Consider the following 72089-nt stretch of genomic DNA (forward strand, 5'->3'; position numbering starts at 1 on the left):
GGTTTCACAGAGAGTGGTTATAAAGTTTGGGGGCTGATTGAAATATTTTTCTGTAAAACAAAATATCTAAGAAAGTCAGTAATCTTTATATTAGTTTCTCATTTGTGTAGACATGAGTACTGAAGAAAATGTGACCAGATTTGATTGTACAGTTTACCTGTGGGCTATTTGACTTATGTAAGTTATTTGCTCTTTCTTAATTGTGCTCTGTGGTTGGTTACCTAATTTATATCCCAGTAAATTTATTGGCAGCAGTAACCTCTCCAACAGAAGACTAATCACTGGCAAGTGTTGCCTGGCTCACAGTGGATTCTAAATAATGTATACACCTGACTGTGCATAAGTAGTCTTGTTACATGTAAATCAACATTGTGGCAGGAGAAACAATCATTCTCCAAATGTTTGTGCAAGCAGAAAGGAATCTCCAGTTTGGAAATGAAAGATGCAGCACTTCTGAGTGACTGCCTTACATTGGCCTCTTCTTGTGTTTTCTGCTGGTTCTGGATGGGCTGCCTATGTGGTTTTGGTAATTTTTTTTTTTTTTCTTTTTCCTTTTCACTTGCTTTCTTGGATAATTTTTATTACCTTTTTCTTCTTATTCTTTTGACTGGCTGGTTGTCTTCCAGCTATCTTATTTCAATTTTCAAAGTATCCTTATACTATTTGTTGGGTTATATCTAAGAAGAGCCACTGCAATGCACTGTCTTTGCATGTGACCATTCATTCTGACTTACACAATATCCCAGTATAAATTTTATTTCAGGAGACTTACTCCTGATTTATACTGGCGTAATTGAGAAAAGTATGTGCAAATTGTAATATGTCAGGGTGTAAAACCTCCAAACAAATATCTGGTCTGGGGGAAAAAAAAGATTGAAATTTTTGGAGGAGTTTGGATTGGTTTGCTGATTTCCTATTTGAGGTTCAGTAGGATTTGTGCATCCAAAGCTATACTGCATTCTCTGAAAGTTCATATATAAACTTTCAAGGTGGATCTCTGGCCCTCTGGAGTAGATGGCATTAGCATTAGCCAGAAATTCACCATAAGGGCAGCTAGCACACAAGTGTATATACATGTACACACACGTTTATTATTGTAAATTTTCCTTTCAGACCAGAGTGCTAACCCTAACTAGCAGATTGTTCTAGAACATTTTCAAGCCTTTGCTGGTGCCCATTTCTCTATACTTTTTTGATCATGCCTGGAAGAAAATGTTAGAGAAGAGTGAGACCTCTTTGGGAGCATCAGCTCCCTCCAGCAAGTGTGTGCAGAGGAAGCCACAGAGGAAAACCAGCAGTCTCAGCTTGATGCTGATAACTCTCAGATGCAACTTACGCTTGTCTGCAAAAGCAGCTTTCTTCCACTTGTCTAGTACACAGACAGATGAGTCAGTTTATGACACCTATGGCCTGACTAGGTTGAAACTGAGAAGATCTGTGTCAGTAATCTCATCTAGGAGGTCACATACACTGCACTTTGGTGGAATTTAGTGGCCATAGGTGGTCAGAGGAACATTACCTAAGACAACTCAGTGAAAGTAAACTCCGTTTTCTTTCAAACTGGAACAGAAAAGCAATTTTCACGTAGTCCAGGCTGCTGTCAGACAAGAAATGGCAGCTGCCTCCAGCAAGCTATTTGGCTGTAATACCTCAGTTTTAGTGTGTTTTCTGGTTTGGATACAGCATTGGGGGTTAGATCATTGCCTGAGCCAACTCTTTGGGCTTGGGCCCAATTCAAACATATGATATAAACATACTCAGAAAATTGAACTATAAAGGCATAGTTTTGCTCAGTAGATCTGTGTGTCAGAAAATGAGTAATCCTAAACAGATACTCTCAAAATGAATTGCCTTTTTCTTCCAAAATGATATGATTTCAATGAGATTACCAGAGTGAAATGTTTCTACTGAATTTTGAAACATCAGTGTTGCAATTTTTGTTGTTGATTTGATATACTGCTTTTTGATCTGTTTCCCTCCAGCTTCAATATATATACAGATCTGTCAGGAATAATGTTTCCTGTGCTATTCCTTTGCGTTGCAATTTTTCCTCTGTCTTGAAGTATTAAAAATGTATTGCATCTAAAATCAATACCAACTTCTAAATGGGTACCAAATCCTGGGAAATATCTTAAAATTATCTGTGGACCCTCCTCTCTCCATGAAAAATAAAGGTGAGACTTTAAAGTCTTCTTCTTTGCAATCATATTAGGGATTAGGGTAATGAGCACTATCGCTGCAGACTGTAAAAATGTGTTAGTTTTGACTAGAGAAACAGCATGGAAAAACAAATTAATCAGCAAAGGGAATAATTGCTGGAGTCATGCACTGGAAATTCCTGCTGCTCAAAAATGTTTGACTTTTTTTCTTAATTAATTTTAATAAACTGAGAATGCCTTTATTTATTTAAATACATAATAAAAAAAAAGGATAGTTTGTGGCTCTGCTTGTGTAAGATGCGTCCAGGAGCAGGATTTGGACTGCAGCTGAAAGGCCTCTCTCAGCCTACGTCTGCTGCCTCTGCTTACAGGTGTAAGTAATCTGCATGGGAGCTATTCAGACTGTATTCCTTCAAACATCACGGGTGAATCGGCAGGCATGCTGACAGAGGTATTATTTCTGGAGCCATATCCCTTCCCTCTGCTTTCTGCACCCACTTTATGCTGAGATGAGACCAGGGGCTTCACTGCTCCCTTGTGATAAGCGTGGTTCTTTCAGAAGACTTGATGGTCTCCTCGATTTTAGTTGTGGACTGACACAATTAATCAAGTGTATTCTTAAATAACTTCTAGAATGGAAAGATGATTTAGCTTTATCTCTGTCTTTTTTATCTGTTCTAAACAAAATGCTGTTCACAGGGCTTCCAGCACTATTGCTTGACCTGAGTTCAGCTATATGAGAAGCCATTAGATCTCTGCCCTCCTCTGCTGAAAGCCTTCTTCACTCGACAGCTTCTCGATAGGCAATCCCCTGCGGTGCTCAGTCGTGGAGAAGTAGCAAGGGCAAATGAGCAGATGAGCAGCAGAAAGGAATGAAATAAACGTGTTTTGCCCCTGGAAAGTATTTAACTGAGCAGCATTTTTCTGAATAATAAGCTTTAGCGTTCCTTAAAAATCAATATTTCCAGGAGTATTATTACTTCTGTATTATTCATGCATTTTAACTTATTTTACAGAATATAACCCAAATGTTATGACAGGCGTCAACATAAAAGCAATGACTTTTTCTGTCACGCTCTCATAAAGTGTCTCAGGTTCAAACACACATTAGTAATAATTAATAACTATAGTAGACTTTTTCTTATGGAAGGAAATATTTCTAGGTATTAGCCAGAATACCTGAGTTAACTTTGTGGGAGGGAAAAAGTGAAGAGGTGGCTTAACACTGCATGTTCTGCTATTGTTATTGTCTTCCTCTTAGAAATGGGATAAGGAGGATCTTGACACAGATAACTTGATCAGGTTTTTCCTGAACTACAGTAAATACAGGCCATGTCAGAGCCTGTGTAAATGGTTCTACCCTCAGGGCATCAGAGATCAGGAATCAAATGCAGGTGCAGGGGTGGTTATGATACAAGGGAGTTTTCATCCTTCTGTCCTTTTGCAGTATATAACTGATGGAGAATAGAAGCAACTTGGTTAGCCCTGTGCCTCCCACAACACATTATAATGGCTCCTCCAGAAAAATCTCTTCAATACGGCAGTATTTTTTGTACTGTCAGGGTGCTGTAGTAGTGTTGGGAAGAAGGAAGGGGATGGATTTTTCCTAATGTTTGGCCACTCTACTAAGCAAATGCATGCTGAGCATGGACAGAGGCTAAGGGCAGCCAGGAAACGGCAAGATACCAATGGTGTAAAGAGTGGTTTTCTTTTTGGTTTTTTTTGTTTTTTTTTTTTTTTTTTTAAATTTTAACAATAAAAAAGCGGTAAGACATTGCCAAAATGGCAGAAGTCAGGAAAAGAAAATGAGAAAGAGGGAACATGCATGTGGGGCTTGAATCTGCCCCTTAATGTCATTAACTTTCACCACACTCCATCATCAGCTTCGCTGAGGCTGTTGCTCCAGATGTTTACAGTAAGGCAGGAATCACTTTGAGGAACAGGAAGCAGCGTAATCTGTTCAGTACATCATGGGGACTAAGAGGATCCATAGGCTGAGGCTCTCTTTCTTATAAAGGCAGGTATTACTGCTGTTCTCCCTGCATTGTGTGTTTGCTATGGGTGCAAAAATGCTCTACTGAGTTCTAGCACAGAAGATGAAGAGAAAATGTGCTACAAATTTTGTCTTATTCATCAGCTGCTTCCACATACAACAGTTGGCAGCTGCACAATATGAATCATTCTTCACTTACGGTCTTTAGCTTAGCAAAACTTAATGCTTAAGGATTTATTTGAAAATGACTTTTTCAAAATCCTGTTTCTTTGTTTTTGAGTTGTCTTTAAGTCAGTATCAGTCTGAGAAGTTAAGAGAAGAGCAATGAGGAAAGCTAAAAATCCTCGAGGAGGTCTTGGGGGATTTCAAAATGAGAATGGGAGGCCCTAATGTAGACAGTAAAGTGTGATCTTTGCTTCCTTCAGACACATCTTGTCCTTCCTATGACTTCTTCAACTCTGTTTTGCGTCAGTGGAGCATTTATGAGCATTGTCCTTTGGGAGGAGCAGCAGCTCATTTTGTCTGCTTTTCAAGTATGGCTGGGAAGGGCATTGACTTCTCTTTTCCTTAAATACTTGTCAACCGTCTTGCAGTCTAATTGGAAATCTTCATGGAAGATTTGAAGCATGGTGAAAAATGGTATTCTTTTTCTTCCCCTTGAAGATGAGTAAAAAGACTAGGAGTAACAAGAATTCACTGTGTTCTGTAGGTTCTTTGAAATGTATTTCTGGGGCGACATTGACACAGAAATTGAGTTTTGTACATTTGTTAGACTGGTCAGATAACTTTAAAATCAAATATGTGTAATATATACATATGTAAATATTACTTAGAATAAAAAAAGTTATAGAGGAGACACTTTTCCTAGAAGCTGTGAAATCAGTAAGGACTTTGGCCTTCTCCAGACTGTGATACTACAATTAATACCGTTTAACTATTTTTACTCAGAAATCAATTTATGCTGTTAATCCTGAGTTATCTGCGGTTACATATTCAACTACTAGTGTACATGTGCATTCTTCATATATTTTAAAATAATTTAATATTTAATTTGCAGCTCTGGAAATGCAGTTGCAATGGTTTGTTCATGAGCTTTGTTGAGAGAGACGGTGTTCTGCTTACTCAGCTAAAACGAGAAGTTTTAAAGCTAGGTATTAGTTGAGTATTTATAATTTTCAGGTTGAGCTGATACAGTTGGGTCCAGATCTGAACTTTAGCCTGTTCAATATTTAATGTCTTAAAGATATCTTATTCACAAAGAGTATATTTTGGCATTTGAGTCAATATTTTAGTTACCTGGGTCTTACAAGGAGGAAAAAAGCCAAATCAGCCTTGAATGTGGAGGTTTCAGCAAAAGCCATGTGAACCATTTGTAGGTCTCCAGTCCTTACCTTGGTCTGGACCTCTTTCTACGTAATCAGTTTAATTCTGGGAGCCAAAATTCACAACATTATAAAGCAAAACATTTTCAAAGCATTTGGAAGTGGTTGAGGGTCATTAACTTTGCTTGATTTAGAAAACTGTACACATTCTGTAGTTCAATATCTCAAAAATTCATTAACTGTTAATTAATTCAAGCTTTCTACTTTTGATAACCCACAGTGCTTGATATAATAAAACAAAGAAAATGCTGTTAATCATTGAAATGCCCTATAAATTGATACTGTTACATATTAAACATAGTGACTACATTTGACTCAAGAGAGCTAATTAGTAAATGTCTGCTATAGCCTTTGGTTACTGAAATCCTAGACTGCGTATTTGCATGAACTATTGATTTCACAGTTACAGTAAGCTTCTCTAGACTCACCATTTTCTGCATATATTTTTCTCACAATCCCCAACAGCACTGGTTGGGACAGGAGAATTCAATCATGCAACATTATATTTAACTCAATAAAACCACATAAAAGGTAGAAGATTCTGGCAAATATCAAGTATGTGACTCTTGTTTTATTCCTAGGTTCAACAGAGGGTTCCCTTCATTGGAAGGGGTGAGCAGGGCTCGCTGGTTAGCCTGGACCAGTGTTTCCCTGTTTGCCACTGCTACTGGTTCCAGCACAGAAACAGGTTTGTGGAGAGGCTTTGGTGAACTGGGTCTTGATGGACAAGATAGTCTGTGCATCAACCACTTCATTTAATAGAAATATTGATACTTACAGGAAACACTCTTTATGAAACATTGATTCCTCAAAATTATTTATTTCTGTCTTTTTTCTGGGCAAGATTTTATGTGCTATAAGTACTACCTAAGCTAATGAAAAAAATATCTTATTTTGGCTGAATGTACTTTCAATCATACAAAACCCCTTAGTGTTTTTATCTTTAAAAAAACCCCAAAAAACCCAACCCAGATAACTTTGATGGATGTTTTAAAAAGTATTTCCATCCACAATACTTTTTTATAGTTAAGACCTTCCTAGATGTCAAAACTTTCCACACTCAGATCTAATTACTTCTGCCTCTGCAAAGGCCTCACACACTTTAATTGCTTTATTTGAATGCTATCCAGAGTTGTCTGAAGAGAAATATGACTTTTTTTGTGTGTTTATTAGCATTCTTACAGGCTACTGTGAAATTGTAATAAATAAAAATATAAATGGCAGTCTGACTGTTGCTTACATATGCCATATGCAGGATGCCATACAGTCCCAGCTCATGCTGTTGTTTAATGAGAGTTGAAGGTAGCTCCTACCTTGAGGGAAGTTCTGCTCCAGGGCAATACTAAAACACTTCTGTATATCCATGCTGAGAACTCTGTTTCCTCATTTTCCAATTCTAATAAGGAATGAGGACCAAGTGGAATAAGCCAGTCAATTATGCTATGGAAGATTTTAAACTGCATATTTTAGAAGGAGCTTAGAGAGTTGGGTGCCTAAGCTCCCTTGCCAGAGCTACCATGGTTCTCAGGTTCTTGCATGCACCACTGTGTGTGAAGCAAAGAGTGCCCTATCTGTTTGACACAACTTTAGTTTCCCTATTGAAATATGCAAATATAGAATCTGTTTCCAAGGACACATTAGTTATTTTCCCTTAAATGCATCAGAGTAGAGGACTGATGTGTAACAACTTGAAAAAGAACAAGTAGTTATGTTGCTTACTTCTGGGGTTATTAAGGCTGGATGACTTCAATTTCCAGAGTAACTGCAGTTAACTGTGAGTAAGTGCAATTCTTAGATTTTGATCAGGACTCTAGGAGACTGTTTGCTGTAGTGGCCTTAGCAGTATTCACTACTATGACCTTAGTTGTTGAGCTGCTTGTGTTTTTTTTATAAATAGGAACATTTTTGTTCATTATAATCTTGTTGCTGGATAATTTATTTTGCAATGAAATCAATGGGAAGCTAAAATTCTGTCTTCACAAAGCTTCCATGAGAACACAATCATAATGTGTTTAAAGATTACATGTTTAATGAACTTCCCTCAAAATACTGTGAAGTAACGTAGGTGGCACATGTATTTTTCTTTGCAATTGTCCACATTAACCAAGAAAATGGTATTAAAGAAAGTACACAGTTTTCTCAAGATCTTTCACTTTGGTGAAATAAAAAAAAAGTTATCTAACAACATTTCCTTTAAGAAAAAAAAAAAAAAAAGACAAACTCCCAATTTACAATACCTGTAATCTTTGCTTTCTTTCATTACAAAGCATATATAGAGAGAAAAAAAAGAGCATAAGTACAAATGAGAGATTTGGGTTTAGTTTGGAGAAGATGCAAGTGAAAGCTGCAAGTGAATTTTTAAACACTGGAAACACTAGTTCTACACTTAAATAGTTAATATTTAGTATTAACAGCATTGAGATTTTCATGAAAAAGTTAAAATTAAATCTTTCCTTAGACCAGTATAAGAAGCATTTATCATTTTGAGTAACTCTAGTGCTAAAGAGAAATTCTAACTATAGAAGACACAGAATCAATCATAGAATCATCTAGGTTGGAAAAGACTTTGAAGATCAACTAGTCCAACCATGAGCCTAACACTAAGTCAAAATACAATGTATAGTCTCTTGCACCATACTTTAATAAAAAACCCCATACTTCTCGAGACACAGTCCAGTGCAAAATTGGTAAATTTTGAGGTTTTACTTCCTATTTTCATTGACATATTTTATTTTAATGTGTTGGGTTTGTGTGTGGTGGGATTTTGGTAGTGGGGGAGGCAGCTACAGAGGTGGCTCTTGTGAGAAGCTTCTCATAGCTTCCCCAACTCCAAGTCAGACCCACCTCTGTCCAAGGCCGAGCCAACTAGTGACAGTGACTGCGCCTCTGTGATAACATACTTAAGAAGAGGAACCTGAGAGGAGGAGTTGGATTTGTGAGGGAAACATCTATGCAAACACCAAGGTCAGTGGAGGAAAGGAGGAGGAGGGGTGAGGTGTTGGAGCAGGGACCCCCCTGCCTCCCATGGTGAGAGGTCAGGCTGTGCCCCTGCAGCCCATGGAGGTCCACGGTGGAGCAGATGCCCCCCTGCAGCCTGTGGAGGACCCCACACCAGAGCAGGTGGCTATGCCCAAAGAAGGCCGGGACTCTGAGGGAAGCCCACGCTGGGACAAATCTTTTCTGGGAGGACTGCAGCCTGCGGGAGGGACTCACACTGGAGCAGGCTGGGAAAAGCTGCAGCCCATGACAAGGACGTGTTGGAAAAGTTTGTGGAGAACTGTCTTGTGTGAAAGGGACCTCATGCTGGAGTAGGGGAAGAGTGTGAGGAGTCCTCCCCTTGAGGAGGAAGGAGTGGCAGAGATAATGGGTAATAAACTGAGCACTACCCCCATCCCCTGCCCCCCACACTGCTCAGGGGTAGGAGGTAGAGGAATTGGGAGCAAAGCTGAGCCCTGAAAGAAGGGAGGGGTGGGGAGAAGGTGTTTTTAAGATGTGATTGTATTTCTCACTCTCCTACTCTGTTTGACTGGTAAATTAAGTAGTGGTTGTGGTGGTCAAATTAAATTGATGCTTTTTTTTCTTCCCCTAAGGAGTCTGTCTTTTGCCTGTGACCATAATGGGTGAGTGATCTGTCCCTGTACTTGTCTCAACCCCTAAGCCTTTTGTTTTATTTTCTTATCCCCATCCCTGAGGTGGAAGGAGTGAGTGAGCAGCTTCATGGTGCTCAGTTGCCCTCTGGGCTTAAACCACAACATTTAATTATGTAAATTACAGCTCACATGGTGTTTGAAACTAAATAAGATGTTCTGGTTTTGCCAACAAATGAGCATGCCATCTTTCAAGGGATCTGTTTTCTTGATGATTATTGATAGGATATTTCTTTAATAATGCCAATAAATTTCAGATGTAGATCTAATTTTATTTTAGGCAGTATATGTTAGCACAGATGGCTCACAGTCAGCCAAAAGTCATCCTCAAATAAAAGTTCTTCAAATCCTGTGTATCTCCCTCTATCTAAACTCTTGCTCAGAAATACTCAAGAATTTCAAAAGACTGCTTGCAATGCCATTCAAAATCACAATTCTCAGACACCTGGTGTTAAAGCAATTACTGCTAATAACTCCAGTGCCATACTATTTTACAATGTGTAGACGCAGGGACCTTTAATCTAGTCATTCTACCTTCTTCATGCAGGAGTCTGTATTTTCAAGAGTCAACTTGGTACACTGAGTTAGTGTCCTGGTTTCAACCAGGATGGAGTTAATTTTCACTGGAGTATTTCATACCATGTGATGTCACGCCCAGGTGGAGGTGTGGCTCTCACTCAGGCTGGATCGCTCACATGTGCTGTCTCCTCGTCAGTTGCTATTGTTGATGTGGGGGGGTGTCGATGCGTTCTGTAAGCCACTGCTGCATTTTACCTGTTTTCTTTTTGAACTCAATATTGTTACTCTTGTTCTCTTGTTATACTTAGTAAATTCTTTCTTTTTACTCAACCTCTTCTTTTGTCCCTCCCCTATCTTACCAGAGGGGAAAGGGAGAGGTGAACAGCCAGCCAAGTGATGTCTGGCTGCCGGCTGAGTTCAAACCTCCACAGTTGGTATGAGGGAAGTGCAGTACTTGTCTTATTAATTAATGTTTAATGAAAAATTAGACTTTTTATTCCCTTCTTATTAATCTTCTAGGTTGCCTTTGCTATTGTCTTAAAATTTTCTTTTGGCTGCATTAATTACCTACAAACTAAGTTTAATTACATCTGTGAAAAAGGTGTTTGTGTCCCCTTCAGTAGGCATTGCAGCAGCTTCCTGTGCCAACCTACGAGTTGCTGAATGGATAGGACTCCTTTAGTTGAGACAGAAGTTGAGTGACTTCTGTCTTTAAGTGTAATACTTTTGAATATATTTCTAAAGCTACATCTAAATATTGAAGTCTAGTTAGGCACATTTCACTTTTTGCTTGGACTTTTTGGGGGTTTAATTCAGTATAATTCAGGCTGCTACAAAACTTTAGTAAAGCTCATTGGGGAGTTAGTAGGAATTTGATATATGCCTCTAGGGAAAAGCAGGAGTAGCCTTTTATTCAGACCTTTGCACATTTTTCCATCACTTGTACTTCCCTTGGCTGCATATTGGGGCCCTGGGGGGAAGCTATAGATAGCATGGGGAAATCAGTGTTGGTTTGAATAGCTTTAGTGGTGGCTATTGCAGAATTTATTTGGGATGCTAAAAACTGGCATATATACATCAGACACTGTTTCTCAGCTATGTAGAACTGAAATACTTTCTAAACTTTCTGGAAAAGAAAAAAAAAAAGTCTGTGGACAAGCTAACACAATACAGACACAAGCAAGCTGAATACTTTTTTTTAGATTCTCCTGCTTTTGTTTATATTTTGCAGTCATTTCCCAGACTGTCATTCGATGTCCAGTGGGTGATCAATGTTTCATAGGTGAAAGATTAGGTTGCGTTTGTATAACTTACATAGTACCAATTAAAGATATCAGTTCTTGATAATGTTTTTACTGTGCCTTTGTGGAAGAAAAGTTAAGGACCAGGTAGCTGTTTTGAGTGTTAAAGAATTACTGAAGTAGTCAAACCTGTAAATATCTGCGTGGTATCTGTGGTTAAACTTCTGTCTTTGAACAAATCTAACTTCATATGACTAAGTGGCAAAGACCCAAGTCAAAATGAAGTGAGTTTTTAAAAAGTATATGAAAAAACAACAGCTCAATAAAAACGTACAAAATGCCAAGCCAGAAGTAAACTCAAAGGAATCTCTAAGGAAAATCTGGAAATGTTAATTAAATCCAGTCATATAACGCTGAGCTAGATTCTGTGTCTCTTTACAGTTCTTGATGTTGTTGGTATATGGGCAGACTTCATCAGTTGCCTGAAAGTGTGAATGTTCCCTTTCTCTCTTATCATTATGTAAGGTTGAAAGACTGGAATAGGCCAGGGTGTATTGTCACCTGCGACAGTTGCTTTGCTGCCAAGGCTGGTAAAATGGCTCTGAACCAAAATGTTTGTCTGCATGCTTGAGTGTGGCCAGGAAAGAGTAAAAATCTGCTCAGACAAAAACTAGGTAGAAAACAAATCTATTGCATGCAGTTGGATGTCATTACATTTCACGGAAGTCCTTTGAGACTGTATTAAACGAATTAGTACCAGACATGTTGATTCAAATAACTTTATGTCATGGTTTAGGCCCAGCCAGCAACTAAGCACCACTCAGCTGCTTGCTCACTCCTCCCCACCCCATGGATGGGGACGAGAATTGGAAAACAAAGCCAAAGTCATGAGTTGAGATAAGGACAGTTTAATAATTAACATAAAATAAAATATAACAACTACTAATAATAAGCAACAATAATAATAGTAATGAAAAGAGATATAGCAAAAAGAGCGAGAAATAAAATCAGAGAAAAAAAACCCAAGTGATGCACAACTCAATTGCTTACCACCTGCTGACCCATGCCCAGCCAGTCCCGAAGCAGCAGTCAGCCCCTCCTGGCCAACTCTACCCAGTTTATATACTGAGTATGATGTCTTATGATATGGAATATCTGTTTGGCTAGTTCAGCCATGCTCCCTCCCAGCTTTTTGTGCACCAGCTTGCTGGCAGAGCATAGGAAACTGAAACATCCTTAACTTAGAATAAGCATCACTTAGCAACAACTTAAATCATCAGTGCGTTATCAGCATTATTCCCACACTAAATACAAAACACACTGTACCAGTCACTAAAAGAAAATTAACTCTATCCCAACTGAAACCAGGACAATATCCACTCTTTATTCTATATCATTTATGTCATGCCCAGGTCCCGTAATTTCCACTACATCCCAGTTAATCACCATCAACTTTCCTGTTGTTTGGTGTATATATATATACACACACACACAGAGATATCTTTCCTTAGTCTATAGGCCATCCTTATAAAATGTTTGTTGAAGTCATTCAATCCGTGACTTTGGGCTCCATCTGTGATAACAGTCTTTCCGGGAAAGAGGAATCATGTGTAGTCTGCTCACACCATTATGTTGCCAGTCCAGATCCACCTGAGCCACTTCAGTCTTAGCAGCTTGATCCTACTGCTGGCTGTTTTAATGTTTTTTAGTGACCCAGTTCTTGGGTACATGAGCATCTATGTGATGTCCTTTCACAACCAGGTTCTCTAGCCAGGCAGCAATATCTTGCCACAATGAGGCAGGCCAGCTGGGTTTACCTCTGCACTGTCAGTGTCTCTGCTTCCATTGCTGAAACCACTCTCCCCCAGAGCATTTGCCATTATCCATGAGTCAGTATAAAGTATTGGACATTTTTCTCATTCAGCAATGTCTAAAGCCAGCTGGATGGCTTTCACCTCTGCAAATTGAGTCAAATCACCTTCTCTTTCAGCAGTTCCTGCAACCTGTTATAGGGGATTCCATACAGTCGCCATCCACCTCCAATGCTTTCCTACAGTGTGACAGGACTCGTCAGTAAACTGGAGATAATGCCTTTCATTTTCTGTCAGTTTATCATACAGTGGAGCCTCTTCAGCATGTGTCATCTCCTCCTCTAGTGATTCCAAAATCTTTGCCTTCTGACCAGTCTGTGATTACTTCTAAAATTCCTGGGCAACTGAGGTTTCTTATTTGAGCCTGTTTTGTGATCCTTGTAATATCAGTTGCATGATGTACAGAGCAGACCTTCCCTTTGAACCTCCAGCCTAGCACTATCAGTCTGTGTGCCAGGAGGGGCTGTGCTACAATACCAACCACTTCTGAGGCAGCTCAAACTTCTTCATATGCTGCCAATATATCTTTTTCAGTTGGAATATACTGGGTCTCGGGTCCTTGATATCCCTGACTCCAAAACCCTAGGGGTCTACCTTGGGTGTCTTGTTGTGCTTTCTGTCAGAGATTCCAGGTATGGTCATTCTCCCCGGCTGCAGTGTAGAGCACATTTTTAACATCTTGTCCCACCTGGACTGGCCCAAGGGTGACCTCATGAACAATCTCCCATTTAATTTGTTCAAAGCCTTACTGTTGCTCAAGGCCCCATTTAAAATTGTTCTTCTGTGTCAACTTGATAGAGAGGGCTTACAATCAGACTGATTTGTAATATGCATTCTCCAGAAATCCACAATGCTTAAGAAAGTTTGTGTTTCCTTTTTACTAATTGGTGGAGTCATAGCTGTTGTTTTGTCGAGTACATCCATTGGGATCTGATGACATCCATCTTGCCATTATATTCCTAAGAAATGGATCTCCTGTGCACATCCCTTAATCTTCAGAAGAATTTGGGTTATTTTTTTCCCTTTCTCAAAAACTTCTGCTGTGTGGTCCCATACAATGATGTCATCAATGTATTGCAGGTGTTCCAGAGCTTCATCCTTTTCCAATGCAGTCTAGATTAGTCCATGGAGAATGGTGGGGCTATCTTTCCACCCCTGGGGAAGTTGATTATAGGTATACAGGACACTGCTCCAAATGAAAGTAAACTGTGGCCCACACTCTGCTGCCAAAGGATTTGAGAAAAATGTGTTAGCAATATCAGTTGTGGTGTACCGCTTGATTGCCTTCAAGTTCAGTTCATGTTGAAGCTCTAGCATGTCTGGCATGGCAGCAGTCAGCAGTGGCATGACTTCATTCAGGCCATGATAGTCTACTGTCAATCTCCATTCTCCCTTACAATTTTGTACTGGCCATATGGGGCTGTTAAAGGGCAAGTGAGTCTTGCTAATCACTCCTTGGCTCTCCAGTTGACAAATCAGTTTATGGATGGGAATCAGAGAGTCTTGTTTGGTGCGATATTGCTGCTGGTACACCATTGGGGTAGCAATTGGTACCTGTTGTTTTTCAACCCTCAGCATCTCCACAGAAGAAGGGTCCTCTGAGAGACCAGGGAAAGTAGACAGTTGCTTAATTTTCTCTGTTTCCAAGGCAGATGTACTGAAAGCCCACCGGTACCCTTTTGGGTCCTTGAAATACTGTTTCCTGAGGTAGTCTATGCCAACCATGCATGGAGCCTCTGGGCCAGTCGCAATGGGATATTTTTGTCAGTCATTCCCATTTAGGTTTATTTCAGCCTCCAATACAGTTAGCTGTTGGGATCCCCCTGTCACACCCTGTCACACCAGAAATACAAATGGGTCTATTTATAGCTCTTTATAGCTTGATGGCATTAGGGTAGACTGTGCACCAGTATCTACTAGAGCCTTGTGCTCCTGTGGGTCTGATGTGCCAGGCCACTGGATCCACACAGTCCAGTAAACTCGTTTGTCCCTCTCCTCCACTTGGCTGGAGGCAGGGCCCCTCTAGTCCTGGTCATAGGATTCTCCACTCACACTCTTGTAAAAACAAATTAGAATTCCTGATTCTCATAGGATCAGGAGTAAGATCAGCCCTTCCACTCTGCTGTGTAACACTGCTCACACTGTCCACTGGAGTTTGAAGCAGCAATTTTCCTGGAAGAACTCCCATTTGTGATGGTTGTTTTTACTTGCAATTCAGGTACCCATGCATCTAGGATCATGGTAGGTTTTCCAGTGCCTAGAGGAGGCACTGGAGGAGGAGGGAGATGGGAAGAGAAGTGCTGCAGGAAATAGGTCAGACTGTTTCTTCTAATGGCTAGACTGAAATACTTGCAGGGATGTATTTGGTATCATTGCACCATTTACCTTGTTGCAAGGCACTGGGGATAGATGTGCTTCCATCCTGACAAGGTTCATGCTATTATCAACACTAACAGGTCTTCCTTTCCCCTAAACTCTCCAGCAACAATGACTGATTTATTCTTTAAGAAGCTTTTTGGTCCTTTTTTTTTTTTTTTTTTCTATTTCTATGAGTAATTTCTGTCCCAAAGGGTGTTTTTCTGGGTTTTATGTTATGATTTTGGACATTTTTTATTTTCTGTCTTTAGAATAGTGATAATAGTAGGTCCTATATTAGTATAATCAAATTGAAATTTAAAGCTATCTAAAATATTAAAAATAGTTCAGTCTCCACAAACATTTCTGCTATATTTGTGACCTTTCATATACAGTCATTCATATCCAAGCAGCAAATTCAGACAAATGTTGTTTATTCTTACTGTGTGCAAAGGAGGAGTAAAAATTGACAGAAATTATTGGTAAAGAACAAAAGAGCAGAAAGACAGTCAGTCATCTGAGCAAGATACATATCACAAGACAAGACTAAGGGTTTAGATACTAAGAAGGTGTTTGCTAATTGATGCTAATCTCTTCAGTGTCATGAAAGTCTGGCAGCATGTTTATTTTCAATAAAATAGATACAGAAGGAATTATGCAAATATGTCTTTCTTGGAATTTGCATGATCAATTATGTAGTCAAAGTGGATTTTTATAGAATATCTAAAGAGTTTTAAGGGTAAGTTTTGCCATGTGTTTTCTTACTTCTTAATTACATTTTGTGTATAAAATTTTATCCACATACTGTACAAAATGCAACAAGATATTTTAGTGCCTCTTCTCTTCCCTGCAACCTACCTCTTTCTTTGCTGATTTTGCCTTCTGCTTCAAACTGCCTTTGCAAACAAACCTACAGTCATTCTCCCTGGGCCACTGTAAACCAGCCAGCTGCAGCCACAATTAACAACAATTAAGTGCCTTTCTCAGAAATTTTTGGACTGTGTTAGCCCTTTGCCTAGCTATGGCTTTTTCATTTAAAAGTATACTCTTCTAATTATGTAGTAGAAGATCCACTTTATATATTGAGAAATGATTCTTTTTAATGAAACCTAAACTCTAACAGAAATAGAGCAGTCTGGACAGTATTTGTAACAAGATAATGTATGAATCTATATAAATGGAAAAAACCCTCTGATAAATGGAAACAAACAGCTTATATAAATACATAAATTCAACTTCCATATTTTCAAATGTTTCACAAGTATTACCTAACAGTAAGAAAAATAAAAAAAAAAACCCAAACAAAACCAAACTACAATAAAATGTTTTTTTCACAACTGATAATAAAAGTATTGATTTTATATCCCACACAGCTCTCAAAATTGCATCTTTATATTTTCTAAGAAGCAGAATGATTATGGCTGTATCTGAGATGCAGGCTATTGTGAAATCAAACCACTTATATGTACTCTCTCCTGTATCATGCTTACAATTTACAGCCTCTGTTATTTGAAATTCACACCAGATTTCTGATTGAGGCTTCTCAACCTAAACATCCCCAGGTCAACAGATGTTTTGAAATGATCTTTAGGAAAAAAATCTAGACTGTTTCCTGAAGAAAACCTTGTAATATCTGATGTCTGCTTTTTTTTCATGGTTTTGATCACTTTCTTGAGATTCAGAATGACTTTTAAATTGATTTTTTTCTGGATTTGTTCCTCTGATTGGCTGTACACAAGGCAAGACTCTTCTGTACAGCACCAGAGCAGAAAGGTGTTTAGAAAGAGTTCAGCAATTTTGCGGAGCAGTACCTTCAGTCAGGCACTGAGACTTGGGAGCAAGTTAAACAAGAATCAGCCTTCTTGAATATGCCTCCATTTTCTCTCATTGCTTTGCTTGTTCCCTTGAGTGACAGGCACATTTCCTTTTCTCTCCTGTCTTTTTACATCCTCAAGGAGAACCTGTGAAGATAATCAGGTGTTTCCTTTCATCTCTGTAGGCCTCTCAAAATCATGTGGAGGCAAAATTTTTCCTATAGATGAGTGAATATATTTACAGTGGTTGTTGAATGTCATTCTGCAGTAGAACGCTGCTTGATACAGTGTGTTCAGTAAGGGCAAAGGAAGTACAAGAATAAACAGTAAAAAATAACCATGCTGCATTGTAGTTGTAGCCTCTTTCTCACGGTTCTGGGATAGATGTCTCAATGGCTGATTCACTATATCCTGAAGCAGGTAATTGCTTTTCCCAAAAGTGATGCACTGTTAGGAGTAAAACTGGCTGCTTCTCTGAAAAAGGCTCAGAAAGGCAAACATCGTAAGAGGAATGAGAAAAGGAAGCCGACTTTCCTTCTAGCAAAATTCTGAATTCACCTCATGAATTTTTACTCACTTGGTTGACATTAAGAATTTCCTTGCCTTGTATGTTCTTCAGTACTTTTTCTTCCTCAGTGCTCACATCATGATGTGCAACTCCTCTCTTCCTTCTCCCTAAGTCAGACTCAATGGACAATTAAATGTTTAGTATGGCTTTGGGGAAAAAAATCTTATCTGGAAGCAAGAATCCTCATAATTTATGACAACTGTCAAAACTTCAGGCACAGTGGTTTTAAAAGTCTTTGTTGATAAAAGCTACCACTTACAGTAAGGTCTGACCTGTGTAAGTGGTATAGTGCATTTTTGAGCTTTGGTTCCATGCCTGAGGGGTACTGCAAATCAGAGGCTTCTGAGTATAAGACATGATGACTTGTGCCAAGGGACTAGGCCATCAGCTTACACCATTTATGGATAAATTTCAGCTCATTGTAAAATGTCAAACCTCATAAAATGCCAGACAGAAAAAATATTTTGGTGAAGACAATTAATGTGTTAAGAAATCAAATGCCTTTTTGAACGGATTATTTTCTTTCTTGATAGGAAATTACTTTTGCAAATGACTTGTGGCTGTCATAAGGTAATGAGCAGGGCATGTACGGAGATATCTGTGGTCAAAGCCAGATGTATCCATCTCATATGACTGGGATAGTGGGATGATGGGAAGAGGGTGAGGGCAATGCCTCATTTCTTTACTCTCTGTAATTCCTTACCTGCCTGAGCCAGAGTCCACTGTAGTGGAAAGACTGGAATGCTGCAGACATGGATATTTAAGACTAGGAGGTGGAGAAGAAGATTGTCTCTATCTCACAGCACTTTATAATGAATAAAGCTTAATGGGTGAAAAAAATTACTTTGTTTTCTAAAGGGTATTTCTTCTTGTGGCACTTCCAGTGTGGGTGTGTTGCTAGTTTAGTGATGAACTATGCTTCAAGACACCTGTCAGTGGTCCTGAACAGATGTGCAAGGAATTCACTCAACTTTTATCGCTAAAATTGAAACCCTGTTTTTATTGCATTTGTATATTTCATGATTCCAGCCAGCAGCCCCCAAGATTGCTGGAATTAGGACTGGATACCTTCACAGCTTTGGTGTAGTTCTAGTTACTGTTTCCCTAGTTAATCTGTACTAAGCAGTTTGTACTATTTTTTTGTGTGGTGCATTTTTCTGCCAGGGCCTTCAGATCTAATCTTAAAAGCTTTCTTTTAATGTTGATGTTGGAATGATGCTATTGTACTGGTAGTCCTGATATAGTTGGCTACAATTTCTCTGCTCTCCTATTTATGTTCCAATGCATGGCTAAATTTCACAGTTTTTAAATGCGATTCTGTAAAGTAATTTTGGTCTTGATTCCAGAAGCCATTTAAAGTGAAAGATACATGTAGTGAATTGGATATCAGACCTCAAAACATGCACTCTGAAAGCTGCCTGATCTCTTGGTGTTTGGATGTAAATGTCAAGGGTAAAAAACCCCAACAAAACAGTATTGTCCTTCACTTAAGATTGGTGCAGGACTTTCATTGAGAGTTGTAAGATAGCTATCAATTTCCCCACTTATTTTATCTATCTATGCCCTCAAACAAAGGAGGCCATGTCTTTGGTTCATTCCTTCCAAGAACCTCATGATTAGAGAACTCACCTGAAATATAGGAAACAAATCATAAAATCCCACAGGTTCTTGAGGGGACTTGAGGGCTGGGTCATGTCTTTAATTATAGTGTCCTAAATTCCAAGTAATGGGGTATTTCATGGTTGGCACTCTCTCTGTCTCTGCTGCTGAAGCCACTACAGGTCACATGAAAAAAATTGCGTATCTATTTTAGAGTGAAAATAGAATGGGTACTTTGGTAGAAAGGCTACATGGGAAGCTTTTTGGAGGGAGAGGGAGAGCTTGGTTCCTGTTTTCTGTTTCAGTTAATTTTAAATCTTTTTACAGAAAATGTAGCAAAGGGAACGGGTGAGATGGAGGAATGCATCTCCATCTCCAGCATAGTCTAGAGCCATGTGGCTGTGCTTGAACGCTGGAGAAATAACCCGTCAGGAAAGAGAAAGATTTAAAAGTAGAAATTGCTTTAGCCACCAGGGCATCATGCCAAAGAAAACCCACACCACTCAGACTTCAGCAGTGACACTTTCCTTAACTGGCATTTTGATGTTAAAAATACCCTGTGCATACATAATTTTTTTTTGTTAATAAGCATATCTGATAGCCATAAAGTATCATAGTTCTTTAAATCATTTGGTTTACTGCAAAATTATTGATCCCAAGCTAGAAAATAGGGATAGAGATAGGCTCCTTATTTCCTTTTTCTCTTCCTTCCATTTTGCTGAAAATATTTTGTGCTGGACAAACAGCTGCATTGAGACACTAATGGCTGAATGCACAGAGCAGCTTCATCCAGGCACGCAAGTCGGCAGGAAAAGATAGGATGAGTTCCAGACACTGAAGCTCTTATAAGTGTCAAACTTCTGACAAGTGATTTCAGTGCCTGATGCTGCTGCATGTGAAGTGATGCTTTAATTTGCAATTGAATGACAAAGTCCTCAAGTCATCCTTATCTCCTGAGTAATTGAAGAAAGACTCTGCAGTGTAAAAACTCATTATGATTCTTCTGTGTCATTTTGCACCTTTGGAAAGGAATTTTTTATCATTACATCGCTCTATGGCATATTTTTATTAGCACTGAGCTGCAAAATATGAGATGCACACCTAGATTATGAGCTTGTATTTACAGATGAAATTGAAGATTAAAAATAGAATTCATATTGCATCTGTGCTAATTCCACAGAGCCTCTCTGCCATTGATCTTTACACTTTATAACAGTTTCTTTCAAGCTCTGATGAGAAAATAAAATATAACCATTCTTTCTAAGTGTTATTTGTTGCTGTCCATACCAGAGGAAGAGATGATTTTATAGTTGCTTTACAAGTGGAGATTAATCTAATGAAGTAATTGGAGTAAGTTAAAATGAAATCTAGGATTAGAAACTTTGAAATGGGAGATGGAATATTTTCTAATGTCTGATGTGCTTCTCTCTGTTTCCTGGAGCTGGAGAATGATAATTTTTGGAGCACTTTCTGCCCTGTTAGAACTTGAAAGCAGAGTCAGAAGCCTTTCAAGATAGGGATTTCTCTCTTTTGGGATTTTGAATAAGGGGCATTGGTCACTGAGTCTTTATTTGTAGAAAGTAGATTAGGAAGTATCTGGCAGCTGTTACAGATTTATCTGCATGTTCAGTGGGCTAGATCCACTGGTAGGCTATGAGTACTTTGTGCCATCTTGGCTAAGCAAGGGAGCATTTGGAATTGCTCTTTTTTCCAGAGTGTCTGAGAGAAAGTAAGACATACCAGCATGTTCTCTGCATTATTTATGATATAATTTTGCAAGTTACTATAGGGATACAGCACACACAGAAATGAGACTTGCAAGAAATTAGGAGAAAGGTGAGAAAGCATCAGGGACAGGAAAGTTCTGTGGTTCTCCGTCTGTAACGGAACTATAATGGCAATGCTCCATGGGAATAGGGTTTCTCTGTCCAGTGAGTGAGACCTCTGTTTCCCATGGATAGGAACTTCTGCTTGGAAATATCCTAAGAGTCGGCCACTTCAGGACCCTGCCTATGGAAACACATGCACACCTTTGTAAAATGCTTTGCTTCTACACTAACTATAGCTGGGGATTTGGCTTTATCTTATTTAGTGATAAAAAATGTTTGGCATCTTGGGATTTGATAATCTGGTTGAGAACTGCACTTTCTGACTTGCTTTTGAATTTCTATTAATTTTCTTTTCATGATGTACAATCAGTTTGGTTTTTTTTTTGGGGGGGAACTGTAACTTCAATCTGTTAATCATGCATACGAAATCAAATAAAATTAATTTCTCAATTCTATATTCTTTGTCTGAGAGCAAGTAGTATAATATTTGGCTCACGGGAATGATAGCTTTGTGCACAGCTGCCACAGCACATACTCTTTTGGTAAATGTGGGTGGTTGAAAAGTGTGAAGTAAACATCAGTATATTGTTAAGCATGGACACATAATCCTTCAGAATGAATAGTTTCTGAAACATGAACAATGGGGACTTTGGAAAACAAATGACTCATGCAATTGCACACTTAAGTTTGGAGAAAGCACTACACAAATCTTTGTCTCATCATTATAGGGCAGAGATATATGCCAGTACCTTCAAACGATGGAAAAGAGTCTTGTGAGGAATTGATTAAAAAGTTGCCACTGCTGTAAAGTCTTGTTCCCAAGATGAATGGGACAGGAGGCAGAGTCTCTCTCCTTTGCCACAGTGATAGTATTACGAGGGTGATAATCTGTCCTCAGATCAGCTCTTCTGGGGCAAAACCACATTCCCTGTAACTATTCTGTGATGTGTTTTCCATCCCACTCTGGGGTGACACAGGAAAATGGTCATTCTGACCTGGGTTTGTGCATTGTTGACAAAGTTAATGAATCAGCTTAAGTTTATATCTTGGTATTACTTTATCTTTGAACAATCTTTGCCTCCTAGATGTACTGTGATTTAGGTTGAATTTAAAGAAGCTGGCCCAAGTTAATGAATAACATTCAGGAATTTGGCCTAATTACAAAGGTGTCTCCAATCTGGGTGCTCTAGATTATGCTGTGCTAGAGTATACTTCTTGCAAGTGAGTCCCTGGGAGACTCTATCCCTGTGCAAGGCACGCATGTTACATGCCTTAAATTGAATGATCTGACCACCTCTGCATATATTCTATAAGGAGAGCTGAGTATAACTGGAGATAGATATACTCTGCACAGGTGAAAAAAAAAAATTATGTTTTCTGAGCTCTTTATCCATCTTTCCATACTTTTCTAAGACTGTGAGCTGCCTTGTGGTAATAATTGCTACTATGAATAGCAAGGAACTGTTGTCCCCCCCAAAATACAATATTATTGTCATTATTCCTGAAAAGTTGTGGTTTTGAAAACTCAAAGGCCAGCAGAGGCATAAAACATAGATCTTGATTATACTAATTTTTATGAACTTTGCTTCAGTCAGGGACAGTGATCTGAAAGCTGCAAAACTGGTGAAATAGCGGTGTCTTGTTGTGTCTCCGGATTCGTGAGTGTTTGTGTACAAGGAGCATTGATTTATACAGAGAATTTCAATCCAGCTTTGGTTGGGTTGTAGACTCCTCTTGTCACTCAGTAATGACTTTCTTATCACAAAGGGCCAGAAGAGCCCTCATCAGGATTTTCAGATTTCAGTAGCCTCTGGTGTGATGGGTCACAAGGCAGCAGTGCCTCCATTAGGTGGTTCTGCTGTCAGCTTGGATGTTTTGGACCTTTTCTCATCAGAGCAGGTTGGAGATGCCTAAATCTATTGGGGAGCTCTCATGAGGCCCTGCTCTGGCTATGGACAGAGATCTTAGGGTCACTGATAGCCTCAACACACTTTGTTTTTTTCCCAGTGTGGCCATTTAAAGATGTCTTGCTAAAATTTGGCCCCTGATGCTGCTGATAATAGTCAGTAATGTTCCTCTCATTTGCTTTACAACAAGAGCAGGAGTGACATGTTACAGATCTGTTCCCTTGTATTGTCAAAAACTAGGTCACTCAGAAGAGACAGGTGTGGCCAGTGGAGAGCCTGGGGAAGGAATGTGAGGGAATTTAATTTTGGTATGATGCTTGGTATAAGGCAGTAACATACATAAATATACATGATCAAGATACAATGTAAAAAGAAATTATTTTGCTTTTAATTATTTTGTGACAGTGTATTCAGAAGCCTATTTCTGTTTAATAAACAGCAATATTTAATGCGCCCAGTTGCGTTTTAAGTGTTTTTTACAAGAGGCAATTGGACCTATATCAGTGCTTTGGTGTCCTGTGCTGTTGCACACCTGCCTGGCTTGGCAATGAAGCTGAGCAAGGCAGGCGCCTCCCTAACCGACTGCTCACCTCCAAGCGATTTCGACACAGCTCAAGTCTACCCGAGAAATCCAGGCTGTTTCTTGTGTAGGGGATGACATTATGGAGAATATAGAGGAAAGAAATACTAATGATTTCAAAATATTTGAACTTAGTGAACTTTTTGCCCATGCCTGGGGTTTCCCCTCTTACAAAGACTGCTTGGCCCTTACTTTCCATGTTGTATATTCATTAGATGCTCACTTGCTGTAACAATATGGTTTTGCTGAATTACTTATTTGGCCAGCTTGTGCAAAATGCAGTAATAATTACAGAACAGAATAATAGAACTATAGTTACGCAGCCTGAGAAGGGAATGTGAAATTCTGTAGTGGATTCACTGCTGGATTCACTTTTTCATCTATCAGTACAATCATGCATCACATCAAATTTTCCTTGTGGGTCAAGTCATTTAGTAGCAGCTTGGTTCTCAGGTTGTGCTCTCATATTTACAGTCAGTTGTCATGGCTCTTGTCATGTCCAGGGAACAGAGTTTTAAGCTTAGACATGGGCGATCTCAGTTGTATTTCTGACTTTGGCACTGTCTAGGAGACTGAATTTATGAAAGTAACTTTCTGTCTGGTTTCCTTTCCCTCCCATCTTTATGCGGCTTGCAAGTTACTTGTGACATGGGTTTTTACTCTTTGCAATGGCCAGTTCTGTCTGGGAGAGGAGGCTCCCCATTAAAGAAGGGAAGGACTGCTGGATGTGATGGTGTGACCTGCTACAGCTCAGGCGACAAGCCTTGGTGGGGCTGGCAGGAATGGCTTCCCTCCCAAAATGAGGCTTATGCCTTGCCTCTCACTGCATGGTACATGTGTGCAGTGGTTAGTTCAGTGGAGATCTGGTCCTGGCTGCTCTTACCTCCTAGGCACTAAGGTAATGTAAATAACAATCATGGGATCTTTTCCTCTGAGAGCCTGAAAATGTCTTGCTTTAACACTGCAAAGGCTGACAAGAGTGTCTGTATCTTTGTGGCTTTGGTGCTTTGGATGAGGTTTTCTCCTAGGACCGGAAAAGGCACTTGGAAAAGGCTCTTTTAGGAAGTTAGCTTTATAGCTTTATAGGACTACTTCAGTTATAATGCAGCTTTCAAGGCACACTGGTTGTATTTATTATTTTGAATTATGTTTAATGATTTCTGTTTTCCTCTTGTGCATACTTATTGTTGTAATGTGCTTTGCTCTGTATTTAAAGTGTCTGGGATACTTTCACATTTGCTACATAAATAAAGTGCATCATTATTTTAATAAGGTGCAGTAGGACAGTAATAAGAAAAGTTTATATGTTCATAAAAGTTCATATGTTCATATTGTCTTTTTAATCATTGATATTACCAGAATCTACTGTTTGGGGAGAAATGTGAAGGGGAAAGGAACTTCCATGTGAGAAACTGCTCTGTTCTCCCATATGCCCACTGAAGAAATCTTTCCCATAAGGCACTAAAATAGATGCAGTAGATTATATCTTAATATTATGTCCAGTCTTTCTCTTCCTGTCTCTTGCAACACTGTGGAAAGGGTAATGAGCAACAGCGAAATGTTTGACTGACGGGAGGATTCAGGACACTGGTGAGACCTCAGCCTGCTGTGTTTAGTGATGGCAATACAGCCATGGAGGAAAACATGTAGCCAGCTGTGCTCAAAATTTTTGTCATGTGTGTACAAGCCTTGCATTAAACACCTGAGCCAAACATCCTGAAGGGTTGGAAATGTTCTGTTAGCTGATATTATTCTGGTTTTTATTGCTGCAAATCTCTGTACTTCCAAAAGCAAGATGGTCTTGAAAGAAAAAATATCAAAATAATACTGAAAAGATGAGAAGAAAAAACCATGAGGTACTATTTTCAGTTAGGAATACCAGCAAAACCACTAGAAATCTTTTGAGAAATACTGTTCTTCTGTGATTTCCATCTATAAGCAGGAAGTTGTGGTGGTATAAAGCTGGGGGTGGCAGACTGCAGCAGCAGGCACATTAGCTAGGACCTGGGCTCTCCTGGGGTTGACTCCCAGCTCTGCAGTGTCTGGCAGTGCTGGTGCACCTTCTGCCAACCACATCACTGCTGCTCTCCCTTTTTCTTTTTGAACCAGTGGCTGTTTCTCAGTGTGTATCTTTATGAGTGGTAGAAAGTGACCAAGATCTAACTGATGTCTAAGCTTGATCAGAATTCAAATAATCACTCTGATGTTTAACCATTGTTAACTGTAACAATTAAGATATTTTTCTCTGACAATCTACAATTCATATTTTGTTTTTCTGACTCAGTCTGGGATCCTTTTTTGACTTACACAGCTGTAAATCAGACCAGACCTTGATACTTTGTACACAGTACTTCTTTTTTGTACGTTGTGAAAGTAGAAAACTAGATAGGACTACTTAAATGTTATTGAAATCTATGTCACCGCATATTGTGTTTTGAAAACCAGCTACTTTTTTACATGTAGTTTCTACAGTGTAGTAAAACATGCACATAAGCATGCCTACATATCAATTCTGTACTACAGGGGTATATATTTTATTTCCACTGGAGTTCTTTCCTTGCAGTTTTAAATGTAGGCTCTTTTTTTATTTTTTAATTTTTTTAGTAGTCACAATTTGTTACACTAATTCTGTATGTCATATGTCTGGAACCTGGGCCAGTTCCCAGTAAAATTTACTCACAGCATAAATGAAGGGTAGAATTCAGCCTTTGAATAGCACAGTCCTATATTACAAAGCTTGGTTTGTGAAATATGGGATTTTTGCTGTTGGTTAAAACATGGGGTTTAGTTATGTTGTTTGATTTGTTTTCCTGAAATTTAGAAAATATAAGGACACAATATTTTTTATCGCTATTATAAAAAATTCTTTTACAGATTCTTTTAGCTCTATGTCTTTGAAACTAATTGCTCGCATTATGTTTCTGTCTACATACACTGAAAACAAGTAATGCTTTATCTGTAACTCTTCTTGTTGTCCAAACAAGCTGGATCAGATGTACCTCATGCACCAAAATATTGGTATCACCGCAGCATCTTATTGTTGACTGGAGAAGTTCTCCAGACGTAGAACAAAAAATGTTCATCACTCTGAGTTTGCTTTTGATATGTAAGCTACAACTATCAGATACGGGCAGATGGGAAGCGCAAGTGGTGCTATTAGTTAAGATGATAGTTAGGACCCTCAGCACAGCAGAATCTTAACCATCATTATGTTATACAGGCATCAGAAAAGGCAGTGCTCTAAGGAGATTTGGAAAACAGCAATAAACCAGGTGTTTCTGAGCTGCTGAAAGGGGGAATGGACAGAGCAAAAAAGGTGATGATTTTAAAACTGAACAAGAGTTCAGTGGGGTCTGGGAGGAGTTCAGTACTGACCCGCCATCCTATTCATTTTTGATGATGCAAAATGGGAGAAACTTGCTATCCAAAGGATTAGTTGCTATGCGCTCTCCTCCTGCAGCCTCCAGGTGGTGTCTAAATTGTGCCACTTTGGAACAAATATCTGTAGGACATATATTAAACTGTCTTTCTGCCCAGAGGGGAGGTAGAAATTTATAGAAAAGACAGTAAAAACAGGTTAGGAAAAGAAACATACTGTATCCTCTTCAAAGTATTGGAGGAGGTAGGGAGAGGGGAGAAGGTAGTGGAGAAGCAGCAGGAATGGAAGGGAAAGTTGTTACGCACCTGTGATGTATATAGCTAAGTAAGTAAGCTTAATGTGTGTAACTTGTTTCCTGCCTCCAAGTGCTTCCTTGACTGCGTTCTGTGGAAAATGGCTATTTTGTAGCAGCACAGCATCTTATGGATCCTCCCAATGATGTCCTCTCTGGCACGAAGAGAACCTTTTGTTCATCTTTGTGGTTTTTGTTGTTGTTGGTTTTTTCTTTTTTATCTTAATCAAAATTAAAAGTCATTCAGTTTGAAAGGAGGGTCTTATTCCTGTGAGTGGAAAAACAATGCTGTATGTTAGATCTTTCCTTAGGCACCTTTACACACCAGGCTCATCTGGCATTGGTACCTTACTCAGCATGTCACAGGAGTGAACATGTACCTCCAAATGACAACCTGCCATGTTCTTTTGACAAACAGTATTGTGTCCTAGAAGCTTTGGAAGACAAATTTAGCAGTATTCCAGGCAATGTTTTACGAAGTGTAACTATAGCAACTAAACCTTCACTGCCAGATGATAACACAACCTTTGTTTTAAAAGAAACCTAAAAAGCCACAAAACATCTCCCCTTCTTGGTCCCACACCTACACATGCTACACAGCATATTATCTACTAGCTGGCTACCTGTATTATGAGATATTTAGATTTTTACAAAAATCTGAACAAGGCAAATAGATGTAGTTACCCTAAAAAAAAGTTTTGTGCCTTTGCAGCAACTTTCCCTCATCAGCTTTTTCTGTGTCGCTGCAGTTGCTGTTTTGGTTTCAGTCACTTTTTGGTTTTTATTTCCCAGGTGCCACATGGTGGTGCTCCTGACTCCGCATTGCTCAGAGGACTGAGCTGGCTGAGAGGAGTTACAGATGCAGTGTGCGTACCAAAACTGATTTTGGAGGGAAGGCTAGCATTCAGTACTGCCATGAAGCTGAATAATGCCGTGGGAGGATGTACTTTTCTCCCAGGACTCAGCCACTAAGTCAGGTATGGGAAGAAAGAGCTGAGTAATGGAAGCTGATAAAAAATCCTGTTTTGTGCATGTATGGACACAGTACACATATTCAACCTCTTTTACTCTTGATTACTATGTGAATTTTGCATGCTGGCTTTGATAGCTACCATGCCTTTACATTTTCTCTGTTTGATCAGTAGAAGACTCATGCAGATTGACAGCTCAGTATCCTCCTGGGAGCAAGGACAACACACTTTTCTCTAAGTCTGTGACAAAACTGCTGACAAACAAGGCAGAGGGAAGGGAAATGCACCTTCTTCTCTACCTAAGGAGTGGCGGGTACAGAATCAGGAGCTGCCTTGGTGGCCCCAGGCAGGATTCCCAGACTGGAAGGTTGCCAGCAGTGATATTGGCCTGGTGTCAATTGAAAGTTCCATATTCCTCATAAGAAAAACTCTGTATCTAAATGGATCATCCTGGTCTATATCAAGCCTACAGCTCACTGAAACTGACAGGAATGGTTTCATTGACTTGTGTGTACTTTGAATCTGGTTCTGTGAACTGTAGCGTTCTGCCCATTAAAGTTTAGCCCTATGCACTTAGGAGTTCACCTTCCCCTGAGACTTTGACAGCTTTACTGAAAACTGGATCAGGCATTTAAATTTTATGTTAGTTTGGCTTTTAAATTGTGGGAACCCATCTTTTTAATTAATCCTTACAAAAACAATTGAATGCATGACCTACAAGAATAATTACTTATATTCTAGTTTGACTTGTGAAAGTTTCATTGGATTTGTATAGTGTACTGCACTGATACATGATCTAAAAGAGGAGCTCTAATAAAGTCCATGTACATATTTGTGGTGGTTTAGGCTCTGCTGGGACCCAAGACCACACTGCCGTTGTCCCTCCTCCACCCTCGGACCGGTCAGGGCAGCGAGTGAGATACAAACCTCAGGGCTGAGATAAGGAAAAATTTAATACAACAGTGTAACAAATAATAAACCGAACAACAATAGCAATAACAATAAACAGTAGTAACAATGAACAGGACAAGAGATATACAGCAAGTGAGGGTACCAACCACAAACACACACGGTCCCAAATGTTCTTTCTATGCTTGGGCACCCGGATGTGATGTCAGCATGGTATGAATAACCTGTCTAGAGCTCCCTCCCCACTGCTGGGGAAACTTAACCCCATCCTACCTGAACAAGGACAATATTAGAGTATGAACTTTTAAGGACTGGAAACCATGTAAACACTGTATTCTGTAACATTATTATTAGCATAACTTTTTAAAGGTTTATCTTTTCTGTCTTTGCATGTCTTTGGATTATTTAAATAATATATGTAAATCTTCCATAAAGCCATAACCTGACTGTTGGAGAAAATATCTATATCTTTAAAAATACCTTAAGTTAGTGTTCAATTTATGGACAAATCCATTAGCCTTATGTGATAGGATCCCCTGAATCTGAGGAAGTATGATTACCTTCTGACAGATTATTATTTCCACTGTAGCTTGTTATCCATTGTGTGTAGTCTCCTTCAAGAGTTAATGTTAAGCAGAATTCTCTATTGTTATTAAATATAATTGTGATTCTCTATATATGAGTAAGTGAAGGTTACAGATGGAAGCTGGTTGTGTGAAAACCAAGACACGACTAGACATCACCAGGAAGCACTTGTCTGCATTAGATAAACAGACTGAGGGACCAGGCAGGCAGCATTAACCTTGAAGCACTGGTCAGATGTGAGCAAGTGAAACATTACATAATATAGGAAAATGCTGAAAATAATAAATTTTCATTAATATGGAAACTACTTTGATATTTTGAGTTCATTATAAACAGGAAGTAACCAGGAATGTATTTTCAATTAATAGTGTCTCTGATGCATGATGGGTGCAGATAAAAGAAAAGCTTTAACCAAAGGAAGACCAGCTGTTCAGAAGGATGGTGCCTATAGGACAAGGCTTCTTGTTCTCTAAAAGGCTTGAAAATTATCCTGACAGTTAGCCTTGTTTCTTATCTTTATTAACTGAACAACCCATACAGAAACTGATGATGTTAAAGTAGTAGAGAGATATTATGTTTATTCAGTTATTTCATTGCATCTTTTTCCAAATGGAAATACAAGCTGACTGTGTGTTTTGCCAGTTATCAGGCCTAACATAAAGGACACAGCCAGCATAAAGATGAACCAATAACCAGTACATGGGTGAGTGCTGGGGGTACAAACAAGTCAGATGATACATAATCAACATCAATCCCACTGACCCCAACAACAACACCACACAACAAACAATGGATGGAATAAATGGTGAAATGCTGTCTCCCATAGAAGGGATGGGAGACAATGGAGTCAACAAGCCAAACACATAAGACCAAGGAAGCCACATACTGAATCTCTACACAACCCACATTTACAACAGCCAGACCTGACCAGAGCCCAGTTCCAGGAAGGCAGGAGGCCCTTCCTGATGCAAAGTGCATCCACCTCACAGACAGACACTGCCCCTGCCTGCAAGGGGTCCCAGCTTTTATCCCTAAGTGGCACACCTGACCTTTGGTTACTTACTGCAGACACCTGGGGCTCATTTACCCAATGGCTCTCCCTGCCAGGCCGGCCGCACCCTGGAGGGAAGCCTAAAGGCAAACTCACCCCCCTTTTGTGAAGGGCTGTGGGAATCACCCACATGTCAACCTTAATTTGGGGCTTGGGGTTGAAACCCCAGCATTTCACTGTGTCAGAGCAGAGCCAACTACTTACATCATCACAGGCTGACATTTTGCTATTAATGATATTTTGTGAAATGCTGAATTGAATTTGTGCTTGCTGGCAAGAAGTCCAGAATGGAATTTTTTCCCAGAGACAGAATGAAATGGGATCACCCAGGCCAACCAAGACACCTCTCTTCTGTCTTTATTTAATAATCTGTGGCAGGTTCACCTGACCAATGAGAGCAGAGCTTCTTGGCTGCTGAAGTGTATCAGCTCGGGGCTGCCTTTGTTCTCAGCCTCGTGGCAATTGGGGCCTTTGGCCAGTGGGAGCCGCTATTGACTCCAGGTCAGATTCGGCCTGGGTGTAAATGGAGTCCCCTGGGGAGCCATTGGGAGCTCGTCCCCTGGAGCAGCAGTTGTGATTGAGGACTCTCCCCTTGGGTTGGGGCACCACCCAAGGAAATCCTCAAGGGGCCTTAGGTCGGGATGTTGCCCTGATCAGGTCCTCGAGGTTGAGGCCCTCACTTATCAGGTGAGTGATAAAGCGTTTTGGGTTGCCGTTAATCCCTAAGGAGCGGGGCTTTGTTCTGCTTTTTGAGTTGTCGTTAAACTCCATAGAGTTCTTTGTTATATGTTCTGGGTTGCCGTTAAAACCTAGAAAGCTGTTCTGTTCTTTGCTCACAGACATTTGAACCTGTAATTTATGGAGAGCTAGTTAACTGTGTTAATTTTTTTTTTTTTTTTGGTGCTTGGTTGTTTATGTGAGAGTACCTGTAACATAATCATATAAACTTCACAACAAAATCAGATGCCTGTCCACAAAAATCCTAATTAAAACATTAAAGCCTAAAAGCTTGGTGCTAAGGAAAGTCATAAAATATACATAGTTTTTCTATATGTATAGACTGGTAAAGACTTGGAGGGTTGTTTCTTGCCCCAGAGTGGATTTAAAGATTAATATGCTACTGATTCCAAATCAGAAGATACTGTGGAGGATTGAAATAAACTGCAAAACCTGAATTAGTCCCCAAAAGATGAATTCTATAAGTCATTAAGAACATATAACTACGTAAGAGCAATGCAAGTTTACAAAACATAGAACCATGCCTGCTAATGTGTCCTGAAACAATCAGGATTGTTTTTTGCGCTGGTTCACAGATGACTTCCAATGTTATTTTAAGATCTCAGTGCAAAGTCTTGCCCAGCTCTTTGATGTCTTCCCCTATAGACAAGATATGCATATTTATGCATACCTGAGGGGACTCCTTAGAAGCATAAGGACCCACATTTAATTTTTCTAGCCTATTGGGGTGTACCCTTAGCTTACCGTGGAGCCCAGTTTGCGGCTTGTCTGCACATACCACTTTATACTTGTCTGCTGCCAAGGGGACAGTGTATCCAAAAGTTTGCTGATTTCACCACATCCTCTGGCAATAGACAGCTTGAACAATAAAACATATAGATTGTTTTGCTTACGTGAAGATAAAGGGTTGAAAACAAATAAAACAATTTTAGTGCTTTTTTTTTTTTTTTTTTTTTTTTTTTGGTATGCTGTCTCAGTTCTGATGTATTTCACTGAGAATGCAGTTCTTGGAGTTAACAGTGGGAGGTCTGGCCAGCCAGATCTCTTGCATATATTCTGTTCTATGACTACTGAATAACTTCCCTCTGTTTTCCTTCCTAGATGTACTACACTCAGTTTCTCCTTGATTAACTGATAATGGAGTATTGAAGGATAGAAGAGAGAGGCGGTAAAAAGGTAATGGTCACAAGGAGATATGTTGCCTTTGCTCTTTTCCATTTTTCACTTTACTTTCTTGATGCACCTGCCCTACTGGATGTCTTTGTCTTTTAACTTAGAATGGTATTTTTCATGCTAGATGGTCTTGCACTTCCACTTTCTTTTTTTAAAAGTTTACAATATTAAAATAGTATGTGCTGAAAAAAATCTATTCTCCATAACATCTGTGCAGTTGTTGATCTCCCATGCTATACTAGTTTTCTAACAAGATCACACAAAGGAATTTTAGTGAATCTATTTAGAACAGATGGAGGACATTGACATTTGATATATCCATGTGAGTAAAAGCCACATGGTTTTGTCCCGTATTCTTGGGGTTCTTGGTGTAAACCAGTGTTTTTCTCTTACCTCCCTTTCTCTCATTTTCCAGAAAGGGTATATAATCAAAACACTAAATTGGATGATATCTGCAAAAATTTAGAATGACTTTGTTTGTCTGTTTGTGTGTGGTAATAGCTTAAAAAATCTAATGATACTAGAAGGAATGGAGTTCCTTCTGCATGGAATGAAGTATTGTCAGATAGTTCCCAGATGACTACATTTAATTAAGTTATGGCATAGCTAATCTTTGCTTATCACATTCTGTCTCTCTTCCTGCATTTCTGAGAAAACATTAAGTGAATTCGTATAAGATATCTCAAACAGGAGCACATGCAAGGGATTACTATAAATCCTCTGGTCAGTTTGAGCATCCAGAAGTTTCTTCTGCACTGTTGTCTGATGGAGATATTTTCTGGCTTCTGTATGTGACTCTCAGTGCTATATATAGGCATATACAGGCAGCAGGCAGGAAACTTCAGTTAAACTGTGGATGTTAATTCAGAATAAGATTCACTTCAGCAAATTAACCAAAAGCTGCGAACAAGGAGAGCTATGGGTTTTGCGAGTAGAGGTTTCCTATAACACCTGTGTGGGTGAAGAAGTCGCCATTAGATGAACCATTAGCCATGGGAGATGCTTGGTTTAAGATCTGGAAAGTGTGAATTACTTTTTTTATTTTATTTTTTTAGAAGTAGTCTTAACAACTTAGGAAGTCTGTTTTTTTCACACAGATAGGATTTGAAAGGAAGCTAGCTATGCACACCTAACCCCTGGGAAAAGTGTGAAAGCTGAATGACTAAACTGGGGCTTCAAACTCACATAAATGTACTTATCTATCTCATTTGGGATCTCCAGGATTTTAATGTTTAACCTATGTGACTACTGTATAAACCAGATAAGTGTAGCATCAAGGGAAGAAAATAATGCAATCTGTCCCCAAACCACAATACTAAGCAACTTAAGCTACAATAACATATCTATTGTTTTCACTGATAGGATTAGTGTATGTTCTCCTTGCAGAGTGGCTATATATTGACAAACACTTTAAAATCTGATGATTCTGCGGCAAGCTGAATATATTTTAAAATATTTCATCCTCATACACACATATATTATGAATACGTCTTTCTGTATGAATATGTCTTTCTCTGTGGCAAATTGAAAAAAGTCTGTGGGTGTGTTTGTAAAATATACAGATGCACAGATCCATACAAACAGACATTTAAATGTTTTGGTCAATGAAATACATTTTTGACTCCGTGATGAATAATTGAGACTAATAGTTATGTTTTAGGTTTACATTGCCTTAAATATAATCTTTTCAGCTGGAGGAGTTTAATACTCCATAAGAAGACTGTGCCTCCAGCTCTCGAGTATCTTGATAGCTTCAGTTTGTGGGGGGATATAATCCACAATCATATTGTCTTTTCTGGTATGTAGTTCAGCATTACTGTTTAGTGATGTGTAAACAAAGCTTTAAGTTTTATCTTCCATTAATGAAGTTGAAACGAGTTAATATAAAGCAAAGTGAGAAAGCCAGAACTTGACAATATTAATTCTTTCTTTATTACTTCTGGGGTTGGAACAAATGAAAATGCCCATTAGCATCAACTTGGTTTGATTCCCTTAGTATCCCCAGTGAAAATTATTTTTTAAGCCAATAATTTGTTTGACATTGAAAATGTCTATAATTAGTACAAAAATAAATGAAGAGGTGGTTAGGCTTAGGAGGTTATAAGCATAATGTGGGTTTTTTGTTTCTAGAGAAAATGCAAAGTCATCTACTAACAACAGAAGGTAGGTCAAGAATACTGCATTAGTATGTTGGTGGTTAACATTCCTGATTTTAAAACAAACACTAATTTTCACAGGTTTAATGGTAAATATTTGTTACCATTTAATATTCATGGCAGTTTATAAGAATGCTTGAAATAAATTGAACCCATTAATGATAAGATATAAGTCAGTCTTTGGCTTCTGCTGTGAGGTTTTTCTCAAAAAGATTATTCTGAGTTCCTTATTTATCTTTGGTACCAACCTCAAACCATGCCCAGATCTTTTTTCCTCTGCAAGTTCAGCAATGGCCTCAAATCCCTCCTTGTGAGAAGCCTTAACTAGTACAGGCTAGTCTAAACAAAAACCCAGCCTGCTGGGAGGAATTCAAGTGTTACTGTGCTGCTGCTTTTCTGAAATGGCTGCAGCACAGTGTCCTGATCCTTTAGTAACAGAGCACCTATTCCATCATTACATGGTCTTAATTTACGTCTGATGTCATGGCTCACTGCAATCCAGATGCTTGCAAATAACTGATCTATGAAGCTTTTTCTATACATTCATTTTAAGTGAAGTGAAATTGCTTTAGTTCAATGTAGGAGGCTAGGTTTGTACTTTGTACGGTCTAGATACGGTTTTACAAAAACAAAATATTAATAGGATCTCATCTTTATTTTATTCAAAGCACAGAAGTTCAGAGAGGAGTAAGAAGATAAAATAAAAATGTTCAGCTTTTGACTTAATCTGAGTTACAGCTTCTATAAAATTGAATTTTAATAATTTGCTATGGCAAGATTAATAGTAATATTTTGTGAGAATATGAGAGAAAAAAATATATTTTAGAAAAGTTATTTAATCTTCTTGCATGTCTCCCTCCCTTGGTAATACTGTAACTTTAGGACTTTTTGCTGGCAGCTGTGCTTCACAAATGAATCTTTTTGTTCATTCTTATTCTTATCGCGGTCAGCTCCAGCATCATTCTTTCTCTCAGTCCCCAGCATGAAACCTGACCAGGTCCCCACCTATCTTTCCGTTGTTGCTGTTATCACAGGAGTATCATTATTTTTTTTTTTTTTTCATAAATTACGTTTCATGCTGTACACCTTCCATGCAGATTGGACACCCTTGCAAAGAAAAGGTTAGAAGTGAGTGGAGACTTCAAAAATATTTAAGGTGAATGCCTTGCCTCATGGCAGAATGATACATTTAGGACAGAGTAGCTAGTTTTCTATGAATGCAGGAGAATAAATGATCTGCTTATACTAGTGGTATCTTTCTTACAGGAACATATGTCACACCTAGTTTATAGAAACACACCTCCAACATATTTCACTCAAAGCTTGTTTGTGTCAGATAGCAGTAGTTAAAAAGCCAGGCTTTGGAAGAGTGTGTGAAGAGCTGCCTGCTAGGCTGAGAGTTTTTAGAGATATTAAAGGTGACAGATATGCCACAAACATATTGAAACACTTTGAAAGTAAACCAGTTATGCCTCATATTCAGACCCAAGCAGTGTAACTTCTTGGTGTCACTGCTATAGTACACTTTTGTGAAAAACTGAAGGGTATGGCAAACTTAGTAACGCATGAAATTTTTTTTTGTTCATGGCATGATGGGAAGCATGCTCAGTGACCTTCAAGTGAAGGAAGTGGAGACTCTGTACCTTCAAAAATTGAGGACATGAACAGCACATTGAGGTGAAGGAGGGTTTACAAATCTCTGTTCCTTTTTGCTGTCTGTGGTGTAAAATTTACTTGCATGAGATTGTTCAGTGTGGGTGTTGGTGGAGTAGAGTTGGGGGTGTTTAAGTGTCAGATACGTGAGGTTGGGAGACAAGAGCAAGATGATAAAACCCCACCCAAACCCAGGCAAAATTTCTTCTCTTTGATTAATGCAGCAGCTGTCCACAGCTTCCAGTGAACATCCAGACTCAAACACGATCCTTAGCATTTCTCCAAATATCTGCTCCCCTATCTGAACTCGTGCTGCTAAGCAAGCATGTTTATAAAGGAGTTCATGTTCATAAAAGATCTTTCTTCATGTTGTTCCTCATGTCCTTCACCCCTTTTGGGTTTACTGACTCTCAGCATGTTTTCACTATTAGGGACTAATAGTCGCTAATTTGTCCCTGAAATGTATGCAATAACTCCAGCACCAGAAAATTACACTGGTGGAAACAACTATTCAGGCTTTTCTGCATCTAACTTTCCTTTATGGTAAGATTTTATCTGCAAATAAAAGTCATTATGTTATTGTGCCAACACCCAGGCTCTGGTTAGTCTATAAAAACATAGTATGATAATCCTGGAAACATGTTTTCTTCAACTTCTCTTTTTCTATTTAAAACATTTGAATGATACTATAATAAAAAGCAGTTATGTTTTATTATTGCTTTTGCTAGCTATAATTTGAGCATCAGAGTTGCATTCAAAGAGTTGTATTAGAATAATATTAAATTGATTCTTCCAAAACAAGCTTGAAAAACTAAACTTGTATTACTTAGATGAAATATTGTCAATCTCTTTTATTTTAAGTCAAGATGGACTACTACTCCATTTCTTTGTTTAAAAACTGTTCTTGTATTATAAAAATGTTAATACCACCTACCTTAAACTTATAGCTTTAGAGAAACATGGAAATATTTACTAGAACCCATCAGATCACCCCAAAAAGCATTTAGGAAGAGTTTCATTCCAGAAGGAATATTTTACAAGTTATAAACAAAGAAACACAGAAGCTTCAGAGTAAAGAACAATTTGCCCATTGTCCCTATTGCTTAAGCAGTCCCTATGGTTCTCTTAGTAAATGTAGACATAGGCAAGAAGACATGTATAAAAGTGACAGTGTCTGCTACAGATTTTTTTTTAGGTGGTTTATATGCATACCTGAGTTGTAGGACTATTTGAAAAAGTAATTTACAAGAATGTTTTCCTTTTTATTTAGTGACAAGAAAATGAAGCACAAATAAAGAAAAATGGACCATGCGGTATAGTAACAAAAAGCCTGCTTTCCTCTTTGCTTCAGGTTTTTTTGTACTAAATTATTAATTTAACAATTAAACTAAACTTGCATTTGGCTTCCAAAATTCAGACAGCTAGAAAACCCACAAAGGTGTCTCTTAGATAGCTGATCAAGACTGGGATATATGGTAAATAAAATTTTACAACAGGTTGTAGATGGAAAAACATTCTTAAAAGAATAAATTCATTCAGGATTTACCATTACTCAAATGTTTTTTAAAAATTATAAGTGAAAGAACATCAAATTCACCTTTTGCAAAGCATAAAGAAATAAATTGCATAAAATCGGAAGTCAAGAAGAATATTTGAATATGCATTGCTGTAAATCTAGAGTACTCCTTTAATTGGGATGGGATTTCTCAGATGGCAAATTTTGCTCTAGAACTGGACATTGAATAGATTTTGACTGAAAATCTCAAAGCACCTGCACATGTTTTATCTTCATAACCTAGTGAGGAATTCTGAACAAAATGGGTTTTCCTTATGTCTGTCCCATTGTGAAAGCAGTACATAGCACGGAGTCTCCCATTCAGTGGAATGTGGTAAAATTAACCATCAAGTCCCTAATAAAAAGAGAGTAATTAAATAGCTTTGAACAAAAAAAAAAAATAATTCTGGGATTTAAAACCAAGACAAAATGGAAACAATGAACATTATAACTAACATTATCCCACTTTGCACCACTAACAAATTGGTATTAGAACATACGAAATTCTATTGATTATACCATATTTGACTAGATGCTAGGCTGATATAAATTACTACCAAATATTTGCAACAGCTACAGATCTACACTGTCACCTCTGGGAAGGAAATTGTCAAAAGTTACCAGGAAAGTTTATCAAGAATGAGAGATGAAATGAAGAGGAAAATTATAGTACAGTAAATTTTATCCTCCCCAATGCAAATGATCTGAAAGCAAAATGAAAATTGACCTTGTCCCAGATCTATACATGTGGCTATGTGCCACATGCAGAGACTCACCTGAGCTTTACAAACCAGCAGTTATTTGCATTTCAAGTATATTCCAGAGATGCTGATATTCCCTCCCCCTCCATTCACAAAGTACGTAGATAAATGATAGATAGTACTTGGCCTGCTGATATTTTAGAAGAGGTTCATAAGAGATTCATAAATCTTACACAACTCAAAAGACAAGAATTACAAAGACAGACATGCACAAAAACTGAGTTTCGATTAAATAACATAGGATGGAGAGAGTAAAATGTTGAGAGCAATCAGTAGGTTCTCAACTGGAGTTAGCCAGCCCATTAAAAGAAAGTATTATACATTCATGATCCAAAAGATAACTACTTCAGGACCTCAGCATGAGCTCCTTATACTTTTAGGAGAAAGTTTTCAGCTATACTCTGTGTACTCGATTGGATAAGGAAAGATTTTGGTGTGAATTTTGATGTGGCTGTGTGATTTCAGTGTGATCTATGATGTAGTATTTATGACTAACTTGTTGGACAGCACTAAAAAAAAGAAACCTGGCAAGAAGTCTCACCCCACTTTCTTCACCCTATATGTTAGAGTCAGTGAACCTGACAACTATGTAGACAGGTAGTATGTTTTGTCAGTTTGGTTTGTATTGTACTGGGAAGTAATTTTGCTGGAAAATTTGTCCTGACAGTTGGTCTATGGGATGTTAGAATAAGATGACTTTTCAGTGAAGATATTCTAGCAAAATTGATTGGCATAAATAAACCCCTTATTTATAAAGTTACACAGAGTTGATTTCTCTATACTTGGCTATAACTTTCAATGTGGATTAAATCTCCCAATTTATATCTACAAACACACATCTAATGAAGAAAACGGGTATTAACAGCTCTTTGCAGGTGCTTTGGTATGACATTGAAGCTTGCTGAATGACTTTCCAGTAACAGCTCCTTGCCTGTCAACCCTCAGGGGAGAGGAGTCTGCCAAAAACTCTGCAGAAGAGGCTGACAGTACTTGGTACTGATTTAAAAATATGGCATGCTCTCTAATTTTGAGATGATCCCTGAAGGGTTAAGTTGCTAAGTTGAATCTCTTCTAAGTAGCATGCTTCTGTGAAGAATGTATGTAAAATAACAGAGAGAATTAGGGGGGACTTACTGCTTTCTGGGGAAGACAGGAAAACAATATTACACGGTAAGAGAACTTTTCAGGATCCTGACAGACACCTGATTTGTGCAGTGTTTGTTTTCTACATAAAATAGTCCTCTTTTCTAACATAGGGTGTGACATGTAATTCAGCTGATTTATGCCAGAGCTGCTCAAAGGTGCAACTCTTAACACCTTTTTTTCATAACCAAATATATCAATAACAATTAAAATGAACATAATTACATTTCAATTATTCATAACCGATCTATTAGTTATACTAAGTAGTCTTTATTTCCTGTACTGTAGCTTTCACTATAGGCTAAGTTAAGTTTAGTCATCTTACATTGCTAAGAACATACACAGCAACATTTACCACAATAACTTGTCTGAATTTAAATTAAATTTAAACAGCTCTCCAACTTGAGAGCTGTTTATACTCCCATTGTCTTGACTAGGTGAGAATATCATAATAAAATAAAATAAAAATATTATAATATCTCTGTCTTTCAAGCTGCTTGAAACCTCTCTTACTTAAGGCTCACTTCTCCCATGCCACCTTCAAGAAATTACCTGATATGCTGATTTCTACTAGGAGAATATACTGGGGTAGCTTAGGACATTGGTTTAGTGGCAGCTGGAAAAGGTATCTGCTTTTAGTCAGATGTATTGGAATTCATCACAGATATGTGTTTAGTATGAAAGAGAAAAATAGTTTCTGACCTAATGCAGGTTCCTCTGTCAGCACTACACCAACACAGGAACACTTATGGGCATTCATGTAATATTCCTCATTCATTATTTTTTTCCCAGTACAAAGCTCTTTTTTTACAATAAGACATTTATGAAATATTTCAGTAACTTCAACTATGGGAAATTGACTACTTGAACCATAAACTCATATATTATTGGCCTACAGTGAACAAAGAGAAGATTTTAATGCAAACCCAGTACATTTTATATGTACATAATCAATTTGATACATAACCAACTGCATAAGCATAACCACATCCCTTTTTTTAATGCATGAAGTATGAAATGCAACTCAACATTGTTGTAATTAAGTCCCTGCTGGTTTAATTGTCAGCCAGTTCTCTGTGGGGCATACTGGAGTTGTTTAGAGCTGCTAAGTCTGTGTCAGGAAAAAGTATGGGGCTGCAGAAAACACCCCCTAGGAATACAGTCCATTGTCAAATATCAATACAGTAAGAGCCCTGAAGTAACCTGAAATCATGCAGCAAAGCTCTCCTCAGTGCGTAGATTCAAGTTAAACCCGACTGATGCACACTCAGATTTATGAATTCTTTAAAGGTCCAGTAAGTTGGAACTCATTTGCAATTGAAATAGTGTTATTTGAAAGTCATTCTCTAAAAAGGGAAAAAGAATGAAGAAAGAGCTTTTCTGCTGAAGAGACTCAGGCAATTAATTAAGCCTCTTCTGGAAACAGCATAAGAGCTTACAAATAAATAGTGGTTATTATCAGGAACAAGAGCAACAGTGACAGGACAGCCACATTACTTTCCGCTGACAAATTAATTGATTTTTAAAGTTGTTCAGAGCATAATATTATAACAGCAATAGATAGTTTAATAAGGAAGAAACCCAAATTGTTTCATTAGCAGACTGTGGTCGCTACTGTACATTTCTTCTTGTTCCTTTTATTTTCTTGAGTGGAAAGGCCACCTCTTGCTCTAATAGAAAGTAGAACTTTTCAAGGTTTCACATTAGATGACTTTACAGGGAATTTATTCCAGAAAGATGGATGTGGAACCTGTTTGCACATTACCTGTATAGTTTAAGATGTAGTAGCGATTAAGATATTCCTACTAGTTTCTCATTAAAAAATGGGAGGGTGGGGGGTGGTGGTGTACGTGATAAGTAGCAGACCTGTTTTGTGTGCCCTCAGTGGTGAGAGCACTGGAGGAGGAACATTGAACTGCAGGATTCTGCCACTGACATTTATTCCACTGTTGTAGAAAGTAATTCATCAGTGTTTTCTTACCTTACCCACTTTCCAGAAGCAGTAGCATTGTGTAAGTAAATCAAAGCACCTTCTACACTGATGGTGGGTTATTCTTGCATCACTCAGTGCATGGAGCTTACCAGTGCTCTTTCAGTGCTTCGAATCAAGGTTGTCAGAAGTTTTGCATCACTGCAGCCACTACATAGCAGGATTCATCACACTTTATCTATCTATTAAGCTAGTTGTCTAATCTACTTTATTTATCCCTATGTTAAAAAGGAAATCTATGTTATTTCAACACTGTCACTATCAGATATTTATGCAGAGTAGAATAAACTGCTGATGGAGGTGCCTCTTTCTCCCACTGTCTACAAAAAGGGCCTAGACAATTAACTTAGACTAAACATGTAATCTCTAAATTTCATATGAGATGAATAGCATGCTCAGTTCAGGTGAAATAACTCTGATGTCCAGAGTGATTTTTGTCAATGTATTTGGGATTTATCTTGTTTTGTGGTTGTAGGACATGATGATCAATGAAGACCAGGCTTTCTGTATCCCCAGAGATGAAGGTATATGCCTGCTCTGTCTAGAGAAAATTTCTTTACTTGCATTACTCATAAGCTGTGAGAATTCATCGGGAGTTTTTGTAAGAATGCACTGCAGTGGTATAGAGAATGAAGACCTGAAATGTGATGAAGAAATAGGTTTTCCATAGAAGAAGAACTCTCTAGCTTATGAGTTTCCAGAGGCTGAGAGCATTGTTAACTCCAGGACCATAATTCATTGGTAAAAAACGGTTTTATCTGTGAGATAAAACTTATGAGTTTTTCTAGAACATATGTCCCCTCTGTCAGGATTTACGTAGCAGCTTTGTAACTTTTACTTTCCTAATAATGTAACTCCTAACACCATCATCTCTAAGAAGTCCAACCTGTCTTTTAGATTTAGTCTTTATTAATGTGTTGACCCCTGTTTTCATTATCTTATATTAATTTTTAGTACACTTCTTTCATTTTATTGTATTTAAGCCTTAAATCAATAAAAAGCATAAAAGTTGTGTCATTTGAGATTGGAGGAGCTGTCCAATTTTACTGTCCTCTTTGATGATATGATCTAAAACATAAGCTATTATCACCATTATAGCTATAAGAAAATTTTATTTTTTGCTTTTATGGTGTAGTATGTTTCTTTATTTGGAGAATGACTATTAGAAAATTCAGTATGGTAATGTGGATTGACAATCTTCATCTTGCAGTATTAAATTTAATTATATAAAAAATAATTTGTCCCATTAGAACTCTAGGGATAACGTAAAGTACTTTTAAATTTGATGTCTGCTGTAACTCTTGATGAAACATAAAAGTTAACAGTTTAAGTAGGCCTTTTATTTCCTTAAAGAAATACTACAGCTCAGAATAATTCTGTGAGCTATTTGTGTAACCAGGAACAATTTGTAGAATTGTAGAAAAAAGCTGATTCTTGGATAAGAAAAAAGTCAGTGAGATATATGCTTTAACAAATATACTAGTCTGTTAAGCAGTTTATCAAACAAAACTCCTGACATCACTTAACATTCATTCCCTGCTTTGTTGTTCTGGTATACTTGAACATTGGGAAATATTGATGAGAAATTCATCCAGTCAGGAAACAGGAACAGCCCTTTGGCAAATCATTCACAGTTCCCATAGCACAGAAAAGTGCCCCTTGCAATACCCAGTGCTTTGGGGAAAATTTGCAGACCATTCTTTGGTCAAAAATGGGAGGCTTTCTGTGGAGGAATGGGGAAGTAACAAGCAGTTTAGTGCCTTTAGTGCACTGTAGGTTTGTCCTATTAAATCACTTCATTAAATCATTTTTGAGAGTGTAGAGTTGGAATTTGGGTACAGAACTCACACCTGGACTTGAAGTAGAACATTATGAAGTGTTTCAAACAAGGATTTGAGTCAGGTTAGTGCTAAGAAGCAGAGTGCATAGGACTGAATTCCATTTAAATCTTCAAAGTTTGGGAATTTTAATGTCTGTATTTTACTTAAGGTCTGTCTGGATTGGACAGGTACTAATGTAAATTCTTCCCAAGCAGAATGGGTAGAGTCAAATGACAGAGTGCACCACCAAAGCTGAAAACCCTGTGCATATCTGCTAATTTTGACATGGAGACTATTATAAGGATATACCTATCTAGATGACAGTCGAGGTAGTGCATTACTGTCTCTTAGTATTTCTTCTGATAAAAATGCTCAAGTTATTTAATAATTTGAGAATGGTTTCTAAAAATCACAAAACACTTATATTTGGCATACATCTGGGTAATTTTTGGGACCCTCTCTCTAAATAATTAAAGACTGAAAGGCCTTTCGTGTTTGACAGTGAACAAAACCTGACAGGCAGGCAGACAATGTGGTGGAAAAGAGGTGGGAAGAACTTCTGCAGACCTGCTTGCTCTGTTCATTCTCTTCAGCTTTGCTACTCAACCATCACTATTATGAGCAAGGCACTGATTTATATATGTAGGAAAAAAGTATTTCTAGGGTAGAACATTCCTATTCCTTTCAATCGACTATGAGTAGTAATACCTGAAAATAGCTTTATGCATGGAAAATGTCCCCACGATAAGCAACTATGCTACTGCAAGTTTTGCTTGGGTTACCAGTTCTTTTTTAAATTTTACTTATTAAGTAGCAGAATATTTCTTTTCTTCTAGGTGCTTTAAGTACCTTTGTATAAAGGTTCACCTGCAGAAAATTCAGTTTATATTTAACCTCTTCTTGTAGAGAACAAGCTACTTACCATGTGTAGCTATGTGCTCTACACAGTGCAGGATAAAATATTACTTTAAAAATTTTCTTTTTAAAAAAAAGCTAAAAAAAGATTAGATTTTAGGAGGGGGAAAATCCTTTCTAAACAAGTAGCCATATCTGTATCATTCCTTCTAGTTACTTAGTGATCTACAGGGAGAAGGAAAAATCTACTTGCCATGCCCTGTGAAAAATGCATGTGTGGCCAGTGAGTTGGAGAGTAGCTTTCGGAAATGTGACCAGCCTCCTTTGTCGTCTTCCTAACCTAAGTGGTCTCCCTGGCTTGTGCATATGTGATGATGCTTTTTTTGAATATCATGATGTTGATGGCAGCTTCATCTGCATTTGGTGACAGGATTTAGGCTTTCACGTAAGCAGTGCAAGCTAGATAAAGTGGCTGCTCCTCAGCTCCACATCTTCAGAAACTGCTCATACATTCTTATCTATTCCCAGCTGAGAATATTAGCAGAGTGGTATTGAGAGTGTTATCACACCAGCACACTGTTACTGCAAATGTCAGCAAGAGCTGCTTGACTGGCCTTTTGCTCTGTATTGTTATAGGAATCCAGCCTTGAGCAAGACAGCCCAGTAGGAAAGCTCTCTTGGAAGGGTCTCAGACACTCCACTGGAGGAGCTATGTATTGAAGTTCTGGTTTATTAACATCTGTTACTCTGTCTAATTTTTGGTTTTTTTTTTTTTTTTTTTTTGTTTGTTTGTTTTTTGTTTTTTTTTGTTTTTTTAATTAAGAAAATGGTGTTCAGGCATCAACAGTACCACATAGCTAGTATTGATGGTTGTATAGAAATGCCTGAGGTTTATTTTGTTGACAGTTATGATTATGTATGTTATCCTCTGATAGATGATCCTACTCTCCCATCACAAAATACGTCAAGAGCATGACATACAAGAATCTTCAGCCTTGAGTTTTACTACACTGTGAGATATAATCAGCTTCCTTTCACACATGAGAAATTAATATTTTTGTAGTAAAATGTTGACCCCAGCATATGGTGAACATAATCTCAATAATACTGATACTAATACTTCCAGGAAGGGAAAAGAGGGGTCTCAGATTATCAGATTAATTCTTATGGTTTAATTCTTGTTGAACAAACTGGATTCCTAATAGTAAAATGAGTTAATGACTGTTGATTACTATCTTAACTCTTTTTGATAAGGTAAGACTAAATGAGAACAGATTTGCTTACTCCTAAAATAAGTATTTCAGGTTGTCCTGGATTAATAAAACAAATGGATAGCTCTTTCTATTCACATTTCCATATAAAATACAACAAAACATAACAAAACAGTTCTGCACTAAAGTCGAGGCCTTTCAGAGCTGGGCAGTATTTCACTAATAAATTAAGGTTGTCTTGAGACCTCGAAAGTGAACACTTCAGATCATGTGCACTGAGATCTGAAGTTTGTGCCAAGCTGTGGCCAGCTGTGCAGCCATTTGAACACCCATGGGATTAAGACAATTACACATTTGCGTACTGGATCCAAAACAACATTTCTGAAGCCGTAAAGGTGCAAAGGATGCCTCTTTTCCAGGACCTTAAGTGAAGGTGTCCTCATTCTGACTCCACAATTCAGCCCCTTTTCTAAGTCCTTTGCCTCCAGCATCCCCCAGGGTTGTCAGTTTGTCACACACGGTTCTGCTTTTCTGCCACAGCCCCTCAGAGGGAATGCCCTGGAAGTCCTGCACCTTTGCAGAGATATGGAGAGGTAACCTGCTCATTAGTTTACTCTCCCATGCACCTGCTTTGCTGTATTAAAGGAGATTTTGTAAAGGTTGCGAGGTAACCAAGCTGTTTAAATTGCCACATGACTTTTAATTTAAGACCTGTGCATTATCTGAGGTGTGTGTTTGTGTGCACAGCAAAAGTGCATTTATTGGGGAAATCATGGTGGTGGAGGACTAAGCTGCTCAGGTACCTTTTGTGATGACGATGTGGCCCAAGGAAAGCAGCATGCGACCTTCAGTAAAATATTGACAATTGTACATGTGTGCAGCAGCAAAGATGCAGATCATGGAGCCATCATCTGCAGCCCTGGAAAAGCCCCCAGTTCCCCAGAGGACCTGGGGCAGACAGTGCCTTGTTGATTCATAGTTCAGTAACATGGTGTACTGGTTTTGGCCAGGATAGAGATAATTTTCTTCATAGTAGCTAGTATGGGACTATGTTTTGAATCTGTGCTGTAAACAGTGTTGATAATACAGACATGTTTTTATTATTACTGCTGAGCGGAGCTTACACAGCATCAAGGCCTTTTCTCCTTCTCACCCCACCCCACCAGTGAGTAGGCTGGGGGTGCACAAGAAGTTGGGAGGGGACACAGCTGGGACAGCTGAGCCCAGCTGACCAAAGGGATATCCCATAACATAGGATGTCATGCTCAGCACATAGAGCTGGGGGAAGAAGGAGAAAAGGTGGAGGCATATTCAGAGTGATTAAATTAGTCTTCCTAAGTCACTGTTATGCATGACGGAGCCCTGCTGTCCTGGAGATGGCTGAGCACCTGCCTGCCCATGGGAAGTGGTGAATGAATCCCTTGTTTGGATTTGCTTGCACACGTGGCTTTTGCTTTATCTATTAAACTGTCTTTGTCTCAACCCACGAGTTTTCTTACGTTTGCTCTTCTGATTTTTCCCCCATTGCACCGTGGGGAGGAGTCACTGAGTGGCTGTGTTGTGCTTAGTTGCTGGCTGGGGTGAAATCATAGCACATGGTTTCACTTGGAGTCACATGCTGGGGGCCTGTAACTTCCCTCTTGTGGCACCCACTATCTTTGATTTCATTGTTATTCATCTATTCTGTTTAAATAGAGTGGAGGAGTCCAGAGGACCTGTGTGGAAGGAGAGGTTGCTTGTTTCATGGGGGGCAGAGGGAGAGACTGTAAAAGTCTGTGAGAGACGAGAAACCAGGCCTGTGAGAAACTAAGACAAACAACCTGGGAAAGCAAAAGTTGAGGCTGATTGAAGAAATGCCTCAAACACTCGCAAGACAAAACTATGAGTCACAGGGTGCATCCTGTGGAGGCCGAAGCTGATAACGCTGCCCGATGTAGCTGGGGGAGAGAGCCCTGTGGAGACAGGACGGCTCTGCCCTGGGGCACCTGGGCAAATTTCAAGGGCCATGTGTCCGGTGAATGAACTTTGCTTCATTATCCACAAAATGCATATTAAAGTTGACACCCCTCAATATGCTAACGAGGGCTGTCATGATCATGCTAATGACATCATCCCATGAAACACCTTACCCCTCCCTGTACATGGGATACGTAGCTATGTGGGTCGACCTAGGGGACGGACCCAAGGAAAATGGGTATAAATCAAAGGGGGGAAGAAAGGGCTGGCTCTCTCTCTCTCTCTCTCTCTCTGCCCCTCTCCCTGCCCCCCCGACCGTCTGGAGAAAGCAGTGAAGCGAAGAAGACAAATGCCAGCGGAGAAGACGGCCGCCTCCTGGAACCCTCGCCGGCGGGATCAGCGCAGGAACCCAGACCGGTGATCTGTATTCCCCCATTCCCTCTATCTCCCTCTTTTCCTTTTTCTATTAAGAAATGCAAAGCATATTATATTGCTCACCACAACTTGCTCTGTACTTGGCCAATTATCATGTGTTCAATTAGTGCATTGTAGGTAGTTAATAAATGCTTGAACTTGGAGACTTGTTGTCCGCTCCAATTGGGGATTTGCGAATCTGAGTCACTTGTCCCCCTCGTCGGAGCGGGACGTGACATTAAATTGGCGTAGTCGGCAGGATCCCCTTTGGTGTCGGAAAGTCTTGTGAAATAGTGGTTCTCTATCCGACAAACTCGGACAGGGAGAACTGGGAATTGGCCCCTCAGCTCTAAGCTGGGAGAGGGTCGGAGGGATACCGATTCTCTATCCGATGAGGACAGGGAGAATCGGGAAGTGACCTCTCAGCTTTAAGCCGGGAGAGGTTCGAGCAGTTGCAAGCCATGACTGGCCAGGAAATGTCGGTGCTTGACTGCTCCCCTATTTTTGAGAAGCTGAAGGAGTATAAGGCTTGTCCTCCTCCTTTAGTAGAGGTTTGGGCCCACGATAATTGGCAAAATCCAGAAGCAGTGGCGAGCTATATCAGTGTGCTTGCAGGGGTGAAAGGGTCGCGACCAGGCAAAGGAAAAGCTGTTGTGTGTGCTGTATTAGGGGCAGCACTGACTGCAGCCCAAAAAGATAAACATGTTAAGAAACAATTGGAAAGGGAAATGATCGAATCCCTACAAGATCTGGTAAAAGCTCTCCAGGATCAATTGGCTGAGGAACGTAAAGTTACTGAACAAAAAGCTAAACTCTGGCAAAAGGAAAATGAATCTTTGAAAAGTCAATTAGCTGATGAGCGTAATACCACTCAGCGACTTTGCACAGCTCTGTTAGATGCCTTGGACCGAGAAAAAATCTCACGGTCTGAAAAAGAGATGAATGAACAAGAAACTTGTAACCGGACAGATCTTAGCTCTGTTCCGGATAGTGAACAGGGATTTACAAGTCTGGCAAAATCAGCAGCCAGACCCTTGTACCCAACGAAGGATTTAGAGATAAGCCGAGAGATTTATTACCCCGAAAACGAGGGGGCAAATTTAAGACCATTAATTAAAACGGAGACCACCGAGGGTCAGGGTGGAAGAGCTCCGCAGGTCACCACTCGAACTACACTGTACCCAGCAACTGAGCTTGCAAAAATTCAGGAGAAATATACCAGACGAGCTCAGGAAACTGAGACTGAATATGTGTGGAGGGTATCTTTGACTGGTGGCGACCGAATTTTGTTATCAGAAGATGAGGCCCAGGGGTACTGGGGGCCAGGGGTTTTCTTAGTTACTGACGACCAGAGAGAACCGTGGTCGTTAACTCAACGAGCTGCTTATTGGGCTGGGAGTCTGGACCCATTGGAAAGAGGGGATCCAGTATATATTGAGACCCCAACCATAAATCATTTGACTGAAAGTCTGCAGAAGGCTGCTTGTCTCCAATTAATTCATGATAGGCGTTTGGTTCCGCAGCAGCCTTCCCCGATGTTATTAATTGCTAACCCCGATCAAATGACTCCCCTGATCCGGGGCTTGCCGGACTCTTTGAAATCATATGCAGTACAATTACAAGATCGTTTGCGGATTGCATTAACCCCACGGAGGGGGAGACGGGAAGCGGGAGAGCCCATGACTTGGGGAGAGATAGCTCAAGACTTAATAAATTATGGCCGGAGAATGGGCCTTACCAGGGGAACGGGTAAACCTAAGCCCTCCTTATGCAGAATGGAAAAGCAGGAAAATCTGTCTCCTTCCCCTCCGCCAGTTTTAAGAGCAAAGAGAAATCTCTTGTGGACTGAGGGAACGAGACAGGGGATTCCCCGAGAGTTAATGGATGGTCTGACTACTGCAGTTTTAGAAAAGCTCATTCGAGCCTGGAAAGGCAGAAGGAAGCTGCCCCCCCACACACACAACCGAGCAGACCTTTCTGACGAAGGGAGGGACAGATCTGAAAACTAACGAGATGGTGGTAATTGCTTCTCAAACACCAACTGCCTCTGAAGAGGACTTGATTGATTTAGGGTCGGGAAACTGGATGTGCCATCCCCAGTAAGTGAGCCAGGGGATGGCAGGTGAGTCCACTTAAGGAGGCTCACAGAAAATACTAAGGGAGACTTGTTGATTACTTTTCCACTCAGCTCCCTTAAAACTCCAGTTACATTTCTAGTAGATACAGGTGCTCAGATCTCAGCACTCCAAACTGATGTTGCCAAGCAGAACGGCATAATTGCTGGCAAAAAGCAGATTTGGGTTACAGATGTTTTCAGGGAGTCTAAGCCACAGCCGACTACTCGGGTGAAATGCTGGTTACCTGGGAATGAAACTGCAACAGAAACTATTATGATTCTAGGAAATTTTCCCACAAATATCCTGGAACTTGACCTATTGATGGGACAAGTCTGGGTAGATTCAAAAGGAAGAAAATGGAAATTTGGGTCCCCAACTGCCTCTATAAGACTTTTACAGCAAGCGCCTGTGCTTCCTCCTTCTAAAATTGTTAATGTGAAAAAGAGACTAAAGACTTTGCAAACCCGCTCCATTATCCTGGACAACCTGTTCTAGTAGACTTACCCACTGTGGGGCAAGTACCCCTAACCCTAAAAACTCCCATCAATATCTCTTCATGGGTGGCTACTGATGCCCATGGGAAAGAATACCGTATCAATACCAGGTGGATTGTCCCTTCTTTCTAACCATCATTGTTTTGTTATGCATGTATTTGTTTTACAGGATATTGATCCTGGACGACCAAAGACCTATGTTACTTTTAGTGCTTTCAATAGTTATAGGCATTATCAGATAATTATTATTTGTAATCTGCTTACATTATTATAGAATTTGTGGAGTCATACCTGCTAAGTGTGGAAAATCTACTTATTGGAAGACTAATCTGGAGTTGTGCCTTAAGTTACCTTATTGGGAATCATCTCCAAAATTAAGAAAGTCTGTGAGTCACCTGTGACTACACACTGGTGCTTGCGAATATCATATAACCAACAGCAAGATGAAGTAATCAAAGACTAGATAGAGGGGTCTGGTCCCACAAATTAAGCATTAACAAATTGTACATCCTTATTGACCTTCTAATGTGATTGTGTAACCTCAAATAGTTTTAGAAAATTTAACTTAGCATATGTATGTACTAACAAGGTATACCTTTAAGGAATTAAAGGTGCAGATCTATCAAGCATCTAGGATGGTGTTGCAGAATCCAGCTAGCATTGCTGAAGGAACATGGACTGTGCGGTGTGCTGAGTCTTACTGAGGGAGAATGCTACATCCCCATCCACAATGCACCTCTACACCACCTCTACAGAGGACACCCGTGCCACAATGAAGAAGATTGCAAACAGGAACAGAGAACTTTCTTGACCAATGAACTGGTTTGATGTATGGAACCTTGGGTCATGGGTAACATCACCGGGATCCTCAGGACTCACGGGGTGGGGAAGACAGCTTGTACATATTAGTATTGTAATATTGTGCAAAGTTTTGTTTTTCATAGTATGCCTTGAAGCAGTTGGATATATACTCTCTTACCTTCTGTCTTCTTTTTCCCTATACCTTTTGAGATCACAATGGTCAAAGAACTTGGAGTGTTTGAGTCACGGGGTGGGATGTGAGAGACGAGAAACCAGGCCTGTGAGAAACTAAGACAAACAACCTGGGAAAGCAAAAGTTGAGGCTGATTGAAGAAATGCCTCAAACACTCGCAAGACAAAACTATGAGTCACAGGGTGCATCCTGTGGAGGCCGAAGCTGATAACGCTGCCCGATGTAGCTGGGGGAGAGAGCCCTGTGGAGACAGGACGGCTCTGCCCTGGGGCACCTGGGCAAATTTCAAGGGCCATGTGTCCGGTGAATGAACTTTGCTTCATTATCCACAAAATGCATATTAAAGTTGACACCCCTCAATATGCTAACGAGGGCTGTCATGATCATGCTAATGACATCATCCCATGAAACACCTTACCCCTCCCTGTACATGGGATACGTAGCTATGTGGGTCGACCTAGGGGACGGACCCAAGGAAAATGGGTATAAATCAAAGGGGGGAAGAAAGGGCTGGCTCTCTCTCTCTCTCTCTCTCTCTGCCCCTCTCCCTGCCCCCCCGACCGTCTGGAGAAAGCAGTGAAGCGAAGAAGACAAATGCCAGCGGAGAAGACGGCCGCCTCCTGGAACCCTCGCCGGCGGGATCAGCGCAGGAACCCAGACCGGTGATCTGTATTCCCCCATTCCCTCTATCTCCCTCTTTTCCTTTTTCTATTAAGAAATGCAAAGCATATTATATTGCTCACCACAACTTGCTCTGTACTTGGCCAATTATCATGTGTTCAATTAGTGCATTGTAGGTAGTTAATAAATGCTTGAACTTGGAGACTTGTTGTCCGCTCCAATTGGGGATTTGCGAATCTGAGTCACTTGTCCCCCTCGTCGGAGCGGGACGTGACAAAGTCTCAGGAGAGAGACCTGCAGGTCAAGTGCAGAGCCTGGGAGTGCAAGGAGGTCCTGATAGCGGGAATGGCCTGAGGACTGGGGGGTGGAGCAGAGCTTGCTACAGCTCAGAAAATGTTTGAAGTTACTAAAATGAAGAGTGGGATCAATGCCTTCAAGGACAGTAAAAAAAGGAGTCGTGTAGCCACCTTTTATATCTGTTCAGTCTTTCCTAGTCACTTTGAACTTTCTCTGCTTAAGTTAACTATTCTAGTTTGTATTCTCATAAAAGCTGAGATTTTTAGTTTCAAAGTCTTCTGAACTTCTTTGAGGATCTCACTGATGTGAGCTCCTGTCATTTTGCTCTGTGACATGAACATAAGATTTCAGGTGTGGTATTTGCAGTGCAGCTAAGAATATTATCATCATTCATAGCTGTGTATCACCAGAAATTAATTAACATAAAATGGAGCAAATTAAGGGTAGAAATATGTTCCCTGCACTGTTAATCTTCACTGAATATTAGAAGTACACAGATGAACAGGCCAGACTTATAAATCTGTTTTGTAAATCTCCAGCATAGGAGGCAAATGCAAATTAATAAGAACATATGGTTAAACTGCTAATCAGATTAAAGGATTTAAAAATATTGACAAATTCTATTCATTGACTTCTGGAATATATATTATGAAATTACGCTTAAGTGAGATATGATTGATTGACAATGGGGGAAAAAAGTCACATCATAAACTGAAGGAGTGTCAAAGAGAATATACTCTACCTTACAGGATTCTTGATGGTGGGAGACCCATATAGTCACTACTAACTATATTGTCAGGCTGAAAAAAATTAGGTTGGAGATGGAATTTGAGAATCAAAACAACCCAGTTTCCCTGATCTCACCTAGAGGAATAGTGTACAAGTGGGAAGCCAAAGGACCTGTCTCAGAGGCAATTAACGTATTAAACATCTGAAAAAGCACTTAGCAACAGTTTGTTTAAAAAACTATTAGAAACCCATGGAGCTGTGCCCTGTGTTTTCCTCCGCTCTACATTTAAATGAATATGAGAAAAAAAAGCAATATTTATAAAGCTTTTACTGGAAGAGTGCATGGCAGGGTTTCTAAAGTACTTTCTAATATATGACCTGCCATTTAGAGCGATTGCTTTCCTGTATATGCATAGAAGAACTTTACAAAGAAAAAAGGAAATAAAAATGATGTCTAACCTATATGCTTGAGATATAAGAATAAAAAAAACCCAGTGTGTGTATGCATAGATAAGGCTATGGATTCTCTTCTACTGTTGTTCTTCATATGCTTTTAGGTGATCTCAGCCAGAATATTTCCCTCTGAGTTATAACTCTGTGAACTGTGATTACGGAAAAAGTGCAGTAGCACATCTTTCAATGTGTCTGAATAAGAGGGCAGTCAAATATGTATTATTCAAAGTCTAATGGATCTTTCTTCTGAAGTTTGCTTTGTGACAACTGCTGGAAGAGTAGCTACTGGCAATAATGTTATAAAAGAATAAATACACATTTTGGGGTTTATTTGGGGCTAGTGTATGAATGTGCATAAAGGGAAGGAAATAAGGAAAAGCTTCTAGAAATATGCAAAGCATACAGAAGCAAACAAAGCCGCTTGCTTCCCCTCTCTGTTGTGGTGACTGCAGGAGGAGGGAGCCATGTACCTGCTCTGGTCGGTGACGTGCTGCTCACACTTAAGGGAGCTGACATGCATACTCATGTGAGCAAGAGCAATAGAGAAACGTTTCAAACTCTTACTGCTGCAGAGCTTTTCATGTCCTGCCCTCAGGACTACATTCTTTCTTTCTTTAACTATGTGTGACTCAAAAGCTATGTACAGGCTATATTTGCTAAAAGGTGACTGTGGTATAAATGCATAGCAAAAGCAAAGAAAGATCACCCTCTTTGCAGCAGAACTTGCCATAAACATGCAGTGTACAAATAAAGGCAAGCAGACTGAAACATGGGGGATCTGGAAAGATACGGGTTTAACACTTTGGTCCTTTAGAGGGCTAATGTGGATGATCTAAACTATGCTGGCCCAGTGGAGCTTAACTGTGTTTGAGATAATGGCCCTGAAGGAGATACCATGATTTTCCTCTGCACTGTGACATGGAAAATGTTTGGATCTGGTATCTCACATATTTACAAAGATCTGCTATTTATTTATCTTCACCCTGGATCTGTCTAGGATTTTACCTCTTGAGCTACAGAGGCAAGGCTCTGGTCCTCCTGCCTTTTGGGACATTTAACTCACTGAGATGAAAAAGTCACCAAGATGGAAAATGAAGCACTTAATAAAATTAACTCTCTTTTTATTTCTCTTCCAGAAAGTATTTAGCTCATTACAAATAGCTGCAGAAAGATTTTATTGTAGATACTTTGAGAAATACGGTTATTGCTCGCAATTTACTGTTTGTTAATTATTTTATACAGAATTCTCTAATTAAAAGTCTGTCCTGTTCTACCTCTAGTGACTCAGATAAAACAGATAACAATAAAATAAGTTTTAATGAAAAGTATAGAATCCAATAAGTCAAGTGTACTTTACCACTAAAACAATGCGATAAAAACTAGCTGAGATAAACATTCACTGTGTTATCATTATGGTATGCCCAGAAGGACCAAAAAGATGAAACAACACCATCTGTTTATAGTTGAATTTTCTATTATTAGAAAAAGAATTGTGGTGACCCCAAGGTCACAATAAAAGAAGCAACATAGAAAAGTTACAGTTTGCTCCTTCTACTACTTCAGCCTTGGCTCCTTCAGAGCCTACAAAAAAGTGTCCCTTGTATCCTCTTATGGTGTAAACCTTACCCACAGGTTCACACTGATAATCTGCAGTATTGTAGAATGGAAAATCCTCATTCTCTCCCTTAAAATACACCGGTCAATTAAGTACTCTCATAGGCCACTAAATCTCACTCTCTTCTCAGCCTATCCTTTCTTTAAGGAGCTGTGAACCTATATATAGGGATTCTCAGGAATAGGATCAAGAATCAGGACTTCTTCATGCTCAGTCTTTAATCCAGTGTTTGGTGTCTGTTTTCCTCTTGCTTTTTTTTTTTTTTTTTGTGTGTGTCTTTATGACTAATAATGAACTCACCGATTACAGTGGCTTAGCGCATAATTCCAATGGCCTAAATGGAATTGGCAGGTACTAGTAACATACAAATATGTGAGTAATCGTAAGATCACAATCCAAAGCCTTGCACATCTATGCCTGATTAAAGCAGGCATACATTTAAATTCTTAATCCAAACCACGTATTAAACTCCTTTTGAATCAAGGTCCAGCTGAGGTTCTAGTGGTAAATTCCAAGGAGACTACAGAACAAAAAATAACAGTGAGATTTATGTCTGTCTGAAAACATTTGCTGCCACCTGAGAAAACAACTGGAGAGTTGCCTTTTTTGTCTTTTTTATTCATGCAGGTGTTTCAGAACGAATGTAGTTATGTTCAATGCTGAAGAATTTTGATTTTCTGTGATTTGAGCATTTCTTTGGAGCTGGGTACATTCTGTGTTTTAGCCTCTCTCTTACCCTATTCTAAGCGTGGATTTACCTTTATACTTTTCAGAATGAGACCTACCATGTAAACCACCCTAAAAGGAACCTGTAATGCTATTTTTTGTTCATAGTGAAGCAGTACGGAATCTTGATCAGCAATCCAAATTAAGTAATTGTTCTAAGTGTGGCTGGGATGGAGTTAACTTTCTTCATAGCAGTCCCTGTGGTGCTGTGTTTTGGATTTGTGACTAATGCAGTTGATAACACAACGTTTTGACTATTGCTGAGCAGTACTTGCACGCCATTTTCTGTTTGCCCCACTCTTCCTCCGCAGTGATTAGGCTGAGCGTGGGGAGATAGGAGCCAGGACAGGTTACCTGAACTGACCAGAGGGACATTCCATACCATATGATGTCATTTTAAGCCATAAAATTTCAAGGAAGAGAGGAGGAAGGGGAGACATTTGTGGTTATGGCATTTGTCTTCCCAAGTAACCGTGACATGTGATGAAGCCCTGTTTCCTGAGAAGTGACTAACCAGATGTTTATGCACTATTGCCTATGGGATGTAGTGAATAAATACTTTATTTTGCTTTGCTTTGCTTGTGTGCACAGCTTTTGCTTAACTTATTGACTTGCCTTTATCTCAGCCCACAAGTTTCCTGACTTTTACCCTCCTGATTCTCTGTGCCAGCCCACTGTGGGGGAGTGAGCAAGTGGCTGGGTGGGTACCTACTTGCTGGCTGGGCTCAACCCACCACAGTAATACACATAGCATAGGTAACAACTATTGGTGGCACACCGAAATATTTCTAATAAAGTCAATTAAAAGAAACAATTGCAAAACTTCCTTTCTCAAAATATCTTAAAATACCAAACTCAAAGAACAAAGCCAGTACAAGATTTTAATGGTAAAGAACTATGCAGGCAGAGTTGGTAAACATATACGCAAAACTACAGTCCAGCACCTGTCTTGCACTCATATCCTGCTGACCTTGCAAACATCTGTGTGATGTCCCTAAAAATTCCCTGGTGGTATCTGCCCCTACTCTGAGCAGCAGAGTTCAATCTACCACCTAACTCAGGACTCAGAATTTGAAGTGTTTCTGCAGACCTCTAGCAAGTGCCTACTTTGGTATGAAGACACAAAATAAACGCAAAGAAACCCCTAATCAGTTATAGAGTCCGTCTTTTTCAGATTATATCCTTCTTTGAAAAGCAACAAGTCAAATGCAATGCCAAGGAAGTGGTGTTTTCATGCGAATCCTAGAGCAGTTGTGCAGGAAATGAGGTACCTCAGTTCAAATACTGCTTTGTCCTGAAGGGAATTAAGCCTATGCTTCTCACATTCCCAGAGAATGCTAATTGAGCTATAATTTATCTTAGATTGAGATGAGAGATTACAAGGTGGAGAACATCACTTTTCTCAGTGTTCAGCCAGTAACTTGCCTTTACTTTTTCTTGTCTCTTGCTGGTATTGCAACTGCTTATCAGATCTCTTATTTATTTTCAGTCATGCTTGGTCTATAGTTATTTCTATTCTCAACATATTCTTGAGAGAATTTCCATTTTCCAGTGCCTGGATGCTACATAATCATTTCTTTTTATGTGCAATGCTGTCCTGAGACTTACCTCACTGGAATAGTTTGAATGTGATTAGAAGACAGTTGAAGACTTCAGCCCCAGTGTCTGACCCACCTGAGAGATTGTTTAATGTAAGAGCCTGTATATCTCTCTTTCATAGCTTGTTTTCAGATTCTTTCCCAACTTTGCCTTGAAAACTGGCATATGAGTGACTTTCTTGATACATTCACATCTTACTTTTGTTAGGTTCAATAAATCAGATGCTTTATTTTCATGTTGGGGAGCTGCTCTTTATTGTGCAACTTTTCTCCCTTTCTCATGGCACACATCTACACTGATGTCCTGAACATCCTTTGGAGGACTGACGGTGATTTTTAAAAGCCCTTACTAGTGGTTTTTGATTCATATATTTCTGTCTTTGCGCATCATAGTCAATCTTCCCACAGATTAACACTGTTGAAGTATATTTCTTTACAAAATGGGCCCAGTTTGTTCAAGTCATGCTGATGCAAATCCTTCTGCATTCCCCATTCTATGAGCAAAATTCCAGGTGGTATCTCTGTCATTAAAAAGTATGCTTGTATCATCATTCATGCCAAACCTTTTTATGACTGGATAGAGGGATATCAACCCCTTGATGCTTATAGGGTGGCTAAGTCATGATCAAGTCATTATGCCCATACTATGTAGGTGAGATCCGGTAGTCATGAAAAGTATTAACATATATCTGAGGCATTTGGTTTAAATTACATGACATAATCTGGAGGGCTTTATTAATCTATGAACTAACTGAAATAAGGTCACCTGCTGTACTGGTTTTATTTTTTAAGAGTTTGATCAGGGTATTTTGGAAACTAGTAAATATGCCTTCATTGCTAAAGACAGCTAGTCATCATTTCAGATAGTTTTTAATTTTTATGTGATTTTAGATTAATTTTATGGATTCGTTTTAATGGAATGTTTTGGTCATGAAGATGAGGATGAGAATTCTCATGCCAGGGAGAAAACTTCAGTCACAGCTCGTAATCAACTCTAAAACTCATATCTGTAGAGAAACAGTGAGTTTTGTATTGCTCTGCTGCTTGCAGAACTACTTGTTTCACCTAAGCCAATCAAGTTATATTCTTAGATTGTTTGTGTGTAATGTTTGTTTTAGGTTTCCAAATGTTAAATTCATTAAATTAAATATAAATGATAAATTACGTTCATTAACATTTAGAAAAAATGTGTGTACTACTTGAATTTTCTGTGTATGTGTTATGCTTGGATTTTTTAAATGAATTGATTTTATTCTAAAGGTTTTTGTCATTCTGTGGTTATAAAGTGACTTTAATTGATTGTGATTTTACTATTTTCTCTTCTATAACACTGAGGATTTCAGATAATCCACTTGCAATATATTTCCATTTCAATCATATCAGTGTCTATGTCCATTTGCTGAGGGACTGAACTTTGGATTGGCATTATAATTTTTTTCCCTTTGTATTGTTATTTTTTAATATCAAATGTCTGCAGAAACTTGAATTGTACTGTGTAATCGAGGGTTAGGGTTTTTTGGTTGTTTTTTTTTTTTTTTAAATAAATGTTTAAGCTTGATTTCTCTTTCCTGCCAATGTAAACACACCCTAAAAGAAAATTGCAATATACTACTATACTGTAAACACTCAGGAAACTAATGATTATAGCACTTACTCTGCAAAATTTGTGTATTCTAAAGACAGCATGATGTTGCTAAACCATAGCTGACATCTGGTTTTAAAAAGTGAAGGGTAGCTTTGGTAAGCTCCTCCAAGTCTTCCAATCCGTGGAGCTGAGGACATTAATCTAGGAATTTCAGTTTAATTTTTCTGATAATTGTGAAATAGAGACTTCTGAAGCACTACAGTGTTTCTTCAGCGTTAAAGCAGGAGTGTAGTTTTTGACAGACTGTGAATAATCCTCATCCAAAAAAAGAAAAGCCTACTCCCCCATAACCAAATGGAGAACAAATAAAAAAGAAAAAGTTCAGCTTTGAAGTTTCCTTGATATCTAGAAGGCCAAAGTTTCTTAATTGCTGTGTCACTTTTCTGTTAGTCCCAAATTAGAAGTTCATATAGCCTCTTTCAGAGTTGTGGAAACCGTTTAATATGAAATAATTTAAAATTGTAAAAAATAATCATGACAGTTTGAAGAATCTCCTTTATTCTCCAAACTGAACTTTCTAAGAATGAAGTTCCTGAATGTAAATGATTAATATCAGTCATGGGATTATTATCCAGAGTAGCAAAGTCTGTAAAAGTAATTTTATAATTAAATTTAGCACCAGCTAACACTCCCTCAGAGAGTAACTATAAATCTATATATAGACAGGGATTTATTATAATCTACTTAGAAATCCTTTAGTTTGCCTCTCCCAAATACTGTTGTCACATCCAGAAATAATAAGATGACTATGGAGATTTTTTTAACCTTTATCTTCTTCTATTTTCATCCAAGATCACTGTGAATCAAGAAAATGATTGACATGGGAAGGGCCAGAAGGGATGTACTGGATGTAGAGAAGAAGATAAATTAATTATATAATCTCTGACACTCTTAATTCCTTTATAACCCCAGCAAATTGTTTCATCACACAATTAACAGTTACTTTAGAATCTACTGCAAAATGAGTAACTTTATTTAAACGCTTTCCTGTTAAATATGAATAATTTCTCTAGTGTTTAGGAGTTCATAATCAGAGAAACCCAATAACAGCCAAGTAACATCTTATGCATCTCTCTGCTGAAGTGGCTATTACATGCAAAAAAAATCCAATGGAACTAAATCATTGCTTATGTGAAAACCAACTGTCTGACTATTTTTCCCTTTGTAAGACTGAAAACCAAGTGCTCAGCATTTTCCTGCTCTCTGTTATGAACTAAACAGTTTGGAACAGCAAAACTGGTTTCATTAGTGGTGACAGCTCTGACCAGGAAGAGAAAACCCTTGTAAATGCTCTTAGGATAATATGCTGGAGCATTAGTATCAGGAAAGGTAGTGGTGTCAACAATACAAGGAGGAAATGGATTATTACTACCTTTCTCCTGAAATGATTTCTTAGGAAAGATTCAGCTGGACAATTTAAACAGCCAGTTTATCCTTTTCTGACTCCTTCTTTCATTCCTGCTCCCAAATCATTCTCTTCAACTTATCTTTTACTTCTATTACATGGAGTGGCAGAACAAAGAGATCTTCTGGAACAGATTAAAATGAGATAAGATAGATTTCTGTCTTATTTTTACTCTGAGGGAAATCAGGACTTTCTTTTTTTGGCTCAAAAAGCTTAAAAAAAACCCAACAAAACCCTCCACATCTGCCCAAAGCTATCTTTTCATTTCCCCTTTCTGAGTCATGAAGCAAAGCTTTGTTTGGGAGACTTTTCTGTTACTCCTTGAATAACATGTGTGACTTCTAAGAGGAAAATGAAGTAAAATTATACAAGCCAAAACCACATCTAAATGATAAGTAGCCTTGAAAACTTCTAACTCAGATAAATGCTTATAAAGGCCTCAATAAAAGTTAATGCTCCTGGTGTATGATTCTGATGGGAAAAAATTGTAAAATGTCAGCCTTGTAATAAATGCACTAAAGGGTGAATGCCACATTTAAATAAATAAAGCCTTATGTCTGAAAAGCAAGAACACTAAAATCCATGAGTACATAATAAGAATGTATTAACCTGATGGGCCTCATCTGCTCTTGCTCAGAGGATTGTGAAACGGGTAAATCTGAAGAACTGGAGAGAGTTACACATGGATGAAATAATAAAGATTAAGTGAAATGACATGTAGGAGCTACAAGTTACTTGAACATCAGAAACTGATCATTTTTGCCCAGCTGTAAATGTCTCTTTATAACAATATTCTTTTCCTTATTTTGTGGTGTTTTTAAACAAATGCAGGAGGACAGTTTTTCAGTGATGTTCGTATCATTTTCAGTAAAGCTATAACTTTAGCTAAGGTGTTTGCAGTCAGCTGATGATGTAGAAAATACTGTAGGACATAAGTTTGTATAGCTACTTTGTACAGCGGGATCACAATCGGGTTTCAGAAATCGCTTTGTGATAAACAGCTATAAGGGTCATACTTTTAGACTGATGCATAATCTAACAGCATAACGATCAGGAATATAATTTTGAGACTGTATCTCAAGATTTTGACATTTGAGAATGTGCTCTGTTTGATACTCAGCTCACTACGTATAGTTTGTCATTAATACAGGTGTCACCTTGCTGTGGTATATTTGTTGTAAAACCTCATCGACATGTAACAGTGACAACAGACATTAATTTTATTTCTCTGGCTGTTGACTTAAATTCATTTACTCTTCCCATTATTAACATTTACTGCAAAAACTGAGGCATGAGGATGTGGTAACAAAGATGTATGTCCCAGCTGCATAGAGGAAATGATACTTTCTTCATCAGCGCAGATGCTGCTGCCAGCATTTGGTGTGCCTTACTAGTATAGCTAGGTGTCTGGTAGATGTCAGATGACTGAAGTGTACAGCTGTACTCCAAGGAAATATCCTCTTCCTGTTTCAAGGCTGAAGAGTCCCTCTTTAGTTCAGATCCTCAGGAACCTGCTGAAAGAATTCCCACACTCAACTAATGTGAAAGGGCTTCACCCTTCAGTATTGAGAGTGGCCCTTGTCTTTACTGTGAGGTATGGAGTGGGTAATGGACTTCCAGAGTAATTTCTTTCTGGAATAAAGCCCGCTGCAGTTATTTTCAAATGCTGGTTTTTTCCCTACGAGTCACCTGACCCACTGTGTGTGAGATGCCTTTCTCTCCCTCCTCCTTATTCCTGGCTTCTCCCTGTTCTCCACCAAACCATTAAACATTAAGCCTTTAGGGAGATAGTGTGGTAATGGTCCTTCTGAGAAAAATCAGAGGGTAGGGTTATATGGAAAGCAGGCAAATGTGCTCACATAATACAATATATGAACACACAGTAACATTAAAGTTTTTGAAGATTTTTTTTGTTTTACCAAGTATCCAGGAATATGTACAGTTATGTACAACAGAAGGCAGAGAAAGAGTGACACTCATGGATTTTTAGAGTTTGTGTTTGGGTACTGTCTTAGCTGGTTTTACCTGAGTAGCAAGTGGTTACTTACCTGGCCTGTGTGCTGTGTCAAGCGTTTCTGCTTGTCTGAGTGAAAGAAGCTTGGACACTTGAGAAATTGTTCTGCTGCCTCCTCTCCCCTCCTCTCCTAAACATCTAACCTGAGCTTTATGGCATTCGTTGACTTTCAACCTGTTGATACGACACTGAAGCTCATAAGGTGGAGAAGATTTATTGTATTATGATGTGATTTGTCGATGTGAGATTTTTCTTTCTATCAGTAGGTTACTTTATTGAGATCATAAAATGAAAACCAGTTTTTCATTTCAACCTCCCACTTGTTCTCCCTTAATTTATTGAAACAATCTGCAAAAAGTAAAAGAGATTCATTTCCAGTGTTTTTAAAGTAAGAGAACAGTTCTAAGGATGAGGAAAAGTGTTTTACAATAGAGATGAAGGAAAAGTTGAGAAAAAGAAAAATTGAATGCCCTCACAGAGTTTCATTGAATATGTTCAACTTTGATGAAGCACAAAGGCATTGCTGTGTATTTTAGGTTGGCAGGTAGTAAATTTTGAGGGACAAAGCAAAAGACAAAGTAGAGTAGTTACTTTTTCCCTTTCTAATCTGTTGATGAGAGAAACATACAGTGGATGTCATTAAAAAGTGGACATTTTCCATTCACAGTAATTAAATCAACCATGGTGTTTATCTGCTATTTTAGGCTTGGAAATAATATGAAGAGTGCAGCAAAAATAAATGCTTAATGGTGCTATTTTATGCCTTAATGAAGAGATTAAACTGCAGGTAGAAATGCCAGCTAATTATGTGACCATTAAATAAGCAATTAACTATGCAAATGTGTTATCATTTAGTCACCTTCTTTGTAATGTAAAAGGTTCCTGTATTGGTCCTCTTTCTGATGTTTCTATATTGACTTCGGTTGATAGGTGACATGTCAGTGATCTCAAAAGGAGAACATAGATGGAAGCAATTTAGGTCCAAGGGCTGTCATTTTACTGTATTTGCATAATTCCTAATGTAACGAGGCAGTTATTTTGACTGGAGTTTCTGCTATAACTATCATAAACACTATTCAAAAAAAGAGACAAACTCACTTCAGTGTGTCTACACAATCTAAATGACAGGAAGTACATTGGGGAGCCAAACAAGTATTTTGATTTTTGGAAGTTAAATTAAAGAATTGTTCTGGTTACAAGGCAAAGTGTCAAAGGAAAACTCACATGGCTAATAAAGTTGTTATTAGAAAAATATCTCCAGTAGATTTTGAAATGGAAACGTTTCTGAAAACGTAGCCAGATGGAAAGAGCTGCATGATGCTGATGTCTGCAGGACTTGAAGGAGACAGATGGTCAGCAACTTAAAAGGTTGAACACTTTCAAATATACATGGGACAGAAAGAAAGAGAATGAGAATCCACTGGACAAATAACCCTCAATGATCATAAGTCTCCAACTCTATTTGAAGTGTGTGAGCCATCTGAAAGCACTTCCATTCAAACTAAAAGCTTTCATGAGAGGACCCAAGGCTCACTAGACACCAAAGATGAATTGGAAGCTTAGCTGCTGCTCATAAAACTGTGTATTTGTAGACGAAGATGACAAGTTAAAACAGAATTTTAATGGGATCATACCTCAGAGACAGATAAAACCTATTAACTGTAGATGGCCTGACCCTAGAGAAGGAAAATAGAAAAGAATGAATGCACAGGACTCCTTAGGAGCTAATGAAAATACTGAAAAATGCCTGTGAGAAGTACAAGCATCTGTATAGTTACAAACATGAACCTAAGTGACATAAATGCTAAATGGATGATCTCACACTCTGATAAGGATGGAAAAGTAGGAGAATACATAAGATGAAGAAATAGCTGTAGTGAGTATCAGTTACATAAATTCAAAACGTGTAATGTACAACAAGTATAAAAATACGTGCCTAGGAACAGTTATATCTGTTTTTTATTTACTTGTGCAGATTTGATAACTACAAGATCTCAGAAGCAAGGGAGCATATTCCAATGATAAAAAGTTAATTCATAACTGAATCCAGGGCATTGAAACTGGGCTTGGCTTTGGTATAAGCCATGGAAACTGAAGTGCATGGCACAGTCAGAATGAAGAAAGCAAAGATAGCCAAAATGTTTTGAAAATATACTGAATATTTTGCTTAATTCATTTATATGGATGCTACCCATAGTCCGAATCCTGAGATGGAAAACATTAGCTCAGTGAATGGTAGTGGAAACACAGCCAAATAAGAAAAATTTTGATGTTCTAGACAGCCACCAGGAGTTTAACCATATACTTTAAAGGCCAAGTTATTACTCTAAAGATGAATCACAACTGCAAAACTAAATTCTATGTTGCCAAGTTACTGACTTTCAGTGTCCTCTTCAGCTGTTCTTGAAAAGACAAGCTGATATATAGACCATGAGGAGATGCTCACTGCACATCTTCCGCAGCAACTGAGATTGTAACAGATTCTTCCAGCCTCAGAACCTGAAGAAAATATGTCACAAGGATTGAGAGAAAACTCTTGTGCTAATTTGATGATGATTTAGGTGCTCTTCCCCTCTCAGTGCATTCCAGCTTTCAAAGTTCCAAACCAAAGCACTTTCCATTGGATCTGTTACCTGCAGTGAGATCACCTCAAAGTGTGTCACCAAAATTGCAGCAGGGTCACTCACAGGCCAAGTAGTCAGCAGGAAAACTAGTTCAGGTTCAAGTAAAAGAGGTATCCCTTGTGACCCTTAAAATCTTTATCAGCATTAGGACTCTAAGGATGCAAGGAATATATATGAATCAGCTGTTCTTAGTGTAACTTAAATCATTGTTATTTAGAGTTGTGATACCAGACTGAAGCATCACTCATGGGGTATCAGTGAACCCACTGAACTCACAACAGATGTACAAACACGGAAAATTAGTAGATAATGACTTTTTCAGACAAAAAGTGTTTGCACATCTTCCTCCTCTTTCCATTTGTTTGGATGAGATGTTCAAACAACTTTGTGAATCTGGGCTTTATTATCATATTAAAAAAAGCCCCAACAAATTAAAAAGAGATTGAAATTTACTGGGCAAGGACATGGTGTTCCTGTATCCAGCACTCTTAATTGCTCACAAAAACACCAGGCAGAAGTTTAAAATTGCACAGAAAAGGGAGAACAAAAAATATCCCATGATGAAAAAGAAATTGTAGGCTTAGATCTGCTGCAAAATATCTCCTCTTCATAATTTGACAGGCCTCCAAGTGAAGCATGGTCATATGAGGTGTTAGTTCTTTCACAATCAAATCTCATAGACTAATTGATTTATAAGGAAAAAAAAAAAAGTGGAAAATTATGATAATTTAGTTAGATCTTCCCCATCTCATTTGGCAGAAGTCATCACCCAACAACTCCATGTAACAACATCCTCACCTAACACCACCACCCTTGTCAAATTTATATACAGCTTGTTTAGACTGTTTTTTTCACTTTAATTTTTGTTTGTAACTTACAAGATCTGTTAAAACTGCAGTGTAATTTTGTGAATTTCAGTGGTAATTACAGCTTTCAGATCTCCATTAAGTAATCTACTGTCTTTGCCAGTGTATTACTAAGCTAGCAACTTTTAACGTTCACCTTCAATGCTTAGAAAAATTGAGACCTCTTTCCATTTAAAGTCATACTGCTCCATCAGGTATTTTGTTACATAAAGAAGATCTATAGTGTGTGTTTTCTATGCACCTGACTCTTCTGTGGGTCCCTCATCTTCATATAAAACCAGGGTGCATTAAGCTTAGCAGTTTTGTTTTTCTTCCTCAGGATTTACCTTGCAGACTGACTCATACTTTTAAATTTTAAAAAGTCATGAAACCCATTATCGAGGTTATTTCCGAGGCAATTAAACTGGTACTAAAATTAATACCTCTAACAAAATGGTTAATGGTTAAGTGGTAAATTCTACAATAAATTTTGTCTTGATAGTTGTTAAGACTAATTCCCTTAATTCTCAAGCTGCTATCACTTCTGCATGTGAACATCTATATTACTAGTGTGTCCTTCTATTACTGTATATTATTATTTGATTTACATGAATTGTGGAGTCTCAGAGAAAAGCTGGTGTTTTGTCCCACGCTCTTTTTAATGTCCAATAAGAAGTCTTTCATTTTTGTCTGTTGAGGAATTATTTCTAAACATTCCCACCATATTCTTCAAACGTGTTTCCAAATTATCCTGTCAGAAATGTGTTTTTTTCCCATCTTTCTTTGAATCTCTCAGCTGTGGCCATAGAACAGTCGAAATTTAGACAGTCTGTGATATGTATCCCAGGGTGTCTGATCTAACTGGATCAAGTTGTATCTGAAGCTATGGCATTGATAATGACTGGTATAGGAGAAACATCAAGGTTGAGCTAATCAAAAAGGCACAAAATTTCTGTTAATTATTTGAGTTTGAGAAAATATTTATTCCATTTTCCCTCTCCAAAGCAGAGAAAGCTTCCTTCATATCAGGACCATGGGAAGATTACTGGTCTAATATATTTAGCTTGCTTTGTGGTGACGTTCAGATTTTGTTCAGATTTTGACAGTCACATTCAAAAGATCCTATCAAATTCATGTCATCTCATCTTCATTTTAAATGACTTCATTTTAATAGCTCCTAATCCCATATAGCAAGTGGCATGAAAGTCTGGGTGTTTTAGCACATCACAAATTCGTTCTCACCTGACACCTTTTAAACCTATCAGCCAATTTTTAACCAGAATTGGCAGTAGAGCCAGGGATGTTGATATCCTACAAATGCTGTGGATCAGAGAGAGATGCATTTAATAGAAAACCCAGAATCTTTATGGAAGCTTAGTCCTGAGACCCAAATCCACAGGAAAATGAGATTGAAGTTCTGTTGCTTGTTGAACTACTTGGTGATTAGCTGAAGAACACACCAGAGACAGAATAGCTAAATTGAGCCAGTTCAGTTCACCTATTCATGGCAAAATCAGTAGGTAAAGCCAGCTGCTGTGGCAGCATTATTCTGACAGGTGAATGAAGATTGGTGTTTCTTTTTATGAAACATGAGTGCAATTGTACTTTTATGGTTGCAGATTGTTGTAGAAAAAATTGAAAATGAAGCCTTAAAATGTTTGGTAAAGACTGTGTGTTGGGGTTTTTTTGTGGGTTTTGTTGTTGTAGTGGTTGCTTTTTAAATTCCTGTTAGAAAAATAAACGAGCATTGTGTTGACTTGATTTGTGCTACAATTTTAACATGCTAAAAATGTCAGACCTTAATCTGTTGAAATAGTCTCCACGTTCAGCAACACTTTTTTCCTAAATAAAAAATACAGAAACATTTTGAATATATATTTGCTCTATGGAATGATAATAGTTCAGACATCATAGCATAGGAGCTTTTTTAAAAAAGAAGATAGTCTAAAGATTCAGAAATTAAAACAATTTTTGGGAAAAATTACCACTTTTTGATGGAATTAACTTTTTGTTAATAGGTTATGGGAATAATTCCATTTTTCATTTGTTCCTTTACATTTTTTGTAGTAAAATAAAAATGACAACTGAAAAGTTTCAGATCAGAGAACTCTCTTTAGCTGCAGCCCAAAGAAGGGACATTATCAAAAAGTAAAAGCTGTTACACTATATTTCATCAATCCAAATTCTCACTTTTTTCTTCTTTCATGGAGATGCTCCTACTCCTTCCACTGACTTGATTATCTCTTCACTGGGCTGTAGATGTTATCTCTATTAATTCCTTGGATGTATGGAACTAAAGAAAACATAGATTTTTTTTAATTTTACCAAGTAATATTAAGACACAGAGATTAACTTTGGTCCTTAATATGTAGAGTCACGCTGATGTAGAGTGGAGTGGGTTTAGTCCTGCTACCCCAAAAGATGCTTACGTTAATTTCTGCTTTGTGTGGTAGGTTTTTCTTTGCAGTTTTCCTTGTGACAGATACCAGATGACCGCTAGTATATCTTATGTCCCCCTTTTTTAGTTCTGTTCTCTTTTTCTAATTCTCTTTGGTCTTCAGTTCTTTGTTTTTCTTTGGTATTTACTACTTCCTCAATTAATTCTTCCAGTTGAACTAGCTCCCCACTGAAGAGCAAATATAATATTGCTTTCCAATTTTGGAGTTTCTTTGCAGTAAAGGTAACCTTATCTATTATCACTTGCTCTTTGTGCAGTGCAGCATTAAAATCAGAAACTGCAAAATGAGGTGGCACATTGTTTATAAAGATGTAGCCAAAAACTGCTTAGTCCTGAAAAGCTCAGTTTTCTTGATTTTGTGCTTTGTTGTAATGAGCATATTTTTTCTCTTTTGTATTTTCTTTGACCTTTTCTTGAATCTTCTTAGCAACCATGTTTCTCTTCTTGATCATTCCTTGACTAACAGTGCCAATTATAGAATCATAGAATGGTTTGGTTTGGAAGGGACCTTAAAGATCATCTAGATCCAACCCTTCTGCCATGGACATGGATACTTTCTACTAAATCAGGTTGCTGAAACCCCATCCAACTTGGCCTGGAACACTTCCAGGGAGGGGGCATCCACAACCTCTCTGGGCAACCTGTTCCTTTGCAGGGATGAAAGGCAAAAACACTAGAGGAGGAAAAAACTTTTTATTAGGAAAAAAAGTCCTGATGTTCAAAACATTAGGCTCCTGAAATAGTCTCCTGATCTACAGATCAGGAGTAAAGAGTACGTTCAAGTTCCATTGTATGCAGTGAAACATCTTAGAAAGCCTGAAGTTTATGCATTGTGTTTGAAAATGCAAGTCCATCAGTCCATCCTTTGATCGCATTTTATTTTTTTAAAGCATTATATTTTTACTTCTTCCCATGTGACTTTAAGTGTAAAAGGGCTGTTCTATGGCATGTGTTCCAAGTTACCAATGGACAAGCAAAGATCTACTTCAATCCGTGGCATCCTAAATCTAGGTAGTGGATTTAAGTAAATTATATAATGGAGAAAGGAAAACTAACACAACATAAAAATTTTAAAATCTGAAAAGAAAGTGAAGTTATTCACATTTTCAGTTTGATTAGATTAAGTTTTGGTACACTTTTTATGTATTTTCATAAAAATCAGTCTCGGGAAGCAAATATTCTTGTCTATTTTCACTGCTGTACTACAGATAAAATTTGTTGCTACTACTTTCTTCTAATTGCTTTGAATGTACTGTTTGAACCTCTGCCTTGATTCACAAACTAGTGTATAATGGATTTGCTAGTCATACACTTCATTGCTCTGTGTTCCTACTATTGCTCATGTAATGTCAATTTACCTGTATATTGTAATAATTTATTGTAAAATAAGTAGGAAATAACTCTATCTGTATTCACAGTTAACCTAGATTGCTAGAACAAATATTTGATGGAGACTAAGTCTTGAAAAAGGATAATCTAGTACACAGGAACAGCTGTATAACAGTTGATTTTCAACATAAACATAAACAAAGCCCAAATTTATGTAACTTTCAGGGATTTATTACACAGTGCTGTTTTACGCATCACTGTGATCACTGCAAGTTTGGTGTCCAAATTTGTTTTCTTGCTGACTGCAATGGGAAGTCAGCTGTCCTTGCTTCAGAAGGGCTGAGATACTCTGTATTGACTCTTGTAACAGCCTTCATGGAGCAGAGGAAAGAGATGCTTCTGTGCTTTCTGTGCTTTAAAAGTAGATAGCTTTTTCTATGACTTTTCAGATCTTATTTCCTGTGAGAGAGGATTAGCATGCTTTTAGTGGCACAACATCATTCTTCCAATGCTGCAAACATTAAACTCAGTTAGGAAGACTACCTTGGAGCCTACCCATGAATCTCTCTAATCTAACAAAACTGACATATTTAGTACTAGTAATCATGCAAATGTTAAGTTGGTTGCGTTAACTTCTTCCCCAGATATACCTGCTACATGGGATTAGAATAGTTCTCCTTTACCCTCTAATGTATGTAGCTTCACATACTATTTGTGAGGAGACTTTGGTTGTAAACTCCATAAGCTACTGGGTTTCTTTAGTACTTTTCCACAAGTATTGTCAGTGTTGTCTTCCATAAACATCCATATGGATATGATGACTTATTTTCTTTCTCATGGTCTATTGCTTTGCCTAGAGTTTATTCCAGGGCATCCAGCACACTCCTGAGGCCAACATTTTTCACCTCCAGGTACCAATCATCTGATTGTGTATGAGAAACCTGATTAGTTTTGAAATCTGTGAGAATGGCTCACCAGCTTCTTATCAATCATAGATTCTTCATGCTTTCTTCTTTTTCTTGATGATTAAACAGATCTCATTAATTTCATTTTTATCTGGAGTGTAGTATCATGCTTCTGTGATTTTGTCTCACCGTCGGGTTCTTCTGACTGTTAAAAACATAAACCATTTCACAGCTTGTGTCTGACTGTCTTCCTCTTTTGCTTATCTGTTCCCTGCACATACAGAGTGAGTTTTCTCTGCCCCATTAACATTAGCTTTATATTTCAACAATTAACATTTCTTTTGATAGCTTGCCTTTGGGAATTAGATAGTGGTTGTCAACCACTTGGAACCAAAGAATCCAGAAGAAGCACTGTCGTTTCCAAGTGTGACACAAGCCTCTGCAGAACACAGCAATGGTCAGGCAACTGTATGCTTTAATAATGATGCTGGGTGCTCAGGCTTTTTCTGAGTATTATCTTCACTAAGGGATTTCAATCCTTAGTAAGCCACCTTGTAGAAAAAACAACAAAGTAAAAACAACAAACAATTTGTGTTGTGTGTGCATGAGTATACTTGATGCCATATATTGGTGCACTTGTTTTGCTGGATTAACTCTGCCTAGTTTTAGGAAAAAATTGTTCTTGCTCATGAGATTCAGAAAAGGGTTGGAATCCATTCTTCAAAGAAAGAAAAGTACCTGACAGAAGCAGTGAGATGATTTCTGTTACATAGAAACTGTTCCCTTTTTTCTTTTAAAACAAAGCTGATTTAGCATAGTTTGTAAGTGTATCTTGATACATTAGGCAAAAAAAAAATTCTCTGCACAACTAATAAAACTTAAATTCATGTTCAGAGAAAAACTTAGATAAAGTTTATGCTCAGATCAATTAATGTCAAGCCTAAGTTTGGAGTGTCTGGCAAACAAGCAAACAAAAACTTTTAAGAAAAAGTGCTGGAGGGTAAAATGAGTCTGGCAGCTACCTCCCTTTTGTAAAAGCCTTGGGGTAAGATTTGACAAAGAGGTTAGCATACACCAAAACTTTTTGCTGCTGCTAAATGCAAGTGGGTTAATGCCTGAGGGGAGGCTGAAGTACCAAGCAGGG

This window comes from Athene noctua, chromosome 2 (assembly GCF_965140245.1).
Source record: "Athene noctua chromosome 2, bAthNoc1.hap1.1, whole genome shotgun sequence".
Classification (NCBI taxonomy): Eukaryota; Metazoa; Chordata; class Aves; order Strigiformes; family Strigidae; genus Athene; species Athene noctua.